Genomic DNA, 64,569 nt, shown 5'->3' with positions numbered 1-64,569 from the left:
TTTTTCAGCTTTTACCCATTTTCGTCATCAAAAAATCAAAGGCTATACACTTGCTTTTTGACTCTGATACCCTAAAATTTCAAAATCGAAAATTGGGTTTTTCTTTCATTATTTGGAACGTACTAAACGAGAAATTAACGTCTAAATCCTCGAAAAATGATTTTTCAGCTTTTACCCATTTTCGTCATCAAAAAATCAAAGGCTATACACTTGCTTTTTGACTCTGATACCCTAAAATTTCAAAATCGAAAATAGGGTTTTTTTTTCATTATTTGGAACGTACTAAACGAGAAATTAACGTCTAAATCCTCGAAAAATGATTTTTCAGCTTTTACCCATTTTCGTCATCAAAAAATCAAAGGCTATACACTTGCTTTTCCACTCTGATACTCTTAAATTTCAAAATCGAAAATAGGGTTTTTTTTTTCATTATTTGGAACGTACTAAACGAGAAATTAACGTCTAAATCCTCGAAAAATGATTTTTCAGCTTTTACCCATTTTCGTCATCAAAAAATCAAAGGCTATAACCTTGCTTTTTGACTCTGATACCCTAAAATTTCAAAATCGAAAATTGGGTTTTTTTTTCATTATTTGGAACGTACTAAACGAGAAATTAACGTCTAAATCCTCGAAAAATGATTTTTCAGCTTTTACCCATTTTCGTCATCAAAAAATCAAAGGCTATACACTTGCTTTTTCACTCTGATACTCTAAAATTTCAAAATCGAAAATTGGGTTTTTTTTTCATTATTTGGAACGTACTAAACGAGAAGTTAACGTCTAAATCCTCGAAAAATGATTTTTCAGCTTTTACCCATTTTCGTCATCAAAAAATCAAAGGCTATACACTTGCTTTTTGACTCTGATACCCTAAAATTTCAAAATCGAAAATTGGGTTTTTTTTTCATTATTTGGAACGTACTAAACGAGAAATTAAAGTCTAAATCCTCGAAAAATGATTTTTCAGCTTTTACCCATTTTCGTCATCAAAAAATCAAAGGCTATACACTTGCTTTTTGACTCTGATACCCTAAAATTTCAAAATCGAAAATTGGGTTTTTTTTTCATTATTTGGAACGTACTAAACGAGAAATTAACGTCTAAATCCTCGAAAAATGATTTTTCAGCTTTTACCCATTTTCGTCATCAAAAAATCAAAGGCTATACACTTGCTTTTTGACTCTGATACCCTAAAATTTCAAAATCGAAAATTGGTTTTTTTTTTCATTATTTGGAACGTACTAAACGAGAAATTAACGTCTAAATCCTCGAAAAATGATTTTTCAGCTTTTACCCATTTTCGTCATCAAAAAATCAAAGGCTATACACTTGCTTTTTCACTCTGATACCCTAAAATTTCAAAATCGAAAATTGGTTTTTTTTTCATTATTTGGAACGTACTAAACGAGAAATTAACGTCTAAATCCTCGAAAAATGATTTTTCAGCTTTTACCCATTTTCGTCATCAAAAAATCAAAGGCTATACACTTGCTTTTTCACTCTGATACTCTAAAATTTCAAAATCGAAAATTGGGTTTTTTTTTCATTATTTGGAACGTACTAAACGAGAAGTTAACGTCTAAATCCTCGAAAAATGATTTTTCAGCTTTTACCCATTTTCGTCATCAAAAAATCAAAGGCTATACACTTGCTTTTTGACTCTGATACCCTAAAATTTCAAAATCGAAAATTGGGTTTTTTTTTCATTATTTGGAACGTACTAAACGAGAAATTAAAGTCTAAATCCTCGAAAAATGATTTTTCAGCTTTTACCCATTTTCGTCATCAAAAAATCAAAGGCTATACACTTGCTTTTTGACTCTGATACCCTAAAATTTCAAAATCGAAAATTGGGTTTTTTTTTCATTATTTGGAACGTACTAAACGAGAAATTAACGTCTAAATCCTCGAAAAATGATTTTTCAGCTTTTACCCATTTTCGTCATCAAAAAATCAAAGGCTATACACTTGCTTTTTGACTCTGATACCCTAAAATTTCAAAATGGAAAATAGGGTTTTTTTTTCATTATTTGGAACGTACTAAACGAGAAATTAACGTCTAAATCCTCGAAAAATGATTTTTCAGCTTTTACCCATTTTCGTCATCAAAAAATCAAAGGCTATACACTTGCTTTTTCACTCTGATACCCTAAAATTTCAAAATCGAAAATAGGGTTTTTTTTTCATTATTTGGAACGTACTAAACGAGAAATTAACGTCTAAATCCTCGAAAAATGATTTTTCAGCTTTTACCCATTTTCGTCATCAAAAAATCAAAGGCTATACACTTGCTTTTTGACTCTGATACCCTAAAATTTCAAAATCGAAAATTGGGTTTTTTTTTCATTATTTGGAACGTACTAAACGAGAAATTAACGTCTAAATCCTCGAAAAATGATTTTTCAGCTTTTACCCATTTTCGTCATCAAAAAATCAAAGGCTATACACTTGCTTTTTGACTCTGATACCCTAAAATTTCAAAATCGAAAATTGGGTTTTTTTTTCATTATTTGGAAGGTACTAAACGAGAAATTAACGTCTAAATCCTCGAAAAATGATTTTTCAGCTTTTACCCATTTTCGTCATCAAAAAATCAAAGGCTATACACTTGCTTTTTGACTCTGATACCCTAAAATTTCAAAATCGAAAATTGGGTTTTTTTTTCATTATTTGGAACGTACTAAACGAGAAATTAACGTCTAAATCCTCGAAAAATGATTTTTCAGCTTTTACCCATTTTCGTCATCAAAAAATCAAAGGCTATACACTTGCTTTTTGACTCTGATACCCTAAAATTTCAAAATCGAAAATTGGGTTTTTTTTTCATTATTTGGAACGTACTAAACGAGAAATTAACGTCTAAATCCTCGAAAAATGATTTTTCAGCTTTTACCCATTTTCGTCATCAAAAAATCAAAGGCTATACACTTGCTTTTTGACTCTGATACCCTAAAATTTCAAAATCGAAAATTGGGTTTTTTTTTCATTATTTGGAACGTACTAAACGAGAAATTAACGTCTAAATCCTCGAAAAATGATTTTTCAGCTTTTACCCATTTTCGTCATCAAAAAATCAAAGGCTATACACTTGCTTTTTGACTCTGATACCCTAAAATTTCAAAATCGAAAATTGGGTTTTTTTTCATTATTTGGAACGTACTAAACGAGAAATTAACGTCTAAATCCTCGAAAAATGATTTTTCAGCTTTTACCCATTTTCGTCATCAAAAAATCAAAGGCTATACACTTGCTTTTTGACTCTGATACCCTAAAATTTCAAAATCGAAAATTGGGTTTTTTTTTCATTATTTGGAACGTACTAAACGAGAAATTAACGTCTAAATCCTCGAAAAATGATTTTTCAGCTTTTACCCATTTTCGTCATCAAAAAATCAAAGGCTATACACTTGCTTTTTGACTCTGATACCCTAAAATTTCAAAATCGAAAATTGGGTTTTTTTTTCATTATTTGGAACGTACTAAACGAGAAATTAACGTCTAAATCCTCGAAAAATGATTTTTCAGCTTTTACCCATTTTCGTCATCAAAAAATCAAAGGCTATACACTTGCTTTTTGACTCTGATACCCTAAAATTTCAAAATCGAAAATTGGGTTTTTTTTTCATTATTTGGAACGTACTAAACGAGAAATTAACGTCTAAATCCTCGAAAAATGATTTTTCAGCTTTTACCCATTTTCGTCATCAAAAAATCAAAGGCTATACACTTGCTTTTTGACTCTGATACCCCAAAATTTCAAAATCGAAAATTGGGTTTTTTTTTTCATTATTTGGAGAGTTCTAAACGAGAATTTTGGAATCCAATTGTAGAGCAATTTCCATTGTCGTTTTGGTCTGGCAAAGGAATACTTAAGAACAACGCATTCCTTTTGTACATGCCTCGGAGTTTCGCTACTGAATACTTTTTAGTAGTAAACACGGAAGAAATCCGGTGAAGTTCTTTATTAGAATAACATTTAAGATAATCATTTTCCCTGTATAATCGGTAGTATACGTATTTTCTTACATATTTTCCGTGAAATATAATACATATAGAAATTAACGATAAAACTGAACAAAATATACACACATGTATCCTTCCATTTCGGGTTATATTGTTAGGGATTTGGCGGAAAGTAAAACTTAATAATATTTTTTTTTTTTTTACTTTTTTTTTGCCTTTCTCCGGCGTTCGGCTTATCGACATTAATTTTATATATTTTTTTTTAATTAATTCTCCATGAGAGTGAGTTGGAAGTAGGAGAATAAAATAAGAAATTTCTCCTCCAGTTTCGTTAGAAGTGCAATTATTAGTTATCATTTCCAATTTAAATATAACAATTTTCAAATCAGCTTTTCGTCTAAAAGGGAAATTCGAAATTAATGGAAAGGAGAAAGGCGGATTAAATGTAACTTTCATTCAGATTCCATATTTTGTCGAATTTAACAAAGAAAGTTTGCAGAGGGGCGAACTAGACTACCACCTTTTTGAGGATCGCCTACAGACAGATTTCCAGTTTAAGCGTATCTAATTAAACTATGAAGTAAAAGATAAGAAAACTGTTACAAGTTGAGATGGTTGTTGGACTCAGTTAAAGTAATAAGCTTTAGACGCCTGTAACTTCAGCATTGGAATCGTAACAATCAGCTCAGCTCAACGGTTATCGAAGACCAGTTAGTTGATCAACTGCTGCTTATCAGCCAAAATTATTTTTAAATATGATTTGAATTAACACAATATATTGATTCAATTATGATACATTAACAAACGAATTATTTTATATATTTTCTTAGCACAATTCAACGACAGCAAAACAATCCCATTTCCGCTTAGTGTTACACTTTTTTGATGCATAACTGTGCGCGTCTGATAACAAAACAAAACAGACCTTTAACAACCGTAAAACAACTGCAAAAGAAAACTAACTGATCGAATTCGATCCTCCCAAAAAAGTTACTAAAACGAAAGCTAGAAATTGCAAGCAACCTCACTCATGGCAGATTAGTCTCTCTAGTATAGCAGCAGGAGCAGCTCGTTTAAGATCGGATTGATCCTAGGTTCGGGTTTATACTAGTAATGTCCTTTTAGGAACTGAAACTGAACACCGTCTCCGTCGCTAATAGATTTTTTTATTCAGTAAATATCGGTATTTCGGGAACAATTTGTTCCCTTCTTCAGTGTGGAGTGTATACAAGTTGTTCCCGAAATATCGATATTTGCTGAATAAAAAATTACTACTAGCGACGGAGACGGTGTTGAGTTTTAATTCCTAAAAGCTTTTTGCTAGAAATACCGTAAACACGCATTGTTTATAGTAATATTCGCTGATTCGATAGTCCTGTACTACTGAAAACATTTAAAATGGATTCTAGAAATCAGTGTAGGGTAAAGCGGTGGCTTGTCTAGTTTTACTGAATGTGATCGGCCTATAATAGTCTCTCATTTGATTCCATCCCCTTGGAGCGGTGTTGTAGTTCTGACACTGGGACATATCCACGGCAATCGTGGGTGGTGGCAAACTAGTCGGTATTGGTTGACAGCTATTGGCATAGTAGAGATCCTCCGGGGGTGGATGATAAGGATGTGGTGCAACCTTGTCCGATATTGTGTTGGAAGACGCGCCATAATAGTTGGAGGATTGGTGTTGGTTAGCCATGGTTGTCGGTGATGGCATCTGTGGGGATTGATAGCTAGGAGCCTTAGCTGAAGGTTGTGGTGCTGCACCGAAGGGAGTTGGGGAAGTATTTCGAACTTTGTTCGGAAATACGGCTAGAGGCTTACGGATCGATGGTGGTGCTGATATAGACGAATTATAGGCGTTTGATGGTTGATCGAATTTAGCCAGTTTATCATAAGGTAGGGGGGAAGGGTTGAATGGTGCCGGAGAAGCATTTTTAACGTGAGTACTAGAAGCATTGTAGAGATATTTTTGTTGAAGTGCAGCCGGGGATACAGGTGGGTATGAAGTTGTCATTGGCTGTGAATATGTCGGGAATTTAGAGGCAGTTTGCTGGGGTGGTGGCGCCGGGTACGTTGACGGGAAAGATGTTGGCTCCGGTTGTAGTGCTGGTGCTGTTTCTATATGGATGGGTGGCTGTTGGTACGGCTTGGAGTATAACGATGTAGATGGTAGCTGCTGCTGCGGCGGGGGCACATAGCTATCTAAGGGGATTTCCGGTGGTGTATAGAGACCTGTTAAAACCAGAGACAAAAGAAGAAATTTTATTAATTTTCATATTTTTCCTTTGGTACGCCATCGATTTTCATTAACAGCACATTCTACAATAGGTTTCAGATACAATACTCCAGTTCACTCGGAGTTCACAGGACTACAACATTGGGTAATACTATTCAAAGCAAGCGACATGCAATTAAGCTTTTATCTATATAGAGTTGTTGTTAATATGCGACAAATGAACCATAGATTTATATGGGATTGAATCACACGATAATTGCAACAATTTCGTCCTTTTTTTCTTCCTATATTGATGTTTCGAAACAAAGGAACTTTCACAGGGTTTCAATAACGATGCTTGCCTTTCTCCCGGTTCAATGAGCTGCTGGCGTTGTTGGGATCATTAGCGGTTTGCGAAATGGTATAGTCTTGGAATTTCATGTAAGCTTCGTTTTGACCATCAGCTTGCTTTTGCTCGGGGATTGTATCCAATTTTTCAGGTAAAGTTTTCATTGGTGTTGGCTTCTCTAGACGCTCGATTAACTTTTGACTTTGCTTTTCGAAGGAACTGATTAGATCCTTTACTGGCATTTTTATATACTCCTCTGAATCTTCATCATTTCCATTTTGAATTTGTACAATTTGGTGATGAGTTTCACTATTGCTATCCTCCCTTTTGACTTTTTCCAGGTGCATCAGGTCAGTGATGGAAGAATTTGGGACAAATTGACTATGCTGTTTTTGGGCGTGCTTAGTTGCATTACCCGTAGTTTCTTGTAGGTATGGTTTGATAATAGACGCTTCAAGCTCCTTGATTGTATTGTCGAAGTACAAGTAATTATCTTTAGCTTCTGCAACCATGAGTTCAGGACTTTTAGCTATACAATCTACAACACTTTGATGAAGATGCAAAGAAGACGATGTAGCTTTTGTAGTATTGGTTTTTGTGGTATATCGGATTATTTCTTCTTCATCAGTTTGACCGAAATTTTCCACTTTGATTCCATAATTCTCTTCGATACTTTTTCCAACTGGTAGTTGAATAGTTGTTTCTCGGGATGAGGATGAAGCAGAGGACGAGGATGAGATTTGGACACTTTTGTCAGAATTGCTAGCAGGCGGAACTTCATGATTCTCTGTATGGTTGCAATTATTTTGTGACGAATCTAGTGATAAGGCATATTTGGAAGCTGTAGAAGCGTTAAAAGCAGATGATCTAGATGATGTAAATGATGATAGTCTCGGGCATGATTTTTCTGATGACGAATAAACTAAGAGCCGTTTGTTAGAATGGCTTAGTTAAGAAAGAAAAATTGCCGCTTTGATATGCTCAAAATTTTGCTTATATTTTTACGTATGTGCACCCGACTTTTAAAGATCAAAAACCGAGTACGCTTAACCAATCGAAAGCCAGTTAAATTTCAAAGTATTTCAAACAAATTTCTAAAACATTACCTTTTGGTAGAGCTAATGGTGGAGCATTCCAGCCTTGTGGTACACTTGGCTTGTAAGCTAGATCACGTTGACTGCTTGGTAAGTAACCGGACGGCTTGGAGATTGGAAATTTCTGTAAAGTAATAAGAAAAATTGATTTTCTCCACTGGGCCAGAAGCTTGTCATTGCAGAATTTACCTTTGGAGCCGACTCAGTGAGTGGCACATTATCCGTATAAAAACTAGATGGTGCACTTGAAGCCGGTACGCCTACAAAATCTTGTTGGCCATGATGTATATCTTGAAAAGCAGAACTGGCTGAACCCGTTTCTAAAGCTGCCTCCCATGGTGTTTTGACTAGCTTAAGTCGTGGTTGAGCATACTTATCCTGCACCATGTCTTGATGCATATTAAGCTGAACACGTTGAACACCCAAGTCTGAGTATGCCGGGAGTAGAGATGGTGATGTAGGGATTGGCCGCCCATATGAAGGCACACCCGATGGGCTATGGGCAGCAGCATTTGTTTCATCAACGATCCATTTTTCGGACTTCTTTCGGCGTTTGGCGAACAACTCAGCCCCTAGTAATTTTTCATATAGTATTGAGGTAGCTTCGATTAAGTGGTATTTTCCCCTAAAAATTCAATTTAAAACACACCTTTGCCTTTGGGGGCATGCAACGCGGTTACAAGCTCGGCACATTTGTCTGGTGAAAGTAAACCTGTATCTGTTGAAAATCCTTGGTGTGGCATAGACGATAAGTCCTGTACTTGGCCTCGAGGATTCATCAGAAGTTTGAGCGGGAATTTCTCATGCATAGTAGACGATGATGTCATCGATTGATAGTCATTTTCTTTTGTTTCTTCGTTATGTTCGTATTGTTCCACATCGGCTTTGCCTATTTGAACGATATCCGAATAAGTGCTTGAAAAGACAAAGACAGACTGAAAGTGATCTTTTTGTAATTCGCTAACTTACCGTCTCCTTCGTGAACCCATTTTACTGATCGTTTTTTACGATTAACATACATCGATTGTCCCTTAGATTGTTGATTGCTTATATCGCTCAGTGAATGCGAAATCCTTCTGGCCAATTCAACCTGATCCTCCACAGTAGGGTGGAGTGTAGGTGAATAGAATGCAGAAGATGCATAGAGTTTTCCTTAAGGGTGTAGTCAAATTATTGAAAAGCAACATCTGATTTTTTGTCTCAGGTAATTTTTAAAGTGACGAGACGGGTTCAATTTTTTTTTTTTTTTATGATTGATTTTGAAAATAGATCCGAAAATATATGGTACGAATATGAATTCCTATTCGAAATTAACAACTCGGTAAACTGGAAGCTAGGTGCTAGGATGAACTTAAAGGGGTTTTGCAGCCAGTTACTAAAAATTATAGTACCTGACCTAACCTGACGAGCAAGTGAAGTCATTCGAAATCTGCTCGTCCAAGAATAAGGAAAACGTCAGGTTGGTCTGCGAAAGCAATTGACGAATAAACTTTCATAGAGGTATGGTTGGACCAAGACACTATATAAAGAAAGAGTCTTCCATATCACGGAGTGTATCGCGAAGGCATGCGACTTATGGATGCCGAGACGTTATACTTTCCTCATTTGAAGGCCATTGAATTGTCCGATCTTCGGTCGGCGTGTCATTGGATCAGACGAGCAGCTCAGAGAGCAATGGGTAAGGTTGACCAGGAAGTGAAACAACGAGCTTACAAGAAAGCCCGAAGTGACTTGAAGCTAGCTATACAAAGAAACAAGAGGGATTGCTTCAAGTAACTCTACGCAGAGGCGGATATGGGGAAGTGCCTACAGGGTTGTGATGGGGAAATTTTGAGATCAGGCAGCTCCACAAATTACATGTCTCGATCTCCTACTGAAAATCTTTCAGGGTTTGTTCCCTCAGGAGGGCACAAGAGGTTACAGTCCTACAGACATGTTTAGATGTGGCTGTAATAACTGGAGATTTGGGATAGGCTGGGAGACAACAAAGCGCCTGACCTCGACGTCATATCAAACAAAGCCCTTAAGCTGGCCGTTAAATCGAGGCCAGATATATTCGTAGAGTTGTATGAAGCATGCTTGGCGGATGGGATCTTTCCTGAGACATGGAAAAAACAAAGGCTAGTATTGTTGCCTAAACCTGGTAAGCGTCTTGGTGAACTATCCTCTTACAGACCTATATGTCTATTGGACACTATGGAGCGAAAAATTTACAATAGATTGCTCTCGGCTGTAGAAAGTCTGGGAGGCTTATCAGTTCGATAATTCGGCTTCCGTACGGGCAGATAAACCGTTGACGCCATCAAACTGGTCACTGGCTTAGCTGAAAATGCGATGCATGGAAGGAGTGGCACTAGCAAGCATTGTGATTGACGTGCAAAATTGAAAAAATTAAAAATAATAAAAATTTTAACCCGTCACGTCCCCTTAAATTAAAAAATAATTAAAAATTAAGTTCTACATACGATTTTTCTGTGGGAGGATTTCTTCTGCATCGGTTGCGGGAGTAAAAATTTTATTCAGATCTACAGGCTTTTGACCTGGTTCGGTTGATTCCTAAAATATGAATGGTATTAATATTTATTGGTTTATTATTCTACAATGCTCGGTGGGAATAAAATCAGGCAGCTGCCAAAGGAAAACACAAGCCAAATTTGCATGTTAGGTGTGAAAACTTATTGAAATCATGGACGATTTAATTGATTGTTTCAGACCGGGGAAAAGTCGGTCAATTTTAGCTACTTATATATACTTTTTAACTTCACAACACAACAATCTTGGATACAATAGTAACTTATAACAACATTCATTTACCTTATGCCAAATTCGTTTACTTAAGTTTATGAGAAAATCCTTTTTAACGGGATCATAACGATCGCTCGGTTTGAAGCCCCGCTTTTTCTCAATCGTACAATTGCCAAGTGATTGAGTACGTTGTAATCGGGAATATTTCATTGTACTTTCATTATTTGAATAGCTTACGGGAAAATATAGCACACTAGCACTACGCTCCATTAATTTAAGATTTTTGAGATTTTTTTAATCGGGCGCAAAAATTTATTTTAAACCTAATTTTTCGTCACTTGAATTTCGTTGTTTTAGTTTTTTTTATTTCAATTTATATTATTTATATTTCTACTAGGAAAACATATTTGTCTTCGGTACTGTAGTCGTAATGTTTAATGTTTTTGAATAGAAAGCGTTATTCAAGATTTAAGGGCAGAGTTTTGACTTTATCCCTTCATTGATTTGGAATTAGAGAAACTTATACCAGAGCCAGTAACTAAAATTAGGGCAGCTGTTAGTAATGCAACTGTTTAGTCGATGAAATGTTGAAATTCAATAAGTATCCCCGCAAACTAGCTTCCTCCCCTCATTAACTTGAACCGAGCTGGAATCAATGTGCAATGTAACACTATCCACACACGCACAACTTTGCACCACTGCAGCATCGAATTCACATAGAATTAAAAATAGTTTATGCAAAGATGGATCAACTATGGGAAGATACAAGTTCGTTGATTGATTATTAATATTAAATTCTCTTATGTTTTTATCATGTCACTGTTTGCTCGTGAGATCCTTTTCGGTTTTATTAAATATTTATTTTTTTAAAATTATACCGTCGACGAAATCGACTAGTCGCCCGAGACAATCATTTGCTTACTTTCGATTATGAAACTATATGCACTGAATAAAAGTAATAAAACTTTCTATTTACGAGTATATAATTTATTGGTTTGCAGTTGCTTTCTTCGGTCTTTCCCCCCGCGATGCAAATTTAAAATAATTGAAATATATCGATTACACGGCCACATATACACAATTCGATTGTATTCGCTCATACACCCAAGAACAATTCAAAAAGATATCTTTTAACAGAACGACAAGCTGAATCATGAAGAAATTTTCAAAGAGAATACGACCAAGATTATCAGAATCAAATAAAACGGATAGAAAAATAATTCAACGAACATGGACGAACTAACTAAAATTAATTTAATTTAAATTAAAATATACAAAGCAAGTGGAGAAACATATTCGTACTTGAGGATTAAAAATACAGCAAGCAGTTTATTGTTTCTAAATTTTTATTATTTTTATTTAAATTTTAGCTGATTTCCTCTCTTTCGCGACACTAAAGTTATGTTGTCATTTATATTTTCCTATTTGTATATTTGTTCTTTTTTTAAATTTCACGATACAACTGATCGCATATTGCCGTCAGATTAATTTAATTCTTCGGTACACAGTATAGAATTATTTGGGGTACAAGCAACAGCCAACAACAACAACAACAACAGCGCTTGTCGGACAGTCCCCCAAAAAACAGAAATTTGTTTTACTATTCGAAAATTAGCAGTAGCAAGCTGGTCTGGTGATTCTAAATGGTTTCCCTGAATGTATGTGTATTTGGTGGTTTTTCTATTTTTAATGGTTGTTTGTAAGAGAGGGAGAGTGAACAGTTTTCAAGCAGCTTTAATTTAGCAAGCAGTTAGAGTTGTATCTGAGAATTTTTATCTTTTTTCGCTACTTGCTAATAGATTGCTAGTCGGTGAGATACCAGCTTTAACGAGTCACTGTCACTCTGGCGAAAAAATCTGTTTTGAAAATCATTCCAATATTAATTAAAAGGAGGAATTATATATATATAGATATATATGTAGATAAATTGATATCTGAAGATATAAAATTTGGGTGCAATGTATCTATCTATCTTTCTATCTCTGAAAAATTATTAAAAAATGATTTGTCTCTTCCAAATTCCAAATTTTTTAATTGATATGCGAATAAATTTGAAAATTATCTAGCGATGAAAATATGGTTGCAGCTTATAATTCCTGGAGACAACCCCCCCCCCCTACCCTCTTCTCCCGGAATACCTTAGTCTAACTTGCCATTGGTCTTCTAGTGGCAATAATCCCATCCCTTTCCCATTCAGATCTTTAGCAGCATCTTTGCTCCTATGAACCCTAGATTTTCAAACAGCAATCACAATGACAATCCTATCTTTTTGCAGATAAATTTCTTTAAAAATTATCTGATCTGCTTTCAACAACCCCATTGAATGGCTACACGAGAATCTGGTGGTTGCAAATATACTATTTGCTTTGAAAATCTTGGGGATAGCATGAATTACGTCATTATGAAGAGATTCGGACAGGTGTTAGCATATGTTCTACATTCTATTTTTCGCTCGTTCAAATTTTAGAATGATTTTTCAAATATTCCATTTTTTTTTTTTAAATAAAGAACGATTTCGTATAGAGTAATCATAACACACTGAGCTCTCTTAAAACTCAATGATCTCCGTTGCGCTCGCTCTCGCTCCCCCCTTAAGTTACTAATGAAAAATAATACAAATAAATTCAAAAGCATTGAATTTTATCTTTTTAAATTCCTTCTGAATATTTGGCTTCAATAATAATTTAAACAATTAGTAAACGAGACCAGTGCACGGGATCCCCGCTTCCATCAAATTATTTTATGAGTGTTATGATTTTTTGACACTATTTTTTCTAATTTTGAATTTCCCGTGCTTGCAGTTGATGAACTTTTGTCTATTTATTACATTTCCGGAGTTTCTTTTTTGTTTGATTTCAAAAAAATCTCCCGCGCAAAATATTATTTTATTTGCAAAAATTTGTTAGAGCCGTGCCAATAGCAAACACCTGCAGCCAACTTTACTTCTTGAATTTACATCTTATACACCTAGTTTTGTACTGATGAAGGAGGTAAGTTGCTCCCGAAATATATATCTACATTGAAAAAGAAAAATTGTAGTTTTGGAGGAAGCTACCGCTCTAACAACTCAGGTCATTGTTAGACCCATTATACTATCCCCGTAAATCGTCTATTCAATGGCATCCTGCCTACGGCGATCGCAAGCTTTAACGAATCTAAGAACATTCTCCAGATGCAGAGAGTTTGCAAATTCTTTATTGAAGAACACCTTACCAAGGTGTCTTCGTCTGAGATCTGAACAGGCCGAGCAGCTGCATGAAAAGTGCAGGGCTGTCTCACATTGGCTCGTCGTTATGCGCGAGAATTCTTTTTTTTATACCTTGACAAAAATTGGAGTTATTTTTTTAGTTTTATACAAAAGTTCATCGTTTGCCACTTCAGGTATTTGAATCTAAAAAAATCATAACCCTAAGGTCCACCCTTGACTTGGGGTTTTTTTTCTCTTTTTCCCATAGGAACACAACAAAATATCCTTCTTGGGTAAAAGCGTTTTTTTTTTAATGAAAACTTGAATGAGGAAAGGGCTTATCCGAAATAAAAAAAGTACTTACCAAACGATTCGCTCAAATGAGTGTTCACATTTCCATCAATTAGATAATCCTTTTCACTTTCTGTGTTCTAAATATCACACAAACACACTCTTAAACATAAACACAAATAAGCACAAATGTTTTTAGCATATTAGAGCACTTGGAAGAGCAGAGGTAACATAGTATGGGCATTTTAGGTGAAGAGGGAGCTTGGGAGTGAGTATCATATGTCTCTGATCCAATCAGGGTATCAAAATTGGCGATTGAGCTAGTACGACCATATAAATACAGTATCTGTCCATCAAATTAGGAACGATACACTTTTTTGAGAAAATTTACTATATCACTGGGTTTTTGTTTATGAGGATATGTTGTCACCTCCATTTGTTATTTCACTACCTAGGGTGGGATGTTAAATTAGAATTAGAACCGTCATTTGCTTGACAGTCGCTTGATTTTGTCAAAAATCGTATTTTAAGCTAGTCAATTTTTCAATAGAGTTTTTTCAGAGTAATTGAAAAAACTACAAAGTCTAATCCAAGAGAAGACCGACCAATTCTGCGAAAGTCTCAGGAGACTCGAACTGCAACCTCCCAGAGTATTTTGGATGACGCAAATGACTCTGGCGTTGGGACATACCATCATACACTACGCAGGTGTTTGTATGAAAACGGGTTGAAATGAAGGACGCCAGATAAAAAGCCGAAATTAACAGAGGCGATGCAGCGACGGCGATTTTATGGGCCCACTTACACGAGGATTACAAATCGAACTATTGAATCAAGATAAATTGGTTAAAAATACTTTTTTCTCGGCGGTTGGAACTACATTAGGAGATTTTCGGAATCGGCTTTTTTTTTTGCATAAATCGTTAGCCTAGCTACCCCAGAATACGCTGGAGAAATTTCAAAGCGAAATTCGTGGTCTTTTAGATTTTATAGGGGTGGAAGCGAACAGATACCGATAAGGTATAGGTACGTAAAGACATAAAACGATTACCTCCTGAGCGGTGCATCGCTTGCAAAATGTTTGATTTTAATTATTTTTAACTGCATTGAGATTGTTTTTTTTAGAAAATAAATTATTCATACTAAATCACGCTACACATCTCCCTGTTGGAAAATTTTAGCTACGACCTTAGCGGAATACTGTCGCCTAACTCTTTTATTTTTTTATTTTTTTATTTTTGATTTTTTAATTATTTTTTTTATTTATTTATTTTTTTTTTTAAATATTTTTATTTTTCAAAAAGAAATTCTCAAAAAGCATTCGGAACATGACTAATATAGTGCTCAAATTTGATTGAATTCCGAATAATTCTTCCCACTAAAAAAAATCTCAAAATCCCTCTAATTTCGTCCCCCCTTAAAGCCAGTCGATCAATGTTCAGATTGTCTCTGTGCCTACAATGCACAAATCTGAGAGATAAAGAATTCTAATCAATCTAATTATATTGGGTCTTTCTGGAATTGAATTCAAGAAGAGGATGACCTATTGCCCATCTTGCTACCAAGGTCTGACAAGGATTTAGTGCTATTTTATTCGTTAATGACACTCTGTCTTTAAATATTTAAATGAAATAATTTTTTATACCTCCAAAATGAGCTCATTAGAAACTGGTAATGACATTGAACGGTGTGATTTCGAAATGTAACTATTAATATTTGGTGCTGAAAATGGTGCATATTGATGTTGTTGATTTGGGTATTGACGATAGCCTAGTGGTTGATATTGTATTGATGATGGAGGAGTTGCTTTTATAGTTGTAGTGGTTACTGTACTATATGTTGTTGAACCGTGTTTATCCTTTTTGTTTTTGAAGAAAACATTTTAGGGAATCATGCGAGTGTAATATAATATACAGTACAAAAATTTATAGGAATGGTTAGCACTACAAGAAATATTGCATCAAAATAACATTTCCAATTACCTTAACTTCGCTACGTTCCACAACTTCATTTTTAGTCGTATATCCTGAAGTTTCACTAGTAGCTTCTCGTGTTTTAGAAACAATTTGTGGTTGATCGGCTGGTGCCAAAGTCGGTGCATAAACTGGTGCATATGATTGGATCGTTGCTGGGCCTTGTGCATAACTTTCAGTCGGGGGTGGTGCATAACTTCTAGTTTGCGGTGGTAGATAGGTATGAGCCGGAGCTTGTACATAACTTGCTGTCTCTTGGGCTGGTTCAAAGGATTTTTCTACCGGAGCAGAATCCGTCTGTGCTGAGGCTGTAACAATGGTTGCTTTCTCTTCTTGCTCGACAACCCGATCTATATCAGATATAATTTCTTTAAGTTTATTTTTAATGCTGTCCTGTTTGATTTCTGACGAAGGTGTTTCAGCAGGCTTTGGTGTAGGTACAGGAGCCGTTGTAGCCGCTGGTGTTGGAGCTGGAACTGAAACTGAAACCGGTGTTGGTTGCTGTTCTGTTGGAGCGATCGACGATGTCGATGATGTTATCAAAGTCGAAGATTCGGTTGTTTCCTGTTGGGATAAGTTTATTATAGGTTCAGGTTTTTCAGATTTTTGAGTGGTGATGGTTGTATCAGTCGGTGTAGTTTCTTTAGATTGGGGCTTTGATTCGGGTTTTTGTGGTGTGTCTGTTGTTTGGATTTGGGGGGTAGTGGTGGTGGTAGTTGACTCTGCTTGTGATTGCTTTTCTTCCTTGCCTTCCTCTGCAGATGCTTCTTCTTTGTCCTCCTGAACTTCATTTTCAGCATCTTCTTCTTCAACTTCAACTTCTTCTGTCTCCTCTTCAACATGCTCTACTTTTTCTTCAGTGTCGTTGGTTTTTTCTTGTACTTCTTCAGTCGACTTCTGAGAAGTTGGTGGAGGAGCCTTTATGGTTACCTCAACCGATACATCCTCGGACACTGTTTCTGACACTTCTTCCTTTTTAGTTGATTGTGGTGGTGCTTCTTTTTTTATGACAATTGTTTGCTCCACACTCACATCTTCCGGGCTCTCATCATCGGTTACTTCTACTTCAACTTCAATCTCTTCCTCCTCTTCTTCACCTTCTTCCTCTTCAACTATAACTTGTGTTTCTTTTTTTTCTGTTGAAGGTTTCTCATTGGTTGTAACTTCAGTCTCTTTAGGCTCCTCTTCAGGAGTAGCTTGGTTGGCGTCAGTGTTATTTGTTGGGGCTGCTGAAGTTGTTTCAGCAGGTTCTTCTGGTTTTTCGTCTTTTGATACATTTGTATCCTTTTCATCCTGGACAAAATTTTTGGAAAAAATCATACTTTTTATACTCTTTCTCATGAGTTATTGTTTTTGTGCATTCATTTTATAGTCATTGAAATTTATCTTCAGGTTATCCAGTAAAGTTGCAGCTTAGCTCGGTTTATTAGAAAGTGAGTTTGCTGGCGCTAAAGCCATTCTTTTTTTTTTTAATTCATCTGTGAATATTATTCATGGCATCGGAAGCTATTTGATTGTTTTTACTTTTTGTTTGCAATAAGAAAGGTTTCAAAAAGAAAAGAAAGAAAGAACAACCGCATTGATGATGTGTATTAGATTCGTATAATGTGTGCTGCATTTATTTTTTCATTTTTATGTATTCTGATAAATGATTAATCATTAACCGAGACAAAACTAAAATGAAATTACAGCCGATCGTGAATATTTCGCCATTGGAGAGTGCAATGAAAATCTGATTGTTTTCGTACAAATATCAAAGTTGTAAACCAAGGAAATTATACAAGTTTCACTATTTCGAATTATTCACGTTTTGCTGTATAAACAAAGTGTGAATATCACAAATGCTATTTAATTAACTCATCAAGCAATATTTTAGGATCACTCAATAAAATTCTTTGGCAAGCAAACAGCAGACAATCATTCCAAATACTTTGAAAATTTTTGCGCACTATAATTTTTGGCAGGAAAATCACTTCTGACATGGCTAAGCAGGTTGTTCGAATTACAAGTGAATTATACTATTGTCGAGAAATTTACCATAGTTTCATTTAGATAATAATAATAATAACATACCTTCTATCTTTCCTAATTATCCACCATGAAATTAACTTTATATGGTCATTGCGGAATCTATTTTGAATTGGTATAACTTTTCACCATTTGTCACTCTATTTTGTTCGTCTTCCTATCCATTTTCAAGTTTGTTTAAATAACCATATTTCCATGTTTTCATTATAAGAATAGATTGGACTAATATTATTTTAGAGGAAGTTGACTGCAGTTAAGCTGGAAATTTCAGCAATAATTCGCCTTAACAGAAAATCTAAACTCTAAAAGGGTGCGAATTATATTCAAGTTTAAACTGCCAATAGTTTTGAGCCTAATCTAAAGCTAGTCTGGGATATGAGGGATCCTAAGTTCACATCCAATTGAGGTTGGACCGGATTACTCCCACGTTTAATCCCATACAGCAATCGAAAACATTATGGTTCGCAGATTATTATTCACCCCGCTCCATTAAGAAAAATTGTTTATTTTTCATGGTAAAATACCGGAAATTAAAAAAATTGCATAATAATATTTAAAATATTTGCACGTATGCCTATGAACCTATTTTAGTAAACTGACCCTCATTTTCATTTTCCATTTTCAGATCCATTTAATTTTATATTGTGGAAATATAAAGCGGAATTTCTCTGTTTGCTCTTTAAATTACGTTTGGAGCAAATAAACCTCTGAAACAACAAAATAACATCCCACATCTTGTTAATACCACCCCCTTAATGCTCATCACTGAAATCAAGTCAAATTTAATGTAAACATTATTTTACACTTTTATAAATTAAAATCCAAGATTTTCAACGACCGTATCTAAAATAAACGATTCTTAATATAAATAAACCCCTATTCATTAGTATTGACTTGGGAACAGAAGAGTGTGGGGACTGCTTATAGTATATATCGATGCAGCCCCCGGAGTTCCACCGTGCTAAGAATTCGCTATTTGCTCTTGTTTCTTGCCGCAGAAGCTATAAATATAAAGAATGGTTTTCTCTTGGTTCTTTTTTTTTTCTTTTTAATTTCGCTTTATTTTAAATAATTGGCAAAGCGTAGCGGAGAAAATGCAGAGAGATGTAAATCGAAACGTTGGAGTGATGAATTCTTCTAGCTTTGTCCCAGGAAAGCTCCATGGTTTTATCTGGGGCAATGGGAGGTTGTTTTTTTTTGTCTGTTTTGAGTCAATTCATAGATACATGTATTTAAATTCAAAAGAGAATACCATTATTTACATATTTTGAGTGACTTTTATAAGCGTGAACATAAGGCGACTCCAAGCCTGCTATTTATTAATCAAACAAATTTTAAGTAATCAAATCATCAAAATTATTATAGTCAGGCCTAGGCCACTATACCCTCCCCTTTTTGAGCAGTTTTAGGTTTGTTGTTCCCGCGGTTTACTACTATCTACTTTAATAAATCACATTGAAATAGAATGGTAACTTACCTTGGAAGAATTCCACCTGAAATTTCTCGTATACCTAAACCTACTAACTAAGGAATTTTGGGCATAGCAATTTCTAAACTCAATGATCATTATAAAAATCTATTCAATCTATACATATATTTATGTAAAGATTGTAGTTTAAGACTAACAAGATTTAAACCATTACTTCTTTCCTATCTCTGAAAAAGAATCGCACACTATTAAGCCAATGTGTAAGCAAAAAAAACTTACAATTGCTACGAAAAATTAAGTTAAGTGTAGTGATAATTGCTTAGGGAAAAACGAGAAATTAGGAAAGATATTCCACTTAAAAAAATGCTATCAAAACGCAAAACTTTACACAGGAAAATTAAAAGAAAATACAAAAACCAATTCAAAAAAAATTGGACTAGAGAGCAAAATATAGAACTGCATTAGGTGAATGTTTTGTTCTTTCACTTTCTTTAATTCTCTAATGTTCGGGGAAAAATAAAAAAAAAACCCTCTGGACTGATTTTTGTATTGATTGTGACATTTTTTGATAGTTTTCTGTTTGAAATAGTTTGTTTTTTTGTGTTCTACCTATAAAAAAATTCAAAAAAGCATCAAAACAACTGCAAAATCACCACCATGCTTTTAAAATAGTATTTCAAAAAGTATACAACATGTGTGTGTGTGGGCTTGTATAGAGTGTGTAAACGAAATAATAAAAGCTGAATGAAGAAAAATTAAATGTTTTTCTTTTCAGATATAGGTAAATGTGAAAATAATTAATTAAAACAAAATTACTTTTTTTTTCATTTATCTTTCCTTTTATTGAAATTTCTATTCTTTTTGGAATATATATTTTCATATATATATATATCAACAATTTTAACGAAATGTCTTTAAAAGTTCTAGATCTTTCATGTCTAGAATTCATATAAAATTTTCTATATTCCGAGTTTCACTTTAGTTTATTTATCTTGATTTTTTAATTCCTAGATTATTCTCAAAAGTTCTATATGTATTATCCAGTTTGATCATATTAAATAATAATGAGAAAGAAGAAATATTAAACTAAGCGCAAATTATAAAAAGAACTACAGCAAAAATTAAAGCTTAATATTAGATTTTACGCTTGTTGATCAACCCTCTTTCCACTTCCCTCACTCCTTAGTTTGATAGTTCGACAAAAGCAAATAACTGAATCAATTTTATAAAATTCAATTAAGTAATAATTCTCTTTTGTTAAAGTACAAATCATATAATTTAACAAAATCATGCTTTTTTTTTATTTCTAAGTGCAAAGCTAGTCTATATATGATTCACTTCTACTATAAAATTTAATTAAAAATTCCCTTTTTCACTTGATAGTAGTATAGATCTTTCTTTAAATTTTGGGTGAACTAAATTGCAATTTATTGATTCGTAGTTAAAAATGATATTATTTTGTCAAGTAAATTTCTGTAAGTTTTAATCTGAATTGTGGATTTTATCTATATATATTTTTTTAAAAGAAGTATGGCTTCAGACGTTGTGCATTTTGTATTTTTTGTTCTTTTATTTTCTTTTTTTTTCTTGGAAAGCAGCAGTTCTATATTTCCCTCATTCATTCTCTGTATAGTTTTATTCTTGTAAGTTCTGAACTAATGAAAAATAAAAAGTAAACGAGAAGATTATAACGAACAAAAATGTCAAGGATTAAAAGACAATTGCATCGACATTCTATTTAGTTTGGTTGTGGTACTTTCACTGCCTGTTCTGCTTTTAAAGTACGACTGAATGAAAAGTTAATTTTACAATATTATAACGAAAAGCCCAAGAAAAAACCATTTTTATCATTCAAATTCAGTTTTCTTGTGGTTTTGTTTCTTTTTTCAAGAAGTACACAAAAAAACCTCACAATGTTATGCACAAGAATGATAATTTTTTTTCACTTTCTGATTATATTTTGTTATTTTATAAAAATCTAAAGAATGACTGATTGAATATACACTCCATTTCGCTTGATCGCAGATATATTTTGTTCAATGCGGTTTTCCCTCTAGTTTGAGAGACCTTTTTCAAACCCAAATTCACACATTACACCAATAAGATTTACTTAGCAGCAGAATGCCGATAGCGTTTGCCATAGTGATTTCACTCACCAAAAAAAAAATTATCAATAATTTTGTTTCAGGTGATTGCTTACACTCGATATAACGTCTTGATTTCCCAAAATTAAAACCAGTAAGAATTCCCAGTAACAGGTCGTAGAGTTTCGGTAAAAAATGAAACCTTGGAGCGCCTAAACGCGTCAAAGAAGCCAAAATCGACATATATAAAAACAAAAGTTGAAGATGCTCTTATATTGCGGCAAAAAATAGAAGATGTAAATCAGCTGCCAAAAATTATGCTTTTAATAAGAAAAACCATGGAAAAAATCGAAAAGAATAGACTGTCTGAGCCACTAAAGCACAATATTTGTGAAGCCTCTAGCTCAGTTGGTAAAATCAAAGCCTAACTCGTGTAGTATTCTCACTAAACTTCGCAGAATCATGCTTTATAGCGTAAACTATACTAACCACGTTGTGAATCTAGGATGAGCTAAAGGGAGGTTTCCACTCAACTTTCCAAAAATATGATAAGATACTATTGTTTACTTAATTCGAGCTGCTATCGATATAGTGGGTATTTTGAGGCTTAAATATCATATAGGGGCAGTTTCGCAATTTTTTTTCAGACTTTTGTCTTAGGTGGTTTATAAGAATGACTCCGTGAAACTAGTGATCACGTTGTAATTCCCGCACTTCGTCTTTATAATTAATGTCAAAACTAGCTTCAGAAAGCACTAGACAAGACCTTTAATTTGATACCCCGCATTTGGTGAAAAAATTGTTATACCCTTCCTTTGTACGCTTGGGAATCTAATAAATAAAAGACGAAAAGATAAAACCACCAAATTTTTGATATGCTTTTACGAGGTAAACATTCACTTGCCCGCAATCAAGTGAAATAAAATTAATTAGCATTTTTTTGGGTGAGCAAAATCACCCTGCCAAAAGCTAATGGCATTCAATGTCTCAGTAAACATCGTTTTGGGGGTATTTTCCGAACAAGTTGAGAGTGTAATGTGCAATTCAAAACAGGCCTCGTAAACCAGCGAAAAATGTGCTATTTTTCAAAAAAATACTTGCAATCAACTAAAAGGGAATGTAGATTTTTTATTATAAAATACTCAATTATGTTAGTAGGGAAAAGAGGGGAAGCGTTACATGTTGTTATACTTTTCTGACGTCTGGTTCTTCAAAGTCTTTACTTTGTAAATCAGAAATCGTGTCTTTATGTGGTGTTAGTATATAGATTTGGCAAGTCTAATTCAATTTTTCAAATTAAATTCCGAATTTTGCAAGGAATTGTAGATTTTACCAAGCTGACTTTAGGCTTTTCCAATTCAATTTCAGAATTTTCTATTTGAAATTCAGATTTTTTTTAATGTTCCACTATAAGGATTTATACCAACATTATATATTTGGATAAGAATGGAAATTCTATGAAAGCGATATGTAACCCATAATTTTTTTAATAATTTTCTTTTTTCTTGTAACAGGATGAACACGAAATGATTTAAATTATCAAAGTAAAATTTTTATTTCAAATATTTATCATGAATTGTAAGCTTGAAGACAAATTCAAATAAATCTGTTTATCTACTTTTAAAAAAAATATGAAAATTATTAAAAAATTATTGGAAAAATCTGAAATTAGTTTAGAAAAATCTGAAATTGTTTGAAAAACTCGGAATTTGATTTGAAAAATTCCGAATTAGTCTTGCAAAACCTATAGACATGTTTTCAGATAGTTTTTTAGAGCAATTGGTATTTTCAATGCATAAGCTGGTATAATATGAATGATAATATGAATGAATGATAATTATGAAAGTTAAAAATTGTGCACGAAACAAACAAACACACAAATTATATAAATTACTTGAAATTTTTAAAATTGTAATACTTCGAAAAAAATTAGAAATGTAATAAAAGAAGAAGAACATAAATATTTATATATAGGAAAACAGCTTGACACGGAATTGAGATAAATTTTGATGAATTTATAAATCAGCCACATTGGCAAAAAATTGGTGAATGAGGGAAGAAACATGATATTTGTTTCGCTTGAACTCACTTCAACCGTACGACCAAGTTAAGATATAAAACCAGAAGAAATGGACTGAACTGAAAAATTGATGGTAAAATCAATTTTCAGGCAATTGTAATAAACCAAATCGTATCGATATTAATGACAACTAAGTACGTCGTACAAAAAGTAGAGATTTGACTGGAAAAAATCTTTATATTGAATCTTATTTATTTTCTGGCTTATCTTATGTAGCCAGATAGTGTAAAACTGAATCCACAACATTAAAAGCACAGGTTTGGAGCAGTATATTTACATATAATGAAGATGCTTGACCATGCAGTCTCCTGCGTATCTACGCATTTTGTATTATTATCTAATACACTTTAGAATGATAGGAGTAGTTAGTCACAAGGGTAGTAATAGTAAAAGTGGCTGCGGGGGTTAAGTACAACATTGATGTTTCGTTTGGAAATGTGTGTCTGTTCTGGACATATAAAGACGAATGACAGTCTGGCGTGCATGATTTTGAGTTTATACATATAGAGTATGTTGTGTTGGAAGAAATTGTCTCTTATTATTCTCATCCAAAACGAGGATAAGAAAATGATATTTTATCGAAAATCAAATTTAGAAATTCTTCATTATCAGTTATTATGAAAGGAAGCTCATCTACTTATTATTTCTCAGAAAAGGAAATGTATGCATTTTGAAAACACAACAAAATTATATATGAAGTCATGAAAAAGATTAAAATGTTTTCAGTTTTTTTAGAATTCAATTTCTTCAATTTCTGTACTTTGTCCAATACGAATATTACTACTCTGTACGGACGATGATGTTGCAACTTTGCGTTGAGTTGTTGTTGAACTCACCATCACAGATTGTTGAACAGATTTTTGAATAGATTGTGATGAAGTTTGTTGCACGCTCTTCTCAACGGTTTGCTCGACGCTACGTTTCAGGCTGCTTTCCTGTTCAATTGAACCTGTTGCGGTCTTTTCAATGCTCACCTGGATACATATATATATTTGTTTTCCAATTGATATATATATATATTTTTTATGCATCGTTTCATTTTTATGCAATACATTGGACAAGGTGAAGAGATAAATAATAACAAAAGACCAATCATTAGATTATATTCAAAGAATATATAGAGAATGATTTACGAATATTTATTGGATTTGTTTTTCGAAGTACTCGTATGAGGTTGTATTAAGAAAGGAATGCGTTTTAATCAGGTTTATGCAGGTTATTTAATTGTTATTGATAATTATGCTTAAGAAAATGTTATAAAAATTGTCATAATTTTTATAGACTTATTTTGAAAATAAAAAGAAATATTAAGATATATTCATGGATGCTAGGGATGCAAATTCTGTATTACCTCGTGAGCGTTCTCAGATACTGCAGCTGACATTTTTGTCACTCCGGTTCCACCTACGTTTTCACTTACTTCCATTTTTCAATGAAGTGTTCGTTTTCTGCAAGCAAATTAAAATGAAAAACAAAAAATAATTCAAATAATCTTCTCCGATGTTACAAATTTGGGTCATTATGGGAAAAATCATGCAAATCTCCGAATTTCTATTTAACTATAATAAACAAACAAAAATGAAGGAAGATATGGCTTATATTGCCATTTTATATTATAATATAATATAAGCTTGTTTTTAATTAATAAAAATAGAGACAATTAGTATCTATATCGTCCCCAATCAATGCCAGTTCACCGAAAATATGGATAAAAATAAATCTTGAATTTTATGTCAAATTTTCCTTTTAAACATATACATTCATAAATTGTTGACGCATTGTGAATACTCAAATATGTCAATGTATATATTTTCCAAACTAAAGCCAAATGTAATTTGGAAGACCATCTTTCGATTTTATCTAAAAGAAACTCAACAAATTCAATTCTAGTTATAAACTTCATAAATTAAAGTCCCAAAAAGCTGACTTTATCCGCAACTTTAATTCATTGATTCGAGCAACCACGTGAAATAATTCTTCTTTAAAATTCGATTACACAACCCAAAAATTGGAAAAAAAGGATGACGTAAATGCAACTTGTGATTCTGAAGAAATTTGAAATAGTTGAAAAAGTAATGAGACCAATTAGCACTCCTATTCGAGTTAACTTCTCCACAAAGCACTTTTCAGTCAAAAAATTTGAAATTGAATAATTAAGCAATAATAAACCAGCACTTGTCTGTTATAGCACGGTAACTTCGTTGTCTTCTAAGGCTTTGATCTCATAAAAAAAAGTCGGAAACAAGCTTTATCCACAATCACAACTAAGTATAATAATTTTATACATTTCAAGATAGCATAATTGAACTTTGTTACGTATTTTCTTATTAAAAAAATAATATTATCAAATTTTCACTACCTTTTCGAATTAGACGTGGGTTTCAGATAATTGTTTTCCTTAGTCTTATTTTTTTATATTTATATTTCTTAGATATGTAAATTTATTCTTTTTATTTCCGAAAGAAAATTTCTGTATAAAAAGATAATTTACAAAAATGTGACTGTCTTCGACCGAGCGAGCGAGCGAGCGTTTAGGATCGCTTGACGTCCAACTCAAGACTCAGAACTTACCAAACACACGATAGATTGTGCCTCGTATCAATAGATTTTCATATTTTTCTTTTCCGCTTTTCCTTTCTTTTCATGTTGTGTATATGTTTTTTCAATTTTTTTTTTTTTTTTTTTGTTGGTTTCCTCACAAAGATTTCATTAATTTCCTTTTTTATTATTGTATTTCACTCTATCCTCTATTTGTATGCTTCTTACTCGCATCTCTTTTATATATCTTAGTAAAATAGCTCAAGCTGAAAAAGCCTATTTTCGTGCACCATATTTTCGGTTCCTACACGAAAATTTAGCAGATACACTCATGAACATTTCAAATATGTATAGGCTGAGATGAATCTTTTTTAGAATCAGAAAATGATGCTATTTCGTCGTCTGTCGTCAAATATTTTCATCTTATTTCATCGAAGTACGCGTTATACGTTACAATGTATTTATCTATTTTCATATGTAGATAGTGTGCATTAGGTATTCCGGGCTGACAGCGGGGAAACTTCAGTTTGCTATTGTGGCTAGCGAAGGACTTGCTTAGTTGTGGCCGCTTTATAGCACTGTATGTTTATATGATCATTTCCCCGTTCCCGTTTTACGGAAGTATCTGCTTTAATAAATTTGAATCAGATGCGACTGTACCAAGTCCAGAACAGCTTGTTCTATTTCTTGAGCGAGCTAGTATTTGTCTTTGGTTTACATATATACACTTGTTTTTTTTTTTGGCTTGAAAATTATCTGAATGGGGGGATGAAGCAGAGAGCAGACACAGTTTTTGTAAAATCCATTGAGCGAATTTAGTTGGGAATGGATAGATTGGAACTACAAAACTAAATAGATCGATGCAAGCATTTCCCATTTTCCAGTAAATCATTGCAGAATTGTTACTTCTCTAACTTAACAGTCTTTCGCTTATAGTCTTCTTTTTCTTTAGCCTATGCCCCGTTCACAAACGGGATCGGCTCGTCGCCATTTGATTCTATCAAATGCCTGGTCTGGATGCAATCGCGAGGCTTCCCCATCCAGCGGATCAAACCACCATCGACCTTGATGTTTAGACCAATTTTAACGAGTGAGTTCTCGTTAGTGCGAATTACGTGACCATACCTTCGAAGAAGCCTCTCTCGCAATTTTTCCACGATCAGTGCGATCCCATATCGATCGCGGAAATCCTCAATTTGGCTGTGATCAAATCATGTCACCCCACTAATCCAACGCTCGTCCTCCTTCGTCTCCATTACCGCAAGACGACTTTCGTTATCTTTTATAGTCGGCCAACACTCAGAACCATAGAGAACGACAGAATGGATGATATAACGGTAGATTTTAGATTTGAGACGTTCATTGATAAGTCGATCACAAAGAACACCAGTTGTTAAACCCCACTTGATCCAGGTTGCGTTAATGCGTGAAGCAAAGATCTCTCTCGCCAACTCAAGTGTCCAGTTTATCGTAAAAATTTTTGTAATGGTCCACTCGGGTGACAGCGATTGCTTTCTTTGGTTCCCGGTTGGCATTCTTATAAATTTTAAAATTGGCGAGCATTTTATCGCCGAGAAACTTGTGGTAGAGACGTTTCCTTTTACGGACCTTCATTTAAATATCGTCATTCCAAAGCCAAGTACCTCGGCAGGTGCATCGCTTCCCTGGTGACCCCGAGGTTTGCTGAGGCCGCTTTGTGGATCGTGTCTTTAATTTGGCTCCACGATTCATCCATTCGTAATGGTTGATAATCGCTTAAGGGAAATCATTTCTTCCCACGAAATCGCTACCATTTAATATACGACGGACCAGTACGCTTTTCAAGCTGTTTTATCGGTGGCTTATTTCGCAGTACGGCAATCAATGGCCGGTGTTAAGGTGCGATGGTCTCATAGGGAACGGCTTTGCTATCAGTGAAGTTTATTTCGGAACGCATCTTTCATTTAATTGGGGAAATGGATTCTCCAAAACTTTTTGACTCTCAATCTGTAATAAAATTGAAATATATGGAAAGGAAACCACAGCCAATAGATAAAGAATAAATAAATTTTATTTACGTTAATTAAGTTCCATAATTTTCATTTTTCAGAAATATAAATATGTAATCATGATTTTGTTAAGAAATGAAAAATAAATATTTTGAGAACAAATGATTCAGAAAAAACATATATTTTTGCTATAATTACTTTTTTACTTGTTGATAATTTTCTGTTCTCTTTCATTTTTATGATTGCAGTTTTCTTTATATTGCATACAACTATCGCATCTATAAATTGAATTTCAATAGTATTACCATATTTTTTTCAATTTTTTTTTTTTGCTTCAAATATATTTTTAGGTATTTTTGTTGTAACATAATGTATTTAACATTCCTAAATGCATTCAGGCAATTTTTTTGGAATATTATTCCAAATTACCATAGAATATCATTTTTTGATGCATTATCTATCTGCCATGAATTACTCAATTATAATCTAAATGTTTGTAATTTTCATGCACACGATTGTAAGATTAAACTTACATTTTTTTCCTTTTATATATAACATTCGACATCAGGTAAATAGATTTGCAATTTCTTACATGCATTATGTGATCGCCTATTTGTGATTTCTCATCTATTCATTCTTTCTCGTAAATATGTTGCTTTTAATTGTTTCATGAAGTGATATTTGGCAAAAAATGGTCTACTCATAATATCGGGAGTAATGATACAACGAACCATCTGATAACATACTTTGTATCCATCCAGATTGTGATAGAATTGTCGTAATACTTACTGCAACGTTACTACCACTCATCTTGTATTTCAATAGTAGTGTTTTTATGTTAAAAAAATATTAGTAGAAACTCTAAAAAGTATTTGGTATTTCATTAAATTTTTTATATAATTTTTAGTCTGGATTTTTTCGTCCCAGCCATCCTTTTTCTGTAACTAATTCCGGTAACTTTCGACTGATTTTTGAAAAGGCGTTTAATTTCACTTTGAAACTGACCCCAGAAAAGACCATTTTGTTTAGATTTCATGTTATTAGTAATTACTTTTCATCGATAAAATTGAAATTAATACTTTTTTTAAAGATCTTTTTACACATGTAAAATATGTTTTACTAATAGGTGTATGTACAAAAGACAAACAATTATAATTAGTGATGAATTAAAATATTGAAAAAAATGGGAAGGAATAGACAATATTCAGAAAAAGTTTAGTAATTTCTTGTTAATTCAGTCGTTCAAGCCGCCTGGAACGCTAGCCTCCTTTAGTATTTTTCGTAAATTGGAGATGTTAAGCGGCTTAAAATGTGTTACCTGCTAGCTGGTGATTGAATGTTGAAAGATATATCATAGTATCTGGTTTGTTACTTTCCATGGTCTTACAACTAAGCCTCGTACTGTAAATAATCTCTTGGTTCCGCTTATTTAATTTGTAAGCTGTTTCCAAAGATCAATACTATTGAGCGTGCCTCAAGTGAACCTTTTTGTTTTCTTTATACATGGTTTTATTACTTTATCGAAATAGAGAATAAATAAAGTTAGTTGTTTAAATAGACAAAATAGTTTACTATTCGATCCATTTTATATATTACTGTTATATATTATTCATTTAAATCATATTTATAACCAATCATTTTATTTTCTATGATTGTTTCGTTTAACAAAGGAGTTTGCTATATCACTTGCACTTCGACGCGGAAATGCTTATACTTAGTGTACTTTCTTTTAATTTCTTTTTAAAATGAAGCTTCCACCAAGTATGTACCATCCATCGCTTGACCAGTTTGACTATTTTGTACATTTGCTGTAGCTGGTATATATTTTCCACATGCCTGAATTATATATATAATAAAAATATTTGATGTTGGATTTGAAAGGTTTTTTAAAAGTCGGATTTTCAAAATCAAAATAAAGATTCTCTCCACAATTCGGTATATTATATATTTTTTTTTAATTTTCTGTACCTAGCTTGGAATTTTCGAAAAATCAGGGATATATGTCCAAAAGCTTTGCTTAACCATATGGAACTGGATAAAAAAAATCAACTGAAAATTTGAGAAAATTTTGAATGGTTTTATCTAATAAATGAGAAATTAACCAGTAGATCCATAATCATGGAGTTTTGATTCATATATTTCTTAATAAAAACCTGCGTTTAGAGCATTTAAATAAAGCTATATCACTATAAATAAAAAATCCAAAATCGTTTCCATTGACTAGAAATTACTAGAAATTAATTTTTTTAAAATATACATAGCTCGGCAACTACTTGTCGCCTTCCTCAATGCTTGGATTCCGATGAGAAAAGAAATCCAAAATCCCAGTTATCGCGGGGGAAATCAAGCCCACATTTAATTTTTCCTCCCAATTACTTGTCTCACCGATGGAACGGATATTATAATTTTGTGCACGAGTGGGCCTCCTCATGACTCCATATCGGATTCGTGGTTACTACAAGTGTTACCCGTTGCTCAGAACAGTGATGAAGAATTGGAGCACGAAGCTATCGGTATCCTCACAAATATCTAGAGAGATACCAATCAGGCGTGGCATTTTCCAAGGTGACTCTCTAAGCCCGCTATGGTTTCGAATCCACTATCAAATTGTATGCCAAAGACGAGGACGCTCCTTACTCACCATCCAGTTCAGCAGGGATATCTGAATGCAGTTGGGTTTGGAGAAATGTCGCAGAAAAACATCAACATCAGCTCCTTTGGGATTGAAATCCTCGATGGTATCACTCCACTTCGAGGTTTTAGATTTCTATTAGAGTAATTTACCCCGGGTGGGTTTTGTTTTGTTGGCTCCTTAGTCAAGGTACGTGATTAAATCTTTGTGTCCTGAGAGTGAGGTAATATGTGAGAACCAAGAACCCCGGCCCACATATCGCCAAACTGCTAGCGCAGTCTGTGTTCACGACTAGTAGACCTGTTAGGGTGGTTTGGTTGATTGGCGCCCAACGTGGGGCCACACACACTGTCGAGAAGTTTATCCTTCGGTGTTTCATAAATTTCCAAACTTTTGGCCACTTCTGATTTTCTTGTATCGCTTATGTAGCTCAACTTTAAATTTTCCTTGGAAACCATGTGTTTATTATATTAAATACAAGGAAATGGATGTGACCAACAGGGATCAAGGCAGCGGTTCCTGGCGGCTTTAAATTAAGAGAGGAAGTATAAATAGAACGATTTGGGATTTCTTTCCTCGTCAAAGCTCAAGCATTGAGGGAGGCGACAAGTAGTGCCGAAAGTTAACGGAAACGGTTTTGGATTTTCTATTTATATGTTTTCTTCAAAAATAAAGATAGATTAACCTATCTACTACTGGTTTTAAAGATATAATGAAGGCTTGATGGGCAGATAAGATATTGAACCAGGAAAATGGCAGATGGAGTGAAAAATTAGAGAAAAGCATTAATAGGAAAATAAGGATACGAGTATAAAAATTTAAACATCTTCATGGGAATTGTTGCTCAATCAATATTATTCTATCATCTATTTGGGTATCTTAAACGCTTTTGATATATCCTAAAACCTTAGCACATGAATGAAGAGCATGGAATATCTTTTCCGAATGACAATGTCCATTTAAAACGGAAATGATTAACTTATATGGAAGTAAAAAAATGTAAGAGGAACATCTATACAATACAATTGAATTATTTGAATTTCTGAAATAAAAAATGAACTAAACTTCGATAAATATCAATTCGAAAATTATCAGAAAGAGAGGAGAGTCTTACATCTTCAATTATGTTGTAAAAAATTAAAACAATAATGAAAATAAAATGCAATAGGCCTTGCATGTTTCTCCTTTTCATTAGCACTGTTTTTTTTTTTAAATAAAAAATAAATAAAAAAAAATCACTTGGGGAAAAATATATACGGAATAATTCAAAAGGAAAATAAAAAAGAATTATTGATGAAAAATCTATACGAAATGGTATGATACGAAGAATGTATAAAGAATCATTATAAGGTCAAGGTTTAACCTTCAATTACGTTCTATGCTATATGGATAGCTTGCTTCCCATTCCTTTCCTGGTTTTCGAAAATAAATTGTGTGATAATATTAGGTATTAGGTAATCAGAACCCATTGAATACGAAGAAAAAAACGAAAGAAAAAGAACGTAGTAATTTTGAAGTTTATTTAAAATGAATTGTCAATTAGAGACAAAATCTCAAAATACAAATGGCCAACTTAGGGCGTTAAAAAAAAATTGTGGCATTTTTTTTACTGAAATTGTTTTGTTTTTTTTTTTTTTTTTGGAATACGTTCAAACATACATCTAGGAATGATCATACATCTATATAAAAATTGTTTTACAGTCATGCATATATTATTTCGTGTTTTATTTTTATTTTTGCTTCATTATCTAAGTAAGATACTGATAATTAGGAAAAGTGAAACTCAAACAATTGAAAATCAACAAATAATATATAGAAAAATGTTAACGTTTTCTAACAGTCTTTCAAAAATAACTTTTTGCCTAGTATTTATTGTCACCCTATTCTACTGCAGAAGTATAAAAACAGCAAAAAAGTTTAACAATTTCCTTCTTTTTTTCGGCATTGAAAAATCAAATTACAAAAGTAATCATCAGCAATAGTAAAATTTTAATATTACTACATAAAAATATCATAAAAGATAACACATCATAACCGTTGACATTCTATATAGTATCTCATAAAATACTGCTTGTTGTTGTGTTTCCATACATTATATATATATATATATATTAACATGTAGAATAAAAAACTTAAAATGAAAATTTAATGTTTGCTCAGTTTTGTATTATAATTTAAAATTTGGACTCAATTGAATTGTTTCATTCTCACATTTTTGTATTTTTTTCTGAAAAAGTAAAATTTATAAAATGAAAGAAAGAGATTAAAAATAAAGGGAAACACTGAAACCCAAGCAATAAAACTACTAAACCACGAGAAGCAATAACAATAGTAACAATTGCATATTCAAACCAAAATATTAAGCTAATATTAAGGTGTTTGTGTCCTTTGATTAAAAAAAATTTAATATGCGAACTCAGGATGCCGCAAAACTGTTATATAAATGCAAAATACGCATCACAGAAATAATATGGGAATTTTTTTTTAAAAGATGCTATAACTGAATGAAGCCGAATCTTTTACACTCAAAAATTAAAATTCATCTTCTGGGAGCTTTTTATATCAGAAATTATTACTAAATGAAACTATAGAGTGTCTAAGTGTCTAAAGCAGGGGGTGTTCTCTAAGTAAGCCGTGTTGTGCTTTTACTTCAAGGCCAATTCTGCGAAAGCAACTAGTTTTTTAAATCACTTTCTACGAAACTTTCAAAATTCATCTATATCAAAGATTCATCTAATTTAAAACAATGGCTCTCAATCAGTTTGTCATAAGTCAATCCATCAAAACTGGATTGATGAAAAACTGATGGACTGACGTGGTTAGTAATAAACAAGACGACAAAAAACCATTATTGATGGATGTATTTACCGATCCGAACCATCGATTAACAAGACAATGACAACTGCGCTATACTCAACTTATTCTGAGTCCAGCCAGAGCGACAAATTTTATTTAAAAATTTAAATTTTCATCAGTCCATCAGTCATTGCCTTAAAAATAGGCGATTAGTTTGCTCTATAATTATGTCATTCTGACAGATGCCAGTCTGATGAAATACTGATCGTGTAAGGTTAGCCAATGAGCTATTTAAAATTCCCCCATTTCGCATGGGTGAAAATGGGTGTAATTGATCTCAGATAAATAATTCTAGAAAAATCATTCAAGATAAGACCCTACAATTACTCTTGAATGGGAGATTTGGCACAGTAAAACTCATATATGGTAATACCTACATATATGTTATACAAAGAGCAAGTTTTCCCCACCTTTTGTTTTCTATTCGATACATACACCAGAATAGGAAAATAAAACAAAGGAGGAAATGGAAATTTGAATAATGTGCAGAAAAGGATGCCATTTTGGCGAAATTTAGAAATAGTCATAAACTTCAGAATTGGAGTAGAAATTGTCACTGACCTTAGAGAAAAAATTGATAATAGCAGGGGATATTGAACTAAAGGAAATTTGCTGCAGGGAAGTTGTTTGTACGTCCCCTAGTCACTCATTGTTGGAGTATACAGTCCGTTTTTTTTGTAATTGTTGGTTTATAATCTCCAATTTTCAATGAGATTATGCTTCAGTTTCATTATTATCACACTTGATGCTGCGCAAATGATAAGCTTACGACAGCAACGTTGTTTAGAAGATACTGAATTTAAAGTTTATTCGATAATTGAATAATGAAGATCAATGTCTTTAGCGGATTACTAATTACTATCACCAGGGGAGTATTAGTATAAAAAATAAACAGATTTCATTACAACAACATATAAACTGCATCTCGTAGGTATCTATCTTAGTTATGTATGCTAATTTGCTTTATTTTTCTAGTTGAGTATAAAATGAAATACTATTATTTTTAATCATTTTTAAAATAAAACATATAATGTATTTTAACTACCATAATAAATTGTTTCTCGCTCAATTCGAGAGTTTTTAAATAAATTCCAGCCTTTCCTTTGGTAAAATGTTAATGTCTAAAGGCATTTTTGCCCTAAGTTTACTATTCTTTTTTTTGTATTTTGATATAATTGATAACAAAATATTTTCTTTGACTAAAATAAAGAAATTAACTTCGAATATATATATTTTTTTGTATATAACGGGTGGGAATATCGACGTTAATTATTTTAAATTTTAAATTGAAATATATTGTGTAAATAGTAATTTGATTCAAAAGTAGTAATATATATATATATCTATTATTTTCACTAACGATGATAAAATTTCATGTACCAGTCGAAACAAACATAAAAAAATAACAGAAAAATTTAATTATCTAATTTCGTGGGTAGTCAGAATGGTATAATATTAATAGTTGATTTGTTTTCACAAAATGTTATCTACCGAATCACGTATCGAGCAAAGAACATAGCTAATAAAATCTTGTATCTTTTGTGTTGAAAATCAATTATATCCTTTAACCCGAATGTGTTGCTAGTTTGTATAACCCATGAACTATCATACTACCACTATTTACTTTTAATGCATGGGTTGTTTAGCAGCTTTTTTCTAATTAGTTGTATTTATTTTTCCAGCTTGTTTTTCGGATTATTCAAACTATTCCTTGAACTTCTCATGTATTTCTACTATCGTCATGTGAAATTCTAGAACTGCGTTTAGTACCACAACGATAGGATGTTGTGTCCTGTAAGGAAGTTTTCACATTTTGGTTGGTGATTTAGTGATGGTTTTTTTTTTTTATTTATTTTTCTAAGGGGACTCGATTTAGGGGATTACTTATGTCAAAATACATGTTTCGATTATTGATGGCTGAAATGTGAAATGAAATACAAAAAAAAAAAACACAAAATAAAAAGATATACGAAATTCAAAACTAGAGGCACTGTATGTTGTCACTACATACAGAGAAACAGAAAGTTGCTGTATTTTGTGGATAGAGTGTATTTTAAGTGTACTTTCTCTGCGTTTACATAATCCTTCATGTTCTTTTCTGTCTTAAAAATCTCGTTATTTTACTAAAAGGAAAATAATTTATTAAATAATGGAAGAGAATTCAGTAAATATTTGCTGAGATGTTTTCTCCTTATTTATTATGGTATTGTAATATATAGTGCGGTGCATTTTAATTTTCTCAATTTTATCATAAAAGAATCAAATTTTTTGGTTACTCCTAGGACGGGAGTTCTACGAACTCATCTGTTCCCTCAACCCCTCCTATCTCTCTAGACACAAAACCTCCTTTTCGTCCCCGTTAAATATTACTGTACTATATATAAATTAAAATCGACATCCATTTAGTCAACCAAGATGAGTACTTTATTATTTCGACCAAAAAAATGGATGCACCGCACTAAATATTAAATAGAGTTGTATCCATATAAATTATCAAGCAAAGCTAAGTACTATCCCTATGGATATGATATTCTTCCCTGACGCAGGCGAGTAATATTACCACTAGAGAGCTAAATATACGTAATTGAGGTCAAAGAGAATAAAATTAGTAGCGAAGCGATTTAGAGAATTCAGGGCTCGAAGAATCTATCCTTCCTATTGAAATCAATGCTTTTATAATACAAGGAAAACTGACAAAAGTAGATGGTTTAGTAAAAGAGGTGGTTCTGTGTAGATAATTCAATGGGAATCATCGCTTCGCAATGGAATTTTCCAGGGCAATTGGATATTTCTTAATTTCATCTTAACCTGAATAATGGGGCCATATAGGGGTGGTCTAATCCATATTTAAATTGATATAACACAATTATACTTTTTCAAGCTGAACACAATATTATACTAAGATGATAGAAGTCATGTTTTTCGATCACTTGCAACTCCAGAAGTTCGGAATCAAATTCAATCAAAAGGGCGGACGCGGAAGTAGAAGTTATTAGTAAAAGCAATCATGCTAAACAAAATAAAAGCTTCAAAGAATTTGGGTATTGACTGTTTTATTAGTTCGTCTTATAGAAATCAAAATTATACTAAAGTATACATAAATTTAACACTATAAAGTAAAACTATTAGTTCCAAACCATCACGTTTCACAATTGTATCAATTTTAAAATAAAAAAAAGGTTAAATCAAGAAAGTGTTCTTTGGATATATATTTTTTCAATCCCTACTACTTTTATTTTCAAGAATTTTCGCGGAAAGGCAAATAAAAATTAACAAATTAATGGTGCTAAGAAATAGCAGTCGATGCCGTTTTTGCTGATTCGAATTGTCCATGCAAGCCAAATGCAACTTTGATATTTCCTTTCAATTAATTTAAAATTTATTCTGAAGAATTTTTTTTGTAACATTTCAAATTGAAGAAATGAAACCATACAAAGAAATGATAATTTTAAAGCAACGTCAAATGTAGGAATACATTTTCATATTATAATTGTTTCTAACTACAATTAAAATACAAAAGCTATTTTGAATGATAGTGAAACAGATAGAATTGAAAAAAAAATTCAGGAATTAAATAAAATTTGATTTTTTTTCGGAATATATAAAAATCTGAACTTATAAAATACACAAAAAATTATTTTTCACATTACTTGCCTAGTACAAATCCGTGGAACGTATATATAAAATCAACTTAATACTTTTATATATATTTCGTGTTTCCTCTTATCTAAATGTTAAACATCTCATTGACAATATATGAACGAGGGAATTATATGGTGTACATTGCATTTAAATGTATAATATTAAGTTTGTTGGAATTCTATTAGCGGTTCTAGGAAAGCTCTAATATTTTGCTTCTAACAATGTTGTGTTTCTGTAAAAATTTGTGCGTGTTTTCTTTAGCCATGTTGTTTTTTTTATGCTTTTGTTAGGTAAAGAAAGTGAGACTGTTTGGTGTTGAACAAAAGATGAAATAAAATTGGTGTTATTTTAATAAATAATATACTATATAGATGTAATGAACATTTGGGATTCGTGAAGAAAAACCATGAACAGAGAAAACGGGAAGACCGAATTCAAAACTATAAATCGAGAGCGGACATTTTATGCAGTAAAACCCAAACTCATTTGATGAAACACGGAGTGATTAGATCATTATATTTTTCTTCTTCAGAAGAGATGTGACAATGGCCATGGAGACTAGATTTAATATTCTTGGATAATTTAGCGAATATCCGTATCAAAATTTCCAAAAAGGAATAGAATTTTTCTCAAGCAGTATAATTACATGGAAATGATTCTCAATCTAACTTAAACAGATTATCTAGCTTCCATGTCCATTTATATACTCAAAAGCAAAAAGGTGATCAAGTAAATGAGAAAAAAAAACTGTAATGCGTAAAATTTTAAATAAATTTTCAAAACAGCTATCGTTGAATCGAAATAATTTTAATCACATTAAACTCACCTGATATCGTTGGGAGCAACATCGACCGCAACATGATTGCAATAAACCAACAGTACTATTTGTTGAATGTGCCGGACTAGCCATTGGTGACGGTGATCCAGGTCGTTTTGGTTGTCCATTATATGGAATTTCTAACTCAATAAATTCACGATCCTAGAAAATATAAAATGATAGAGAGAAAAATTTATTTCAAACAATATAAATATAACAATCACTCTTCTGAACAAGAAGAAAGTCTAAAGAATTAGAATAAGATTAATAATTGTTATATTCAAACCATAACTCACCGTGGTCTTTTCAAGACATCTTAACAAATGATGATGCTGTAGCTCGAATATATCTTCTTCACGATAATTATCGTCTAATTCAATTCCAGATTCTTGAGCAGCCAATCTTGCTTCAGCTGCTTTCTTTTTACTAGCAAACGCAGCACCTGATGATGCCTTGGCAATTCGAATACGTGCTAAACGTGCTTTCTGAAAATTTTTAAAGTAAATCATTAAAATGTGCAATTTTGATTAGTTCACAAAAGGAAACTGATGCTCATCAAACTGAAGATTGGAGGTTTGCCTTGATATGGAATTTTTGTAGTTATCTATTAGATGTATAACTTTGCTTCCGCCGTTTTTTTTCTCAAAATTTAAGGCTTTATCAAAAGAGGGACGAAGACGGCCATGGTTTTGTACGAGGCAATTCATTAGACGCTGCCTCACCTCTGCCTTGCGAGTGGCGTGACCAAAGTGGCTCAATTGGTGTTCTTTGTGATCGACGTATCAACGAACGTCTCAAATCTAAAGTTTACCGCAATATCGCCCGCCCTGTCGCACTCTATGGTTCTGAGTGTTGGCCGACTATAAAAAACAATGAACGGCGTCTTACGGTAATGGAAACGAAGATGTTGGACTAGTGGCATGACACGTTTTGATCACATTCGAAATGAGGATATCTACGATGGAAATGGGGTTGCAACGATCTTGGGGTTCGGGAAAAGGGACCAGTAGTTAGTCTTTTTATAAAATAAATATGAGCCCTTAATTTAAAAGTTACAAAAGTGACATGTTCAATTTGAAATTGGAATGTAGGGATAGGAGTGGGTAAATTGAAAGTAATAAATGGGGAAGGCTAAGGAATGTTAGGACGGGAAAAAACGAAGAAATGTTGCATATTATCGAATGCATCCCCCCGTCAGATTGCCCCTGGACAAGGTAAAGAAAATGCTACCAATCTCGTAGAGGATGTGCTATTCAAGTGATACCCAGTGTATGTATGTATTATCACAGGTTTTTTAATATGACCTCCCAAGTCTTAACAGACAGGCAGAATTTGCATGGGCAGTTTGACCTCATGACCCTTACAATGAGGCTAAAATTAAATTTTTATTGAAAGAGAATTATAAGCAGAAACTTACCCTTTGAGCTTTACGTTTGTCGGCACGCTGATTCTGATGATAAATCCGGCTGAAATTTGATACAATAACAGGTACCGGAAGAGCGATTACAAGCACACCGCTAAGTGAACATACTCCTCCAACTATTTTTCCGGCAATTGTTTCTGGCACCATATCACCATACCTAAATTTATTAAAGCAATAAATTAATTTTCAGTCATGTACATAATCAAAACTGTGAAATGAACGTGTAAGCGCATCTAATACTATATTGGGGTTATTTAGCTGGTCTTGTTCTAAACATAAAATGCGTCATTCTGCATGAAAAAGGCTTTACATGGGGTAGAGAGGAGGATTTAATTACGAAAAACAAATTTATTTAGGAAATGTATTCATTTCAACAGCAAATCCCATTTAATTATTCTGAAATGCATAAATCTTTGAATCAATAAGATCCGGATTTTTGGGTCTGTGGTTGTAAATAAGCAAGGCTTTCTTCGTAATTTTAAATCAGTAGCAAATACCTTTAATTAAGTAGACAGTTTATAACTTGCTAATATACATCTCCTTGTTGTGATGCAATTACGCTACCTTATTTTCTTGTTTACCGTAAAACGGCTGAGCAATCCTCAAAAGAATGAAAGCTTGATTCCATGTATCTAAAATTAAAGTTTTCCGGTAAAATTTTAATTTTATCCACTCCACAAACGAATCACATCATCATCACACAGTTGTATGAATGTCGGAATCTTATTATGCACGCTTTCATGGAGGTATTTATTTTTGGCATCAATTTAATTAATTCTCCAGCGTGGTAAAACGAAACACAACCCATAGCACTCTGGAATATTTCGATTTTGTTGATTATTTATTGAGTGTTTATTCGGAAAACCCTAACACGAATTAACAAGTCTAAAGACAAAAAATATTTGGACAACAGGCAACAAGAGGGAAAAATGATGAATATAGTAATTCTGGGGCAAATTTTAATAGATATAATTGTGATTTATAGATAAAATTTCTCAACGAATATTTAGAGGGACTTTTCATACTCAGAATATGGCGGCAGAAATTGACTGGGAAGCCTCCTTAAGTTTACCATAGAATCATCACGTTATGGAGTAATAAAGATTTTACTATAGAGAACGATACTGAAAAGTTTAGTGAATATCGTACTATTATTAACAGAGTCATAGTAGCTCAAAACTGTCACTTTTGTGCAAATTTATTGCATTCCAAAATTTTGATTGCCTTATATTAGAGCGATGGAGGAGAAAAACGCCCAAGCGTCATGTTGCAAAGTTACGCGGAAGACGCAGGTGACGCCTCCTCAACATAAGGTAAGTTAGATCGCGGCCAAGCGGAGTAGGGACAGGGGAAGTTAACCCCTTGGTGTCCAACAAGCGGCCAAGAAGAGTAGTTCTTCGACTACGGCCCCAATTTTGACGAAAGGGGAAGAGTCGACAGCTCGTAAACCCGAACAATGGACAAAAATAAGCGACAAAAAGCGGCAGAACGAAAAAAAGAAAATTCGTCCGGAAATAATCATTGTTTCTAAGAAAAGAGATATATCTTATGCCGATAATCTTCGGAAAGTCAGAGCCGATCCGGAAACAAATCCACCGAGAAGATGGCAGATAGTTTTCGCGAAGGTGCTCGGTGAACAAACTGAAGCAAAAGCTAGTAATCGAGTCTGAAGACCTAGACGAAGTCACATCACGAGAAGATATCTATGTTGCGCACAATTCAACCTTAGCAAAATAGAAGAAAGTGCCATCAAAAAGATGAAGAAGACATATGGAGGTACAAAGACCGCTATCATTAGTTTACCGGTTGAATCAGGGATTAAACTGATTACCGCGGGCAAGGTAAAAATAGGCTGGATCGTGTTCCGAGTTAGGGAGCAAATATCTCTCAACTGACGTTTCAGATGCCTCGATTTCGGTCAGCTTGCAGCAGGATGTATTAATTAGCACGATAAGTCGGGAAGATGCAGGAAGTTTGGAGATAAGCGTCATCTTATCAAAGACTGCACGCTTTTTGGTTTCAGCTAAAATTGGAGTGTAGCGACACGTCCTGCAGTTGGAGAACTCTAGTTACGACCTTTAACGGAATATTGTAGGGTAACTCGAAATATGAAAATTTGGTAATTCTTCTCACTAAAAATATCTCAAAAAGGTACGTGAAAAAAAGGCCCTCAAATGTGGTTTGCCCCCTTAAGATATATTAATATAAAACATTGAAAATATACTTACCCTAACGTTGTCATCGTTACAATTGTATACCAAAATGCAGCCGGAATCGATGTAAAGTTCGTACCATTTACATTTTTCTCCGCATAAAACATAACTGTAGCGAATATTATAATAGCCATTGCTAACGAAAATACCAAAAAACCTAATTCGGAAGCACAAGATTTTAATGTATAACCAAGAATACGTAATCCTTGAGAGTGACGTGAAAATTTAAATATTCGGAATACACGAAATACACGTAATGTGACAAAAGCACCAGAAACGTCATCGTTATCCGTGATCCCAAGACCAATATAATATGGAAGTATCGCGACTACATCAATTATACTCATAACACTACGCACGAATTTACAGCGATCTGGGGCTGCAAATAATCGTAACAGATATTCTGCCGTGAAGATCATAACGCATGCGGTATCTAAGCAAAAGAATACGATTTTATAGCGTTCACCGCACGGGAGCGTCCCCGCTCGACCGGGCCTATGGCCGCATGGTACCGTTTCTACAACATTCGCCATTACGCTAACAGCTATGAAGAATCCTGTCACATAGTAGAAGACCAATGCTGCTGTCGACGTATGTGGATTTTCGAAGGCTCGCCACATTTTTTGACGAATATTAGTAAGCTGTTGTAGATTTTGATCACCATTTTCCGATAATTTGTCGTCCATTAATCGTTCTGCATTTTCGCGTTTTCGATCGCGATAATCCTCGTAGCAACAATCACCGATCACATCAGGCATTATTCCAAAAAATGCCAACTCCTCGTCATAGCTTGTCAGGCATTCATGCTTCGGATAATGTAGTTTTCCTGTTCGATAGTAATTCAGAATATGACGAAATATATCTGGATCACGATCGAAAAAATATTCCTTGCAATCTTCGTCGTAAAAAAATTCACGTTCATTTGAACCTAGTAGCGTGTCAGGATACTTCTCTAATGTATTCCGCCATGTTTCAAAATGGCGACCGGATACATTGATGAGTAGCTTTTCATCGTCGGTTTTACGTCGATCCTTTGGTACGGGAGGCGGCGGGAGGGGATGCGTTGCAATCGGTACCCAACCGATGGCCGCCGCCCGTGCAAATGGCAGCCAAGCGGCGACCGAGGCCATACTGTGTGGTGGAATGTTTTAGAATATCTATAACTAAGGAAAGCAATTTTTATCTGGCCGATATTTTTTTTTTATCTATTTTCCAAAGTCCAGGATATTAGGTAAATATTTAAAAATCCCGCCGCAGTATTGGGTATTTTTTTGCTAACAGGATGCGATACGACGATGACGCCTTCTACGGGGAACTTTTGACCATGAAGGGGTAGTAACCAATCAGGAATTCTGTAAGTTCCAGTAGACTCTGGTGTTTTTGACTTGAAGGAGTGAAAATAATTCAATTGTTTCGATTCATCTACGACGTCGATGGTAACTTTTAACTGGTTCTCTCGCTTAACATAAGCATCGAATTTTATGGAAGATTTTTTTTTTAATTATGGCAACGTAGAATCAATTTTTAATAAGGTTGAAAAGGGAAAAATAATTCCCAAAGCGAAATATTTCCCTGCGTTTTATTTCTTTTTTTTTTCGCGCAAAATAAAGATTTTCTGATTTTTTCTTAAGTTCGCATTTTTGCCACTTTTTTCTTAATAATGTAAATATTTATTTTTTTTTTCTAAATATTTATTGCTTTTATTTTTTAGATCTCCGTTGATTTAGATTGAAGATATTTTGTTTTTATAAGTAATATCTATAAGTTGGTGTCGTAACGGTGCACGGATTTGAGTAAAGTTGTTTATTTTACGATTGACGTTTAAATATACGCAAGCTAGTTTCAATTAGCTAATAATGTCATTTTCTTTATCCTCTATCCACCAGAGCAATATATAATATTTAAATTCAATTTTTTTGATTTTTCCTCTGAATTTTCAATTATTTTGTTCTTTTTATTTTAAAATTATAATTCTGATTTTTTCTTCATTAATTTTTCTTTTAAATAGATTTGTTAGCCATCTGAATTATAATTATAATTATATTGCTTTAAACACTATCCAATTTTTTCAACTTCATTCAGCTTGTTTCTTTTCTCCCTTCCATTCGTGCCTCAACTTCCAGTTTTCGTTCAATTTCGATTTGAATATTGTTTGCCCGAAGAATTTTTTCAGTCGCCTTTTGTGCTATTTAAGCTTGAAACATAGATGATAATTATATATTCGTTTATGACAGGCACACGAATCTCCGGCAAAGTAGAAAATCATGCTGAAATAATTCTAATCGTAATCTATCAGCACTTTCAACCACTACAGCTCTTCTTTACCAGACTCGTCTCACGTTGCTTAGATGCAACTAAAGAATGATATTTTTATAGGAATTTTCCGTTTCATTCAATAACCAGGCTCTCAGGCTTCAGAATTTTGTATTTTTCAAATTCCTTTATTCTCTTCATAGAAAGAAATGCGATTAATGTGTCTCTGCCGAAGTTTTTAATGGAGTCAATTTTAAACCCAATTTAATCCTTTCCTAGCTCCTTCTTGAATAGTACTCGAAAATGAAGAGCATTTTCGATGAGTTCTAGGTCAATATATGAACATAACCAGCGTACAATGCTATGATGATGGCTAATATCCTTCACAGCATTTCACTCGAACATATGTTTCTTCCTCTTATAGATTGTTATGATGTTAACATGGTCCTCTAATAAATAAATGGAAAAAAGGGAGAGAGAAAAAAAATAATTGATTTGAGCATTTCTTGCATTATTTTAAATAAAGTTATACAAAAAATGAGTTAAGCAATCATATTTTTGACAATTTCCAATCAGACGAAAAAATTTCTAAGCATAATGCGTAAAGCTATGGTAAAATGCCGCCCCTGGCAATTTTTTTTTTTTTGTAACATTATGTTCTGAACGCTACCTTTCATATGGTGAGTGCAATAACAAAATTAAAAATGTCAATATGCCACGTTTTCAGCCCGAAATTTGCTTAGACGCAGTGTCATTTTAAGCGTCCTGTCGATGAGTCCAATCAACAACATCAAATCGCACTGGTCAAACGAGAAGAATAAAGATAGGACAACTTTGAGACCGTTGATAATTTCTCCAATCTAGCGTCGATCATTGGCTCTAGCACGGAATATACACTCCAGTAGCGGTTAACTATAGAAAAGGACCAAAAACAAAAGGGTGGGATACACCGGAAGAAGTGCAATGAGTGTCCCAACCAAAAACCGGTTCATGTCCGAGTCAAAGAGCACATAAAGGAGGAAAAATTAACCAAATGCCAGAATAGGCTACACAAAAGATACGAATGATCACACAATAGAAGAAGGACAAAAAGGGATTTTTCAGCTTTTCCCTCATTTTCGTCATCATCAAATCACAGGCTTTACACTTGCTCTCAGACGCTGATACCCTCAAATCTTAAAATCACAAATCAGGTTCCTTTTCATTATTTTCTAAGTACTAAACGAGAAATTAACATTTAAATCCTCGAAAAGGGATTTTTCCGCTTTTCCCCCATTTTCGTCATCATCAAATCACAGGCTATACACTTGCTTTCTGACGCTGATACCCTCAAATTTCAAAATCGCAAATCGGGTTTTTTTTTCATTATTTGGAAAGTACTAAACGAGAAATTAACGTCTAAATCCTCGAAAAATGATTTTTCAGCTTTTAGCCCATTTTCGTCATCATAAAATCAAAGGCTATACACTTGCTTTCTGACGCTGATACCCTCAAATCTCAAAATCGCAAATCGGGTTTTTTTTTTCATTATTTGGAAAGTACTAAACGAGAAATTAACGTCTAAATCCTCGAAAAATGATTTTTCAACTTTTAGCCCATTTTCGTCATCAAAAAATCAAAGGCTATACACTTGCTCTCAGACGCTGATACCCTCAGATCTCATGATTACAAATCAGGTTCCTTTTCATTATTTTGTAAGTACTAAGCGAGAAATTAACATTTAAACCCTCGAAAAGGGATTTTTCAGCTTTTCCCCCCATTTTCGTCGCCTTCATTTCAAAGGCTATACACTTACCCCAAGACGCTGATACCCTCAGATCTCATGATCACAAATCAGGTACCTTTCGCAAAGAGGGGTTTTCCTGAATCATGAACTTGACCTTTGTCAGCCCTACACTGGTACGTGATATGCCTTGGCACGTTAACGAAGTCTATGCCAACAGCGATCACCAGACAATCATCTTCGAACTGAGGAGGGAACCACATGCTAAGAAAACAGGATACCCAAGGGCGAGAAGGGCATAGGGCTGGTCTACGAAAGCATTGGACGAGGGAAGGGTCTTGTAAGTGTGGCTAGGCCAACCTACTGACGTGACGAGTGTAGGATCTTTATCTCGGGGTCAAAATTATTTCCGGCAATTTTCAGCATTTCGGAAAAAAACCAAGGCGTAAGACAACGTTAAATATGTGTATTAGTTTAGTGAATGCAGATCTCGGCGGTTCTTGCTATTCGGATTGACAGCCAAGCAGCGAATATGCTCGCCTCGTTCAATAAGGTCTGGATACTCTGGGTTCCAGACCATTTTGGGTTGATAGGCAATGCACCAGCGGACGAACTAAGCAAGAAGGGAGCAGGGACGCCTTTACACGGGTCAGAACCCTTCTGTGAAATCAGAAACGAGTTCATGGCTATGACATTAAAAACTGTAACAGAACGGGTGAGGGAACTATACTGGACGGGCCTACCAGGAATGGAGCAGTCCAGGGTGCTTACTGGGGGATACGAACCCAAGCGCACAAAGGGCTGTTTAAACCTCACCAAGAAGAACCTCCGAATCATAGTGGGAATTCTCACTGGTCATTGTCGGTTAAACTATCATCGGAAGGTAGGGATATCTACGGACACTGCCTGCGGGTTTTTTGCGGAGTGTGATGAAACCCCTATACACGTTCTGGGACAATGTCGGGCACTTGTGCAAAGTAGGTCGAGGCATCTAAGAAAATTGAAATATTTGGAAGTAGTGAATATACTAGAATTCCTAACGGTTATAGGCTTGCTTGAGATACTACGGTTAATAGATACCCTATATCTAATAAAAGGAGCACAATAGTTCTGTAAGGACGCGGTGCAACTTCCCCTTAACACAATAATAATGTTGAAAAATAGCCAGGATGGCATGATTAAATTAAAAGTAAGCGAGTTTGACTTAAGGCTTTAAGGTCCTTAGTCTGAGTTTCTTTTCCTGCACTCCACTGATGTGCTAAATTGACTAAAATCGCCGAAATATCGAAAAACAGAATAGAAAGCAAAAGTACCATAAATCAGTATATCCGTTCACGTGGGCGCCTTAGGAAATACAAGTGTAAATAGAAGAGACGAAAATTGGTTGGATTCTTAGGTTGGTTCCTTAGCGAAAGATCCTTAAAAAGGACCCGGAGGCACCAGGAAATGTATATTATAACAAATGAAATACTAAATAAGCATTACATGAAACCAATTCGACCTTCAGAATGCTCTGCTCCCCTACTTTTCAATCAGGCCTACAACAGATGTTTATACAATTTAATTATCCTTGTTTTTTGTTTCGTGGAAACTGCTTACACTATATTTTCTGAAGATTTTAGATATTCAGTGACTTTTCATTCAGCCCTTGTGCTAAATGCCAGATGAATCAGATGAATTTCCACTTTCACCTCTGAGGAGCTTGGAGAATCCCTTTGGGGATACATAATTGATTGACAAACTTATTGAAGGTTACAATTTTGCTTGACAAAAGCTACAATTTCTGGATTGAGTTGATGAAAGCACGTATTACAATTATTCCGAATAAACACGTATCACAAACAAAAATCGAGAATAGAACGAAAAAATATCAGGTCCTGACTCCCAGCGACCTACGGTTTATCTGGAAATGAACAAAAAACACAACACAGATGTACGGCAGGTGGAAAACTTACACGTTTTTTTCCTGATGTTCACCAACTGTCCATTTACTATCATTTTCATGTGCACTAAGTATGTTTCGTTGCTTTTTACAACCCCGATTTCCGTTCCCCATGAAAACTCATTTTTCCGTCAAAAACTCGATTTCAATTTGTGACTTTCACCAGAGAACATTTTGCAAAAAAAAATGGGAAAATAGAGTCACACACCAAAATCTATTCTATGTGACGAACAACGATACGACAGTAGCACCAATAAAAAACAATACACACGATAATGTAAACGGAAAAACAACTGAATTTTCCACCATCAGAAGAAAATAGGATGTGTTTGTTGCGTTCTTATGTCGCTAATAAAAAACAATATTTTATATAAAATATCTTTTCTCATATGATAATTAGGTACTGAATCTCAGCAGCGTAGCGCGACAATCATTTCGTCGTATGATTTTTCCCGATACCGTGTGGAAAATTGGATAGTGTGCAAGGAAAAGCCAAGCTTGTGTGAAATAACACAGCCATAGGCAGCGACAGCAGCACGCACATTCGAAACCGAAATCGTATGTTTCCATTTCTGAATCTTGTTGGCCTGGCTTTTACCCCACACCATCTGCACCCCCGCATGTCACCCCTCCGATAATCTTTTCGCCATCCTTATTGGAAAAACTTTACAAACTGAAAAGTTACGAATGACTGGAAAGTTGGAAAGACGCATCAGAACAATAACAATTGTATCAAACAATTTTCAAACAATAGCCGAGTAGCGTATGCAAGAGAAAAGCATTTTTCAGATACTTCTACACGTTTGCATTTATTTATGAAAAAGAAAGCAGCTCCCACGAGAAAATGAGTAAAGGAAATTCGAAGGAGGGGAAGCGTGAAAATTGAAAGCTTTCGTGTACACAACATACATGCAGAGAGGAAAATGTTCAGGACAGCTTTTTCATCTGTTAAGCACAGGACGGAATAGGGTTCTCAGTGTGTTAATAATCTCAAAATTATTCGCAGAACCCTGAAATTCAAATATGATTTTTTCAAAATTTAGACTAGTTTTCAGCTCACCTTTTACAATCATCGCAGTTTATATTTATATTGCTTTTGATAGGATGCAAATAATCTCATAGATACATGTACTATCTTTAGCACACAGATGAGTATTAACTATTTAAATTTAAACCAAATTCAAACAGACTGAAAATCCCGCGCCATGTTGTTTGACGTCACAATTCGAAGCAACAAACTTCAGTAGCCCGACAACTGGCAGTTACTCATAAAAATATGAAACAGTCAACATTAATTTCCACGTGAAATGCCAAGAAGGACGATGAAATATTGTTTCATGCCTTGCTGCACAAATAACTCCACAAAAAAAACCCCGTAGAAAGCATTTTTGGTTGTTCCTAATGGAGATTTTCGGAAAAAGTGAATCGCCATCGTCCGCATCCATTGTGTATGTGTGCCGAGGCTGCTGCTGAAATCATTATCTGAATTATCTGTTACGATGTTAGATTTATTAGGGTACCTGACTGCGACGCTGTCATTTCCTTATCGGGCTGGTTACCCCTTCTTCGTGATTTGGATACGTTCTTGCCCGACCAAGAGCAGTCCCACGTTGGGCGCCAATTAACTAAATTGAAACAATTTCAGGTTAAACAATATTTTTTTTATTCGGGATCAGAGCCGTCTATTTTCTTTGAGTTCACAGAACGAACTGAACTAACTAAATTCGAATTACAATGATGTCACTTAGCCTAAATTTGCTGATTACGAATTTTCATGCACTTTTGTAAATTCGAGTAAATTCACCAGACGCTGAGTCTGCATATTTACTCAGGTTGCATTCTCAGGTGTTAACTTGAACTAAGAAATCTACTCCGAGTACATAGTTTACTGGATGGTCGCTATAATATATGGTGTAACGACTCTTCTCCATGAAACCGGTCCAATGCATCTCCTGCAACGCTGTTCCATCAGCCCTATATTGGGACAGGGTATAGGCTAGATTGGCAGCTCCATCTCTGTACAGAGAGCGCAAGTTCCATGAAAAATTGTGCAAATCCTTTTTCGTTGCCGGGTTCGTCGTTGTAAAATCCATCCAGTCCGAGGCTCCTGTTGTGGCTTCGTAACGAGGGAAGAAATGTGTTTTGTATAGTTAGGAAAGAAAAGGTTAGGAAGCCAACGGGGCCAGGTCCGACATTGGGGTCAAGATTACCAATGAGGAACTCAACCAAGACAGGCGCAAGGAGAGGAATGGCCAGATATTCGGGGCAATCTGTAGTTGGAAGAGGTGTGGAGAGTGGCAGGGTCGAGGATGAAAACACTGAATACAAGTACGTGCAGAGAAGGTCGCAAGACATATACAAATATACACAAGATACAATGAACGGGAGGAAGTTGGGCGGGGAGGCACGAAGAGCAACACAGTCACAAGGAAATCGAGAGGATGAAGAGACGAGTTCGGCTGGAAGTGTATCTTTTATTGCAATTAGAACCCCACCGCCGGTAGACTTACGAGATGCATCACGCTCCCTGTCACAGCGGAAAGTGGACTACCCTTCGGAGAGCTCGGAGTTTAATATGACATCGTCCAGCCAGGTTTCGGAGATTGTATAACATGTTGTATAACATGCAGTCAAATTCGATGTGCTTAATAAAGAAGGTGTTTGGATTGTACCAAGGCGCAAGCTGTTCTACTCGCCACTTCAGGCTGGAGGCCACTATGTGGAAAAAGCTTCATGACAGAAACAAGTGGCTTTTTACTGCACCGATTCCGGAATACATACAATAAGTGCTGGCACTCGAAAGGACATTGTGCTCTCCGGGGCTGATCTGTTGTCTGTGTCCCCTGAATGCAGTGTTATTCCCTCATCAGAGCGTCAAAAAGTAAGCTCATCTCTTTCGACCCTATGCTGGATTCAAGGCGGCTAGAAACTATCAACGCAACTGGCTTGATCGAGTCAACTAGGTGCTTTACCGATATAATTGATGAAGCTAAGACTACGCGAAAGGAATTCGAAATCTCCTGGAGGGAGATTAGTCCTCGTCACGTTGCAGTAATTTCATCAACAGTAACTGCCACAATTTTAACAATAGTAGTTTCTGTAAGGAAAATGTTTGTTAAATGTCTTGAAAATTCTAGACCACCGGGACCCCTTCTCTTTAAAATCCGGACTGGGCCCTTTTTTCTGACATTGTTAATAATATTAAACTCAATATATAAGTCACATTTCACGAACATAATTCGTGACAATAAATAAAATATATGATAATAAATTTATTTATTTTTTTTTTATTTTTTCATTCTTTTTATATATAATTTTAATCTTTTTTTCTGTTGTGGGTGCATGTGCAAATCAGACAAACTACAAATAAGGTCATGTTTTGTTTTCTTATTTCTTTCTATTTGGATTGTGTTTTTTTTTTTTCTTCCTCTCCATTTTTTTTCTTCGCTAAGTTTTCAACTTCCTTCCTATATATATATATATATGGATGTTGCCTTCAGCCGATCCTCAGCTTAGTTGCCCTTCGGTCCCGTTGGGCGGGAAGAGGGATCGTGGGCTTTTTTTTGCTATATATATATATATACATATTATTCTTTTATATTTTTTTCTTTTTATTGTATTCTTCATAAATATATACTTAAATAATGATGTTACTGCTTAAGAATTCCCGCATTATATCCTGGATACAGTAAGAAGGGCTCTATCATTCATTCGCTTTTTTTTTTGTAATTTTCCGGTTTTTCTTTTGAATAAATTATTCTTAATAATTTGTCATTTTTGCCCCTAAATGTTTTTCTTACTTGATTACAGTGATTTCTATATTCTTCTCTAAAGGCGGTACAAGCAATCTATATTATTTTTTCATACTAACGTTTTCGACTTACCGCCAAATTCTTGTTTTTCATTTAGTATTGCTGTTGGAGAGTTATTTTTTTTTTATTTCTTTTTACAAGATAATACGTATATTTACAATATTTTCTTCTTCAATTTGTCATGTGTAGTTTTTGCATATGAAGCAAAGTTGAGTTTGTATATTTACCCCACTTGTAATTATGTATCATTTTAAAGTTTATTGCTTTCTAAGATGTTTGCTTGAATTTCGTTACTTACATATTTGCCAATTGTTTGAGTATTTTATACAAACTTTTCAACCGAGGATAATCAGAACAGAAAATATTATTAATTTCAGAGTAAATTGACAGAAATTCGAAGCCTCAAAGTTTCAAAGTGAAACCTAGTAGGATGAGCTTTTCCATTATACTCGTATATGGAGTTCTCAGAGCGACATTCTGAAAAACAAAAATCTATAAACTTTGCTGCATCAGAAACCATCAAATCCATAATTGAAAAATATATGATCTACAAAAAAATTCAGTCTGCTTCATTTTCACTACCCTAAGCACCATTCGACATTGGAAATTTAAACAAAAAATTAATCAGCATCTATTCCTTCACCCGATCTTATTTTGCTTCTTGTGATTGTAATTTTGTTTCTCCCAAATATCATGAAGGTAAACGACCAACAGTTTTAGGTTTCTTTAAAAAATGTTCCTTCACACGCCTCAACCAAAATGGCGTTAGTTCCAGATGAAGTGTAAAAGTTTGAAAATGTTTATTTGAAGATGATTAAGGGCACTTTTCACATTCAGAGCGCAATTATGTTGTGATTGCTCGGAAATGAAATGATATAGTATAATAATTTCAGGTTTTTTCATTTGAAAGACAAAGAATGAAATCAAAATAAAAAAATGTTTTCAGATTTTAAAATCTCGAAAAGAGGGGCTTACTCTCGACGAATCTCGGAAATTCTAGTTCGAGCCTGAATAACGAGTATTTCGATTATTTTTAGAAAGAAATTATTATAGTAAATTCAATAATTAATGACAAAAATTACTAGAAATTTTTCATGATAAACGCAGTCAATTTTTCACATGTGAAATCTTGTCAAATTTAAATGCAGCTTTTTAAAGATAAATCCAGAGAATATAACAAAAAAAAATCAAGTAAATCGAATAATAAATGGCCTAGCATCTCAAAAAGTATCTGGAAAAATGTGGGGTCTCAAAACTTACTTAAAAAAAACCTGCTACGAGTTTCGACTTGAAATTTTGAGGAATGTTTCTGCAGACGATATTCGCAAACAAAAAAAAATGCTTTGTGTGAAAAGTTCCCTTAACTATTTTTCCATTGAAAAGAGGCATCCATAGTTTCGTACGGATGCCTGCTTTGTAGGAGTTTCCAAAAAAAATAAATAAACCAACGAAAGGAATCCAAAAAGTCGATAGAAAGGCTTAAAGCGGATTTCATTTAGTACAATATCCTTAAATTTAATTGGGAGGGGTATTAAGAGCAATATATACATATAGTAAACGTACAAAAGAAAAATATAAAAATAAATTGGAAATTGCACTTGGATTTATTACTAAATTGGATCCAGCTATTTAACCTTAGAAATTTTCGGAATTTAAATTGTCATTTTTGATTTCAAACACCAGAAAAAAAAATTGGATAAATTAAATTCACCTTAAATATATATAATAAAATAAATTTTGCACTTTGAATATAATAAATTACTTAGTTCCCAACGGAATGATTTAAAAATATTTAAAAAATATGATTGAAAGGTTTGAAAAGAAACAGTTTCACTGCTTTAAATCCAATACCCAGCAAGTATAAAAGGACTAGAAATTGTTTTGTTACGACGACTAATAATTAAAAATAAATAAATAAATAAATGAATAAGTAAATAAATATTTTTTTTCACGAAATTAATTCGGCTCTGCGATTGCGTATATTATACTTAAAAATAGAAATAAATTATAAAAAAATTGAATTTCATGAACAAAACAAAGAAAATGTTCAACTATCTCTATATTGACTAGTGTTGAATAGTCAAGTTTTCTTTTCTCATTCAAATCTTTCTTGCTCTTGTTTATATTTTCACGCAGTAGCTCAGTTTTCCGATTGGTTTTATAGTATTTGTTTTCATTGCAACTCTATAAAGGGTGAATTTACGCCAAGAGTTTACTCATAAATTGGATTTTTGTTTTTAGCACTAACTTTCCATGTGCCTTTATGTTATCTAGTTAAATTTTTATCTTCTTAAATTTGCTCCCTATTTTTTCGGCTACATAAAAAAGCTTTTTTTTCATTATTTTATTCATATAATTACTTGTTTATTTTTTGTTTTTGGTTTTTTTTTTCTCAAGATTGTTGAACAATTATTATTTTTTTCTATTTCTTGAATTTCGTCTACGTTTGCTCTTTTTATCATTTCTAATTGATTCATTTCCGCTTATCCGATACTCCCACGGTCGTGTTTCACATCTTTCTCTTTCTCATATATTTACATATTAATTTAACTTATAGTGTTTCTGTATTTATCCAAAACCAACCATAGAAAAACAAAGGATGGAAAAAACTCGGATAAAGGAAATTTTTTCTTGAGTATGTTGTAGAGTGGTAATAATTGGAAATGGAATCCACAACAAATAGAAACATTTGCTTTGTATCAGGATACTTTCTTGTCATGTATGATTTTTAGTCAAACCTCTCTACTTTTTCACTACTTTCGTCTGTCCAATTGGAAGGCAATTAGGTTTTGTCAGACTCCATTCACGATGCGTATAATAAAATCTCACTTAGCGCTAGGAATTCGGGGTAACATGACTTAAGAGTTAAGCATATGGAAACTACTGCTTACGATGGGCAGCGCATGATTTCAACAACGTGACCTTAACTGTGCGGAGCGAGCAACTTGCGTGGCGGACACACGCAAGTGCGAATCGCAATGGCCAACACATCGAAAAAAAATTTTTGACATGGGAAAATGGTTTTCGGTGTCATGTCAGAAGTTCGAGCAGCGAGTTCTCTAATAAATATTAATTTAAATTAAATAGTATTAAATTAAAAGAATTAATAATCAAATAATAAAATATAATTTAGTAGTTTTTTAATTTAAATTAAATATTATTAAATTAAAATAAATTAATAATTACATAATAAAATATAATTTGGTAATTTTATTTACCTGCACAACCATCACCTAAAACTAGATGACAATATGTACCTATGGATTTGTATATTGAGTGCCATCCATTGAAATTCGAAGAGTGACAAACTTTGTTTCTTCTGTGCGGCTGCCCAGGTGTATGACCCATTGTTACAACATTCATAAATGCTATACGTAAACCCGCCTTACGTTAAGTGACATTTCATTATACCCATCGTAAATACGATCTAATAATAAGGAGAAATTGCATAATCATTGCTTATTGACTTGCCTTGATAATTTTTTATGTTGGCGGTTTTTAATCCATTTTTAATTATACAAATTTTACAATGTGTTAATGACTAGACTAGAGTGTTAAACCACATGGATTCTTTGGATAGTTTCTAGGTTTCCAATGACTTGATAAAACTAAAACGCAATCTTGCACTTTGTTATTTTCAACTTAATAATTTCTTTTGTATATATAACATATATGTGTTTGTTTATTTCAAGCATTTTTTGCTTGAAATTTCTATTGGTTTGTATACAATATTGAATATATGAATCATATGCACTTTTGTTCTAAATTTTACTTTCATACCTTTTTCCCCATTTATATATGTGTTACTTTTTCTTTTATCTATGTTCTACTAAATTCTTAAATATTTCTTAAAGTTACAAACTCATTATCGCAACTATTCCAATTTATATTGGTTACTTTTTGTATCTTCTTTTAATTAACGTTTTTGTTCATTAAATAGGTTTGCATAAATTTCAGTGATTCTCTTTAAACTTATTTCTAAAAATATTTTACAAGATATATACGTATAAACATACATACACATATGTATATATACGTACGTATATGTATATTTAGTTATTTATTTATTTATAGTTAAGGGCGGGCTTTGACCGCAAGGCAAATTAGTTTTATTATTTTCTTCATTTTTTTTTTTCTGGAAATTTCTATTTCATTTTATTTTTCTAACAATGTTTCGAAATTAATAAGATTCAATTTTATTCTTTGAATTTACTATACTATTGGTTTTGCTTTACAATCAACTTTATCCAACTGATTCCGGTTTAGAAACAAATGCTAAATAAGCAAGGTAGAAAATATTTTGAATAAATTTAGAATTCTACTTGAAAACTATTCATTTTAATTCGATACACAACGTTTTTTTATTTTGGAAATAATCAAGATAAAAGCATATCTTACAATTTAACATTTTAGCTGACCTCACCAACCAATGCTAGAGTAAAGCCTCTTCTAATTTGTGAATTGTGACCATTGTGAAATTCCTGATTAGAAGCACTATACATGCCCGTTGGCAAGTGCAAAACTGATTAACTAAGGATAGGTTCAACCCTGAAACCCTGATCAAATAGACATGAACTATTGTAGACCTTCCAAATATTGTCTCGTATCCACTTGATTTAAATTGTGGACAACCATATTCGTACTTTGATGTAAAAGTCCTTTGTCGTAATAAAGAGGTCTATAATGACCTCTTAAATTTGTATTGTTTTTCACCAAAATTATCAAATTTAAATATGACAATGAGCATACCTTTCTGAAGACAAATAGGTTTGTACGAACATGGCAAACATGCAATGAAACAATAAATGTTAAGGCAGTTGCTACTGTATTCTATCGAGTACAGATTCGAAAGAAGAATAAATTTAAAACATTTATTCCCTTCCTTAGTCATTTACTCCTGAGCATATCGCTCAATATCATTTATCATCTGCCGACAGCAATTCATTTTCAATCATGCATCATGAGAAATAAATAAATTTTAGAATAGAACAACGACAGGATAGGCTACACAACATCCGAATAATAAATAAAATAAATACATAAATATCTACAAAGTACAAAGGGGAAATTACATTTATAATACAACAAAAGTTATGCCCTAACTTCCATGTATTAACCGTTTTATTTTCATTTTTCTTAAATTAAGTGGTTGGTCGAAACTCACAAAATTAGAAGATGACGATCACTAACAATCGAATTAGAATTCGGATTTCTATTGCTGCCAATGTTGTGATGAATGTTATAATAATGATAATGACGAACTTGATGGTGGGACGATAAGCTGCTACTTTCTTCACCACCGTCTTCGCTGCTATTGTTGTTATTGTTGCAGGTATTATTATTATTATTACTAGATTTATTACTGATAATATTTACTGCTGCTGCATTTAAGATATTATCGTTATTGTTACTACTACAAATAATGTTATTTGCCCCCTCCTCTGCTGTTACAATAACATTTTTTGTGATAGTTTCTGAATGATCTTGATTAATAATAATGTGATTACGATGTTGTTCAGAGCACTCGTGGACGTCACGTTCGATAGATCTGCCTCTGATAACTTTATCAGTAACACTATCAATACCATCATCGTCATCATCACCTACCTTATGAAGATGATCATTGATAATATCATCATTACTATCCTCATCATCATCATCTTCGTCTTCAATATCATCACCATCGTCGTCATCGAGATCGCCTCCTATCACAGTGTCTCTGTGTCTTAGATGATTGCGTTGATCACTAATCGTTAAACGCTCATTTCCTTGTCTAATATAGTTAGACCGATTCTCGACGCTAGTGTCCAGCCCCTCGAGAGTTTCATCGATATCATTGATGACGGCATCATCATCAGGATGCAGTACATAACGAGTCATAACACAAGGATCATTTGAGCTATTACGAATCAAATCGTTGGTATCGCTGTTACTGTTGCAATCATTTCCATTGCAGCAATCCAATTGCGGATGCCTTGAATAGTTATTATTATGCTGCAGGTTATCAGGTTGCCTATGAGAATGGCCATCTAATAGACTTCCTTGCTGTTGTTGGAGCTGATGATGATGATGCTCCACATGAGAATTAAGAATCGCTTGCAATTGCTGCTGTTGTCTATGGTCACTATAGTCGCTATGCTGCTGATGATGATGACTAGAAGGGTGTGTTATATCATGATGCCTTAATAACGGTGATGTGGTACTATGTCACAACATATCGTCGTGATCCTGATCGGTATCACGATCATGATCTAAATCAAAATCATTATCTTGCCCTAATTCCAGATCCATATCATCACCATCATCTAAGTCTAATGAATGCGGATTACCAGGCGATAATGCTGATTGATGTAGATTTTTTGGATCTTCATCTTTCCATTTATCCATGGAACGACGACGTGCATTCATGAAAAAGTTACCAACAGTTGTAGGTTCTAAACCTAGTTGCCTTGCTATTGTAACTTGCATTTCTTTTGAAGGCCGCTTCGTTTCCTGAAAACAATTCAATATTGAAGCTCTCCAAGATTTTGTTGTTTGATAGTTATAATTCTTTGATGAAATATTAAAAAATGTTTAAAAGAAAAATTATTAAAAAATATTTAAAAAATAATTATTAAAAAATTGAAAAAATTATAAGTCAATATTTTAAACTTACCTTAAAAATAGCTTGTAAAGTTCGCCTCTGAAGGTCGGTAAAAACTAATCGTGGCTTCTTGGGCGTTGGCATATGTTCTTGTTGTTGTGTATCCTCTTTCCGTTTGCAGCCTGAAATTAGTGATAATTCAGAGTTTAACTAATTGTTTTCCTTTTATAAATCATGAAGCACAGGAAAATAAAATAGCTTTCCATTTCCAGTTAAAAAGTTAGTTTTCATTCCGCCTACCTGCCAGGCAATTTTTTTTTATGATAGTGTTAATTTCTAATACCATAGTTTGTTTATAATTGATACTGTTATTATCAATAGTGTAAGTTTGTTTGCCTGGCAGTCTGGGCGTGATTTCTTATAGGTTCTTTTTCTGTTCCTTGTTGTTCTGAATATTATTACTTTGAGACTCATTTTTCTATTATAATTTCTCAAAATAAAAGCTGGGAAATAACGAAAGATACAGAGAAACCATAGTGAATAATGCTAATTTAGTGAATAATACTTACTGCCTCTCTGTGGAATCTGTGCGGCTAGAATAATAAAAAATAACATAGATTCAATGGAATGATATTTCAAAAAATGATTATAATTTAAAAATTTCTTTCCCAATCTAGAATCCTACTTTCTTGTTTGTTGAAAATATCAGTAATGAATGAACCATTTTCTAGCTAAACTCTTCTATCATTTACCCCAAAAATCTAAAAGAAATTGTATTAACCATTAATATTCTACGCGAATCAATATTATGTTACATTAATAAGAAAAATATATTCTAATCCAAAAAAATAGCCCAAAAAGGGAAATATATGTTTGTCCCCCCGGAAATGATGAGCAGAAATCTATACGAAAAAAATAAATTATAATAAGTAATGATAATAAAAGAAAATATCAAGCTTGGACATAAAAAAAAAAAATAAACTAACACAAGCACTCACTGGGCGAAATTGAAAGATGAAATACTTGTTCCAGATGGAAATGTTGCTATTGTTGTTGAAATTGAAGTTGGAGTGGTAGTTGTTGTTGTTGTTGTGGTTGGGGCCGTTTTTAATCTCTGATTAATATTGTAATTGATGTTGTAGTTGCTGTTTTGTTTATTGTTGTTGTTGTTGTTCATTAAATTCACGTTGTTAACATTGCGTACAGCAGATATCTGGTTGTCTGCAATGAAAACAAGATTGCAACTCAACATTCAACAGTCTCACATTGAAGAGGTAATTTATTATTTTTTTTTTATTTGACTCTTCACTATTCAAGAGTTTTTTTTTAAATTGTTCTGCGGCTTTAACTTTTTTATTTCAATTTTCTAACTGCTTTGATCGGAAAAATGATCTACCAAATTATCTTTTATAACTATATAATATGTAATCCGGTTTTAATAATGTTTCAATTACGATTATGGAACTTGTAAAGTTCAAATTGACCGAAATTATATGAATTTTATAAATATAACTAAAACATTTGTGTTTTGAGACGAAAGTTATTCACTTGGATATAAGATTTGATTAATGCCTTCAAAATAACATTTAAATATCGTTGGTTAATATGGATCCTTATTTGTTTCTCAGAATTTGTTAGCAACAACCACAACAACAACCACAGTTAAAATATTTTAGATTACGATATGTAAATCTAATTTAGTCTGCTATAGTCCCCTAAATTTATATCTTTTTTGCTGGAGCTTTGGTAAGTTGATAAAATATATTAAAATACTACTTGAAATCAAAGTTTTTTGGGCTATTTAGGTTGTTATTTAAATAATTGAACATGAAAAGAAAAAGATACTAATGGAGACATGCATCAAACAAACAACGGAGCCGGATATCATGCTTTTAATGTAGAAAAGATGGCCTTATTTTAATAGAAATTAATATTATTTTTATGGAAATTTATTATTATTTTAATAGAAATTATTTTAATTGAAATTAATTGCTATTGGGTAAATTATATAATAAATTAATAACCACAATAAAATTTCAACAACTAAGCTGGTGCATAGCATAATGATTTTTAAAAATACCAATTTCTCGTCTGTTTTCCATTTCTGAAGTTATAGGAAAAGGAGAATGTATGCAAAAGAAAAACTATGAAAACGCTGTCAAGTCACAACAAGGTATGGTACAAACAAGGACAGCCTCATAATGATTAAAAATTAATGGTTAACACACTAGACAGAAACATGGGAGGGATATCGTATGGCTCAAATTTATTTGGAGCATATACGAAGCGACAAAAATAGAGACACAGAAATTTGAGCCAAAATGCCGAAATTAGTTCAAAATTTGCCACTATTTAAAATCTAAGTTGGTTCTCTTGCACTGCTACCAAAAAACATTCTAATCGGTCCCCCCCCCCCTCCTCAAACCAATTAAAAAATTGGACAGTTAATGCAATACATTTTCAAGTCAAATATCTGACCATCATTATCACAGGCCAACGTCAGGGCGATACTACGAGGAAAACCGAGAGCACGGTGTGAGAGCACAATAGCAACTACTGAGTTTCCAAGATTAGAGGACACGGTCAGCCTTTGGTCGCTGACCATCAATTTTGGCGAGTGAATTCTCATTAGCGCGAATTACCTGACCATACTATCAAAGACGCCTTTCTCACAATGTTTCCACGGTCGGTGCAACTCCATATCGGTCACGGATATCCTCATATCTGATGTGATCAACGCGTGTCTTGCAGCTAGTCCAGCGCAACATCTTCGTCTCCATAACTGCAAGACGCCGTTCATTGTCTTTTATAGTCCCCCGACATTCAGAACCATAGAGGGCGACAGGACATATTTTATAGAACGAACAGACTAGTGAATTGCCTCTGTAGTTTTCACAACGCATTCTATCTGCCTTTTTGTGGGTGGGGCAGAAGATGCTCCTGCACCAGTCGTCTGGGATCTCTTCGTCCTCCCAGTATCGCATTTAGTACACCCGGTCCATCATATTTTAGCAGCTTGTCTGGAATCTCGTTCGTGCCCGGCACTTACTGTAATTTCAGTGAATTTCCAGGTCTGTTTGGGAATGCGCCGGTGCGAGAAGCATGTGGATGTTTGTTCGTCCGTCTGTCTGTCTGTCACACCCGATTTATTCGGAAACTGATTAAGCCATTGTTACGAAATTTGGTGAGAATATGTGTTCCCTTTACATATAACTAGCGGCACCATTTTGTGTTGAATTTAAGGGGGCGCTCTCCGTAGATGCGAAAGGGGGAGTGTGCGTTTGTTTTTTCACAGAACATGGTCATGTGGGGTAACAAATGAATGGGCTCGATTAGTACTTTCCAAAACTGATCTTATTTCTGATATTGGTTAAAACATAGGGGAGTGAGGGCTCAAAATGTGTGCCGGTAGAAAATGCTCATAAAGAGTTATTGTTTTTTTATAACTCATTTAAAAATATCATATGGTTTTCGAGATATTTAACTTCAAAGTGTACTGCAGTAACTGTCCAACTTTTTAATTGGATGACTGACTTGAACATGAAAATACCCAGGATCTAACGTGAATATATATTTTCTAAAATGGTTCAAAATAGGAAAAAATGGCAAAAGCTGTTCAAATTAAAGTGAAAAATATATTTACCTGCCATCCTTAACGCTGACATCCTTTGAAACTCCGGCTCTTGTAACCATTTGTACATACGTCGGAATGTTTCACGACCGGATTTCAATTTAGACCAAGGTTTTGGATTTCTCAAGAGGTCTGAGAGTGTCCCTTGTGATCGACACAGGACACGTTGTGCAAAAATCGCTTGAGGTATACTATAACGTTTTAGTTCCGCCGATATTCTTTGCGCAAGTTCTTTAGTATTAATTTCTTCCGCATCGTTGCTTATTGATGTGACAGTCACTGGTGTACTATTATTATTTGAATTATTATTGTTTGTGTTATTGTTATTATTATTATTCACCGTTGTTATTGATTGCTGGATAGTCTGACTTGTTGCTGTTAAATTATTATTGCGATGTTGGCCATTGTGTTGTTGATTACCAGGATTTACGTTATTAGTACTATTCTGCTGTTGACGCTGTTGGTGGCTCGCACCAATTATGAACGCGGTTTTGCCAGTAATGACTTGGTGATGCTGTATGGGCGTGTGTTGAATGGTGAGCGTAGGAGGGGACGGCGATTGAACTACGACGGCTTCACGATGTACATGTGAAATTTGGACTAATCCCGGTGGTGTTGAGTGGGGTATTGGCGAAACTACATTTGAATGGGTGGCGATTGTTGTGAGACCATTTATTGTTGTTAGGTTCGTCGAACCGAAACTCGTTGCAGCAATGGTATTCCCGCCAGGCGAATTTAACGATGTGGACTGTGGACTTAACGTTGGACTATGCTGTTGAAGCTGTTGGCGATTCAGTAAATCCCGATGGCCGTAGGGAGATTCATATCCTGCAGGCGACATACTCTTCTGTGGCGATTGGAGATCATTTTGACTATACGAACTTTGCGGAGAGAGCGGACTAGGCTGCTGAGACATACCCATTCCACCTAGAGTGTTTGTTGGTGATGAATAATTGTGCGGAGGGGACATCCCGATTGAGGGTAGTTTATCATAATTGAACGGTGAATTCACCCCGCTCAGCCCAAGGCTCAGGCTACTCATGTTATTATTCTGCATCACCGTAAATGAGCCACTTACATTGCTGGCATGACCATATGCAAATTTGTCAGACATTGTTGAGATAGGTGGAAGTGGCTGCAATGGAGTGAGCGTTGCGTATGATGAGTTGGGACTGAACCCGGGTGGTGACATTCGTCCATTGACCGACGTTAATGTCTGATAGGTAGGTTCGTGTAGACTCCGAAAATCTGAAGTGTCAATCATTTCGGACGAGGGTGTTAGCTTACCCGGGCTAAGTAGCTGTGAATCACGCGAATCCTCTTGCGGTTGAACAATCACGGAAAGAGTTTCATGACGGCTCTGATGATGATGGTGGTGATGATGGTGATGGTGATGATGATGAGCGGCATCCAATGTTACCTCCACTTCCTCAGGGGATAATTCACCGGCTGAAGCCACAACAACATCAACTCCAGCAACCTTATGTTCCTGCTTAATTAGCTCCAAACTGTGTCCAGCATGGGTTATGATGCGCGAATGGCCACCAGGTGTTGTTGAAACCGACAATGGACCAAGCCCTGAAATTTCCGACTCTGTGCTAATACAATCATCATTTGAAACTGAGTGATGATGATGATTGTGATGACCACTATTGCCGGATTGTTGATGTTGATCATGATGAAGATGTTGATGACCGTTATTGCTACTATTTAAATGATGCTGTTGCTGTTGATGATGATGTTGTTGGTGGCTGTGTTGCTGCTGTTGTTGTTGTTGAGTGTGATGGCTCGTGACGATACCATCTATCACGGTTCCAACCATCACAACTGTCCCATGATTACTTTGATTTGGTGAATCCACCGGAGTTTCAACAACAAGCGATTCGCCAAGGGATTGCTGATCGATTATCTCACCGATAGATTCCATATCCATGTGGGTAGAAGTGATGGTGGTGGTAATGTTGATGATGGGTATGGTAATGTTTTCCCGCAACAGGAGAATTTTTTATTCGTTGGCGTTTGTTTTGTTTCACAATTTCTCGACTTTTTTCTAAACATTTGATTAAATTATAAAAACTAGATGGATATATATATGTATATATATATTTATGCTTTATTATTTTTAAATACCTCTTTTAAATGGACCAGTCGGAATATGTGTTAATTTGTATATATTATCAATTAACGTTTACCGCGTGACCGCATGGAATGCATCTATCATTATTTATCATAGGCGTCGATTATGATTTCGTACAAAAACGCAATTTTGATCACACAATTTTTTTATAAATTTCTTACAAAATAGAATAAGAGAAAAATTGCATAGTTCTGCATTACGATCTTGTAGTAAACACGCAGGGAACGCATATCACACAGTTTTACTACAGAAGATACGAAAATATCTTTTGCAACGTGTGTCCCCACTTCGCAAGTTGAAAGAAACAATTATTTGTTATGCAGCAACAAAGTTAGATGTTAGAATTTCTTCACACTGTTATTTTGATTGTCCATAATTTTTTTACAACTTTATTCTATTTGATTCTTATGAGCTAGTTGTTTTTGTATATATTCGGGTTTTCACCATTTTTACGGACATCATGCGTTAGATTTGATCTGTTAGATACATTATTATCTTTTCAAGCACAAGTGATGAAGCTGTTATTTTTATTAAAGTTTTTTTTTACCGAATTTTAAAATATAAAACTATTTTTTTCTTTTTCTACTATATCGGAATATAAAAGGTCCATAATAGTCAAACTATCCCGGCAATAAGGACCTGTAATGAATGATAAAATGAAATTGTTTATTTTCTTGTCTCGCAGTTATTGAAGTCATTGTTTGTTGATATTTTCAATCTGACATGATAATTTTCAGTGGTAAACGTAGCCGTCAGTACCGAGCTTATAGTGAACTTTATACTTCTAATTATTGCATTTAAAGGAATTCCAAGGAAGAAAAAAAGCGGGAGAATCACATAATGGCGTTGTAATATCAAAATTCCCTACACATGCACTATACACGGGGAGCATGTACAAAACACAGCACTTGGAAGGATTTTTTTTTTTTGGTAAAACCCTTG

At 33.9% G+C, this 64,569-nt stretch overlaps 4 protein-coding genes across 26 annotated transcripts in view; all 4 read right to left on the bottom strand.

The window, feature by feature from the left end:
* Positions 1 to 3,949: 3,949 nt before the first annotated feature.
* Positions 3,950 to 26,115, bottom strand: LOC119660915 (flocculation protein FLO11). Of its 10 annotated transcripts, none has more exons than XM_038069876.1 (12): positions 26,009 to 26,115; positions 24,789 to 24,885; positions 24,274 to 24,411; positions 15,826 to 17,109; positions 15,489 to 15,701; positions 10,086 to 10,176; positions 8,590 to 8,772; positions 8,270 to 8,509; positions 7,810 to 8,192; positions 7,633 to 7,744; positions 6,540 to 7,343; positions 3,950 to 6,194 (listed from the first exon to the last, which is right to left on the bottom strand). In XM_038069876.1, exons 2-12 carry the CDS (start codon positions 24,861 to 24,863, stop codon positions 5,371 to 5,373), a joined length of 4,347 nt encoding a protein of 1,448 aa, XP_037925804.1. In that variant the 5' UTR covers positions 24,864 to 24,885; positions 26,009 to 26,115; the 3' UTR covers positions 3,950 to 5,370. The 10 variants fall into 10 exon arrangements, with proteins under 10 accessions (XP_037925804.1, XP_037925803.1, XP_037925810.1 ...); XM_038069875.1 differs by lacking the exon at positions 26,009 to 26,115 and adding an exon at positions 25,797 to 26,002; XM_038069882.1 differs by lacking the exon at positions 26,009 to 26,115 and adding an exon at positions 25,797 to 26,002 and having other exon boundaries at positions 15,826 to 16,380.
* Positions 26,116 to 28,003: 1,888 nt separating this feature from the next.
* On the bottom strand, positions 28,004 to 48,243 carry LOC119660718 (potassium voltage-gated channel protein Shal). Of its 6 annotated transcripts, XM_038069363.1 has the most exons (7): positions 47,478 to 48,241; positions 43,872 to 44,248; positions 41,562 to 43,813; positions 39,328 to 39,490; positions 38,207 to 38,395; positions 37,920 to 38,072; positions 28,004 to 29,799 (listed from the first exon to the last, which is right to left on the bottom strand). In XM_038069363.1, the coding sequence occupies exons 3-7, from the start codon at positions 42,674 to 42,676 to the stop codon at positions 29,704 to 29,706; spliced, it is 1,716 nt and encodes a 571-aa protein (XP_037925291.1). In that variant the 5' UTR covers positions 42,677 to 43,813; positions 43,872 to 44,248; positions 47,478 to 48,241; the 3' UTR covers positions 28,004 to 29,703. The 6 variants fall into 6 exon arrangements, with proteins under 6 accessions (XP_037925291.1, XP_037925293.1, XP_037925290.1 ...); XM_038069365.1 differs by having other exon boundaries at positions 28,004 to 32,822; positions 41,562 to 44,248; positions 47,478 to 48,242; XM_038069362.1 differs by having other exon boundaries at positions 41,562 to 44,248.
* Positions 48,244 to 56,436: 8,193 nt separating this feature from the next.
* On the bottom strand, positions 56,437 to 57,156 carry LOC119660864 (hybrid signal transduction histidine kinase M-like). The gene has a single exon (XM_038069760.1). It carries the CDS (start codon positions 57,154 to 57,156, stop codon positions 56,437 to 56,439), a length of 720 nt encoding a protein of 239 aa, XP_037925688.1.
* Positions 57,157 to 57,461: 305 nt separating this feature from the next.
* Positions 57,462 to 64,569, bottom strand: part of LOC119660944 (homeobox protein 5) — a 14,573-nt gene continuing 7,465 nt past the window's right edge. For 8 of the 9 annotated variants that reach the window (XM_038069949.1, XM_038069950.1, XM_038069952.1 and 5 more), the window contains 4 exons: positions 61,503 to 64,266; positions 58,429 to 58,452; positions 57,932 to 58,041; positions 57,462 to 57,768 (listed from right to left, as the gene is read on the bottom strand). In XM_038069949.1, the coding sequence (XP_037925877.1) occupies positions 57,484 to 57,768; positions 57,932 to 58,041; positions 58,429 to 58,452; positions 61,503 to 63,423 (2,340 nt within the window). In that variant the 5' untranslated portion in view covers positions 63,424 to 64,266 and the 3' untranslated portion in view covers positions 57,462 to 57,483. Of the gene's footprint in view, positions 57,769 to 57,931; positions 58,042 to 58,428; positions 58,453 to 58,857; positions 59,081 to 61,502; positions 64,267 to 64,569 lie in introns of all 9 variants that reach the window. The other variant, XM_038069954.1, reaches the window with a different exon arrangement.

Source organism: Hermetia illucens, chromosome 7, assembly GCF_905115235.1.
Source record: "Hermetia illucens chromosome 7, iHerIll2.2.curated.20191125, whole genome shotgun sequence".
In the NCBI taxonomy this organism is placed as follows: domain Eukaryota; kingdom Metazoa; phylum Arthropoda; class Insecta; order Diptera; family Stratiomyidae; genus Hermetia; species Hermetia illucens.
This window is presented reverse-complemented; position numbering and strand designations above follow the sequence as displayed.

Excerpts from the sequence above, each read along its gene's own strand:
- LOC119660915 (XM_038069876.1), bottom strand. The coding sequence starts at position 24,863 with ATGGAAGTAAGTGAAAACGTAGGTGGAACCGGAGTGACAAAAATGTCA. Across the intron at positions 24,412-24,788 it reads TATCTGAGAACGCTCACGAG|GTGAGCATTGAAAAGACCGC; the intron begins GTAATACAGAAT and ends ATATGTATCCAG. Across the intron at positions 10,177-15,488 it reads CTAATGAGCTCATTTTGGAG|GAATCAACCGAACCAGGTCA; the intron begins GTATAAAAAATT and ends TTCATATTTTAG.
- LOC119660718 (XM_038069362.1), bottom strand. The coding sequence starts at position 42,676 with ATGGCCTCGGTCGCCGCTTGGCTGCCATTTGCACGGGCGGCGGCCATC. Across the intron at positions 38,073-38,206 it reads GATGTCTTGAAAAGACCACG|GATCGTGAATTTATTGAGTT; the intron begins GTGAGTTATGGT and ends TATATTTTCTAG. Across the intron at positions 29,800-37,919 it reads GTTGCTCCCAACGATATCAG|GCATGTGGAAAATATATACC; the intron begins GTGAGTTTAATG and ends TATATAATTCAG.
- LOC119660864 (XM_038069760.1), bottom strand. The coding sequence starts at position 57,156 with ATGACTCGTTATGTACTGCATCCTGATGATGATGCCGTCATCAATGAT.